Source organism: Miniopterus schreibersii (genome assembly GCF_964146895.1).
Source record: "Miniopterus schreibersii genome assembly, chromosome: 3".
NCBI lineage: Eukaryota > Metazoa > Chordata > Mammalia > Chiroptera > Miniopteridae > Miniopterus > Miniopterus schreibersii.
Window position 1 is genome coordinate 17,467,852 of NC_138103.1, and position 69,210 is coordinate 17,537,061.

Here is a 69,210-nt window from a genome sequence, read left to right on the forward strand (position 1 = left end):
TAACTTATCATTTGTCCCTGAGTCCCTCTAAAGAGCAATTATCCAGGTGGGCCTAGTCTAACCCAAGCCACTAAATGGAGGGAGTTTTCTCCGGCTGGTGACATTGAGGACTCAGTGCGCTGTTGCTGGCTTTGAACACGGAGGAGCCATGTGAGAAGGAATGCAGCGGCCACTAGGAATGGGGACCTCAAACAGCAGCCAAAAGGAACTGAATTCTGCCACCAAACCAAGTGATCCCAGAAATAGATTCTCCCCAGAGCCTCCAGTTAAAAGCAGACACCTGATTTCAGCCTCATGAGGCCCAGAGCAGAGAACCCAGCCCACAGCATCTGGGAGCTATAGATGCGTGTTCTTTTATGCGGCGAAGTTTGTGGGAATTTGTTTTGCACCGTAGAAAACCAATCAATATACTTGCTTTAGCTGAAGAAGGAGCTGTGGATTCCTGACCCTCAGTCCACAGAACCAGGCTTTTCCCAAAGCACCGAGGAATGGAGGGACATTCCAAGAAGAGGGAATGAAGTGAGGTTGGTGTTGCCAAAGAGGCCAGGCAGACAGACCAGCCAAGGGGGTGGGTGCAAGCTGGTGAGCAGGGAGCCAGCACCCCCTTCTCAGGGCTTCTCAGGACTCACATGGGCAGGTGACATGGAGAGGGCGTCATGAATGCCGTGGTCTGCAGGCAGAAGAGGTTGGCAAGGGCAGGAGTTTGGGACACTTGACACAGACCAATACCATTCCATAGACCTCAACCAATACTGGGGTGAGGTTTGGGGGCCCCTGGGATGGAAGCCCTCTGAAGGCAGGATCTGGTCAGAGGGGGACATCTTCCCCCTGCCTGTTGCTCCCTCACAGAGGTGGCTGGGCCCCTCCAGGGTGTGAGCAAGCAGAGGCTCGGCCGATCTTGAACTTGGGCAGGGCTGAGTCCCCTGCACAGTTTCTTCTCCTTTCTCTCCTATTTGTCCTTTCTTCTCCTGAGGGTTTCTGGAAAGCCCCCCTGTGCCTTGTTAAACTGCCTAAGATCCCACCACCATTTCCACTGGGTGGCATATTGTCCCCACTTAATATACCTTACTTCCGAGCCCACCCCATCTGCTCACCACCTGAAATCACCTGACTCATTTGTTCGTCTTCTGCAGGATCAACACCTCCCCCAGCCTTCAGAACATAAGCTCCAGGAGGTCAGAAGCCATGTTAATCTGGTGCCTAAAGCAACAACTGAGGCAAACCCACGGGAAGGAATGAAAGTCACAGGGAGAGCACCCAGGAGGCTCCAGAGGGAGCGGCAGTGGCTACTGGTAAAGAGGGGCTGACTTTCTGGATGTCCCCTCTGAGTGGCACCCCAGGGCCCAGGGGACTCCTCTGACAGGATCCCCCAGAGTTCAGCCAGGCCATGCCCACTCCCTGCCCTGGGGAGCTCTGAAGGGTCCCAGATGCTCCCAGGGATCTGAGCTCAGAGAGACAAAGGGAAGGCGTGATCCTGGCAGCATCCTGCTCTGCAATCCGCAGAGCTCAGGGTTCGTCAAAGCGTTCGTGGTAAAGGACCCGTTTGTTTGCCTGTTTGGGCTGCCGGTTCATCAGGAACCCACACTTCCATAAGGTAGGGCAGAAAGCGTCGTGTGCCTGCACACTGCAGCAATGACGAGCTGCCACAAAGATTTCCAACCCTGCCTCCTGTGCCCTGCTCAGCTCTTCCTGGGCTGGCGGCAGCTGGTGCACCGTTTGTGAACCACACTTCGAGTGATACACCTGATGGGAGGGCGGGTGGGTACTGGCTGCCACCAGGCCCCAGGTACCCACCCAGAGGCTGGGTGCTAGAGAGATGGGGTAAGAGCTTGATGTACTCAGGTCGTGTGCCCCCCGGCAAACAGGAGAGATAAGGGGGGGAAGGGGGGGGTCGGGAGAAAACAGTAAGAGTCAGGCAGGTGGGGCGGGGCTGGGGGTGGACTCCTCTGGCCCAGAATCTATCTCCTGGACCCTCCCACAATTCAGAGGAAACCTCCCTAGGGGAGGAAGCAGTTTTGCCCTACTCTGTGCTTGTCACCACCCACGCCACTCTGGCTTGGAGATCCTAAACTTCTCTCGAGATGTTTGTCTTATATCTTCTGGCTCAGGTTCCAGTCCAAGAGGAATTTTTGTACTAATGATATGGAGGCAGGGTCACAGGACCTCGAGGCTCCAGGCCCAGCCTGGGGACAGCCGGCTTCAGTCCTCTGGGTGGCAGGCCCTGTTGATACTGTCCCTGCCCAGTGTTCTCCGAGATGGCAGCTCAGATTGCCCCGCCCTGCCCCACCCTGAGCTCTCAAGGAGCCTGAGATACAGAAGAGAGGCAAGATCGAAACTCTCCCACTCCTTCAAGAGGGGGTTGACCCTGCACCCCATGGGCTGGCTGCCACAGTTTCTGGGCAGGGAGCTCAGGAATGCCTCTCCCTCCGCGCCTTGCACACAGTAGGCACTCCGAGTATTTGCTGAGGCCGTGCCTGGTCTGCAGCTGGGCTTGGATGGAACCCTGCCCCGCCCTGCCCCGCCCTGCCAGCCATCGCCTCCCCAGCCCTCAGTCGGAGGTGGCTGCATTGTTCCAATTCCTGCAGGTTTGGAATGTCTCTGTTTCCCGTCACTGTCAACCTGACCAGGGAACCTCCAGCTTCCAGAGCTGAGTGATGGGAGCAGGCCATCCACGGAGCCCCCAGCCCCCTTCACAATTCGCTATGTTGGAGACCTCAACCCAGGCACATGGCCATTCTGGGCACTGGAATTGAGTAACCAGGTGGGTGTCATGCAGCGAGAGTTCCAAGGGTCCTTGCAGCTCTGCCCAGGCTCCCAGCGCTCTCTCTTTGCCAACATTCACGGTGGGAAGTCAAGGGGAAGCCAGTTCAGCTTTTGAAGATCTCCTTTTATCTGGGATATCCAGCTTCATGGTTTGAAGACAGTGTCCTATGCCTTTGGCTGAGCCTTCCCTCTTCCTTAAGAAGACCCAAAACTCCCAGGGCACATCAGGTCCCAGGGTCAGCCTTAGTTATACCCATCCCCCAGAGATAAAACCAGGGTGCCCCATTTGCTGAGTCTGGCATTGAAATAAGACCCGTTTGCTGCAGGAGCTCCTGCAGCTGGAAGCAGCCCCTGTCCCAATGGGGAGCATGGTGGAGACAGAGGCCCCCACGATGGCTGACTAGCGGTACTAGAGTAGGTCTGGAGTCCCGAGTCCCAGTTAGTCAGTGACTCAGCCAGCCCTACACGTGGTTCCCGCAGCCATGGTCAAGCCATGGGGGGCTTTTGGGGACTGGTCTTAGACTCCACAGCCTTGCCACCGCAGCCCAAAGTCTCCCTTTAGTCTCCCAACTTTCCATTCATGGGGAGCTGCCCCCACACAGCTACTCTGGCCTCCTGGGCATTCCAAGATTGGTCATCAGGGCACGGGCCCTGGTGCTGCTTCACCCCATTTGCCTATTTGATTCATGAAAACAGGTCACTATAAGAAGAGCTCTTTTGCCCCACTGTACTGGGATGAACAGTGGCCCCCCATTCAGGTCCACCTGAAACCTCAGAATGTAACCTTATTTAGAAATAAGGTCTTTGCCAGTGTAATTAGTTAGTAATTAAGACAAGGTCTCACTGGATTAAGGTGAGCCCTAATCCAACGACTGATGTCCTTATAAGAGAAATTTGGACACACACGGGGGAAGGCCATGTGATGACAAAAGCAGGGATGGGAGTGAGGCGGCTGCAAGCCAAGGAAAGCAGAGAATTGCTGGCCACCACAGAAACGAGGAACATGTTCTCCCTCAGAGCCTCCAAAGGAACCAACCTTGATTTCGTTGTAGCCTCCAGAGCTGTGGAGAATCAATTGCTGTTGTTTTAAGCCACCTAGACTGTGGCTACTCGTTACAGCAATTCTAAGAGACTCAGACAGTTCTGTTTTGTTTTCTTAATTAATATGGGCATGCACAGCAAAGAGGAACCAAGGGAAAGGAGAAAGTGCCAATGATATATTTCTAACGTGGGCTCTGTAGGCAAATGAAGTTTCCTATCTCTTCCTTCCTGTGATGTTTGTAATTTAAAGGCGGCTAGGATATGTTAGGAAATTTTGTATAAAGAGCTCAGAGCCTCTGGGAAGGAAGTGATTGAGATGCTGTTAAGTAAAAATAAAATGGGAGTCACATAGAATTTTATGTTTTCTAGTAGGTACACTTAAAAATGGAGAAACAGGTGAAATTAATTTTAATAATATATTTTCTTTAATCTCAAATATTATTTCAGCATGTTATCAAGATAAAAATGTCAATAAGATATTTTACTTCTTTTTTTTGTATTAAGTCTTCTAAACCCAGTGTGTATTTAACACTTAGAGCAAGTCTCAGTTGGCAATAGCCACATTTCAGCTGCTCGGTGGCCACCTGTGTGGCTTGTGGCCCCCACATTGGGCAGTGCAGCTATCACCGTGGACAGGTAAGTCTTTCTCTCTAAGGTTCAATGCTATCCCAGACCTGCTGGGACATATAGGATGGTTTAACCAAGGCTAGGTATCAGAAGAGGAGCATGAGTCTTTAAAAAACAAACACACACACACACACAACAACAACAACAAAAACTCACTGAGACATAAAATTATGAATCTTTATTCTCTTAATTAAAAATCCAGCAGCCACCCTCTGCAGGGCCCTTCATGAGCAATGAGCCTCCGTTTTCTCATCTATGAGATAGGGCTAATTGTGGTACCTCTCTCAGGATGCTTTTGTGAAGATCAGGATTAGCCATGACTTGGGTATGTGAGCCCCGGAGAGCAGAACAAATGCAATTTATTTGTAGTGGGACTTATGCTTGAGCACAAACAGCAGCCAGAACAAGAGCAAGGTTAAAGAGAGCAGCCCTGTGATATCTCCCCAGCTGGTGGCCAAGTCCTGCCCCCAAGGGAGCAGTCCTCATCAACAGAGGATTCTCTACTGGTGACAGTGGTGATCACATGTGGGAGATTTGACATCGAGGGCTGATTTGGACCTTCAGGGAGCACAGCATGTGTGAGAGCCTGGCCCTGCCTCTCAGGGAGCTTGCAATTTGGGATCCCTACTCACATATCCAATTTGATTCCGCGTTGTAAACGCAGTGTGAATGGAACAATTCCCTTTCCATGCTTGTCTACACGGCCACAAGCCAGCTGCCAGTGGAGCAGGCTGGTAAGTCAAACTGCTTATCTGAAAGCCTTTATATGTGATCATAAACCAGCCCTCTGTGTCATAAGGGATTGGAGTGGTAAGACCCAGGTTCCTTCCTCTAAAACCCATCCCACCTCAAGTTCTGTTTCACCCAAACCTGCACAGCGAGCAGGGAAACGGGTTCCACCCAGACCTGGCACCTTCAGCTGTAGGTGGGAGGTGGGGCAGGCAGAGAGGGTGAGGACTGGCGGGGACTGACAAGTCCTTAAAGCTTCAAGGGCCCAAAATGCAGGTGTGTGATCCTTGACTAGATGCTCTAGGAAGAAAAGCCTCATGCATGATCTTGGTGTTGGAAGACATTAACATTGAGTCAGCTGAATATGGATTAATCATGGCCATTCAGGACCAAGGATACAACCTGGGCCTTTGGACTCTGGTCCACAGCTGGTTGTTAGTGTGCCATCCAGTTATTGAGTTTCCAGGGTCTAAAACAACATTTCTCTATGTGTAATCCAAGGACCACCAGTGAGGGAATCCCCTGGGGGCAGGGGGGAGAATGTTCCCTCGAACATAGTTGCTGGACCTCAGAGAAGACTTATTGAATTGGAACCTGTGGGGCCAGGGCCAAGGAATCTGCATTTTAATTACTTCCCCCAAGTGATTTTTAGAGACAATGACATTTCACATACGAAAATACATAGACTTTGTATAATCTGCAGTTGCCTTCCTGGGCCTTAGTTTCTATGTATGTAAAATAAAGGCGTCAAAGTCAATTTCTAAAGGACTTTCTTACACTATTTTCTATGGTTATACTTGCCCAGTGGAGGGCAAACTCAAGGCCTCCATCGTGGGGCAGGCAGCCACCATGAGTGCAGAACCCAGGTAGGGCAGCCAGTGGCGTAGATGCACCCTGCCAGCAGGTCTGCTCTGGACGACTGCTGGGAATGGGAGCCTAAGGCGCCAACACCTGTAATTTCTCAAGAGGGAGCCAAGAGCAAGATGTTTCTATAAATCTCTCCATTTAAATATTGTATCTAATTTCTAAATGTTTCAGCTTTGTGTGGAAAAACTGCAGATGCCAGGTTGGGTCCTCTAATTATTATTATTATTTTTTAAATATGTCTTTATTGATTTCAGAGAGAGGAAGGAGAGGGAGAGAGAGAGAGATAAAAACATCAATGATAAGAGAATCATTGGTGGGCTGCCTCCTGCATGCCCCCCCACTGGGGATTGATCCCACAACCTGGACATGTGCCCTGACCAGGAATCAAACCTCCATCTCCTGGATCCTAGGTCGACGCTCAACCTCTGAGCCACGCCAGCTGGGCTGGGTCCTCTCATTTTTATGGAGCATTTGGCAAAAAACTGACTGTAACTCTTTCCAAGTCATAGGTAGCCTTCCTCATCTATACTCAGCAAAAACTCCCTTTCTCCTTTACCTGAGCAGTTGAGCCAGTGACCTTGGGCAACTGACTTAATCACTTTGTGCCTCAGTTTCCTCATCTGTAAAACAGAGAAAAAAAGTGTTTCTACTTCATAGGGCAGCTGTGAAGATTAAATGAGTTAATTTTGTAAAGTGTGCATGGAGTAAGTGCCTGCTAAATATTTGCTCTGTTTTTATTATTGTTGTTATTGTTGTTATTAGCCAAAGCAGCTTGAAGGGGGGATGCTCTGTGTCACAGGATGTGCCCAATTTAGGCCACTCTGAGTCCCTGCATCTCCCCCTTCCTCTGGAGGCGCAATTGGAGACACTGCCTCCTGACTCAGTAGGTGGGGAGCTCAGCAAGGCACGTGCAGTCCTTGTAAAGACGGAGGTTACATCCTGCTTTCAGCATGGTCAGGGCACACTGTCCCCAAACTGTGCCCAAAAGCTGAGTCTGCAAAGCGATTGTTCGAGACTAATGTTGGGACGATGAATGGTACAGGGTCCTTGCTGAACAACAGATGAGAGGGGGTCCCTGGCTTCCCAGAGGAAGGGGAAGAAAGGGCTGTGAGTGAGTTGGAGGCATGGCAGGGACTGGGGAGCTAGAGAGGTCGTGGGGGGGGGGGGGACTCAGCCGGGAGCCCACTCGCCGCTGCAGGGAACGTGGTGAAACCATCCCTCCACTCTCTTCCCTGACATCACTTAATAACTCCTGGAGCACTCCTGGTGGTCCACATTCCTCGGCACTTAAGTCCTTCCTGGGCTGCCCCCTCCTGTCTTTTTGTCCCCCAGCTTTGAACTTGATGCTGCTGGAGCCCCCTTCGCAGCACCCTCTCTCGGACTCTCACTCTCAGCTTGCACCTGCTGTTCCCTCTGCCTAGAAAGCTCTTCCTTCCCAGCTGAGGATCTCTGTTGTGGGCCAGGCCTGTGAGGGGTACAGGGGAAGAGTCTCTTCCTGCCTTTTAGAGTGTTATGAACTGAATTGTGTCCCCCCAAATTCATATATTGAGGTCCCCAGTACTTCAGAATGTGACTGTATTTGGAGATAGGGTCTTTAAAGAGATAACTAACTTAAAACGAGATCCTTAGGGTGGACCCTAATCCAATAAGAAGAGGAGAGGTTAGGGCACAGACACACACAGAGGGAAGACACGGGGAGAAGGTGGCCATCTGCAAGCCAAGGAGAGAGGCCTCAGAAGGAGCCAACCCTGTTGACACCTTGATTTTGGACTTCTAGCCTCCAGAACTGTGAGAAAATCGATTTCTGTTAAGTTACCCATCTGGGGCACTTTGTTACGGCAGCCTGAGCAGACTGATACAAGGGGCTCACAGTCCACCAGTTTCTGCCTTCGTAGAATGGACATAATACTGGTCCCTACCTCCTAAGGTGGTTGGGAGGAGTGAATGAGTTTAATGCATGTAAAACTGAAACCGACAAATGCTACTGTGGTTTATTATTATTGCCATTGCCGTTGTCATCGAGTTGGCACAGATAAGACTCAGCAATGAAAAGTAAGAGGGTGCCACAGGCAGGAGTTGTGAGGAGCTGACACTGGTGAATCAAATGATCCCTGAATTTAAGACTGGGAGGACCATTTGGTGTCATCTTCCCTTGTTTGATGAATGAGGAAGCTGAGGCCAGGAGAAGGGAAGGGACTTGCCTGAGGTCCCATGGTAGCGGAGAAGACAAGGGCTGAAACACAGACTTGGAGCCTCAGCCACAGCATCCTGCTGGTTGTGGGTTTCAATTATTAAGCAAAATTAACACCGGTTCTTGGTTGCCTGGCTTGCATCAGGCCATCCCACATGCGGCTGGGGGGGGGGGGGGGGATTGCTTCCTGGATGAGAGACAGACTGGGAAGCCGTCTGGGCGGAGGGAACAGCTGCTCCCAGCTTCACATCTGCTGCAATACTTACTCTAAGGGATTCTCCTCACATCTAGGCAGCCAAGAGCTTCCCTTGAAGCTTTGCCCAGGATCTGGGCTGAGCAGAGAGCAATAGGGGGCCCTCCCTCCAGACACTGTCTGGGAGCAGGAGAGAATGGAGAACTCATGAAGCTGCCCCTAGACCCTAGGAGACAAAGATATAGAAGGCATGCAGGGCCCGGGCTGCCCTCTGGCAGGTCACTGCCCCCTGGGCCAATGGTCTCTCATGCTGGAATGCTGTTTGGAAGAGCTGAGTGAGTCCTGCTGCCTGGGAGTGAGCGCTGGTTTCTAGGCTACCTCCAGGCCGACGGTCAGCAGCCTTCCAGGCACACACTTAGCTGCAAATCCAGAAGCCCCTGCATGCTAGGAGACCCAGACGGAAGGAATCCACAGATCCCCAACTCTAGTCACCATGAGCCATCCCTGCTTTCTGATCATCCATCCTCAGCTTGAAGCACCTTCAGGATGGGGAACTCACTACTCAACCAAGCATTCTATCCCATTGTTTCAGAGTTCTCAATCAGTGCTATCCAACCGAACTTTAATGTGAGTGAGTTAATGTTATTTAAAGTAAAAAGAAACAAGTGAAATGAATTTTAATACTTTCTTTAACCCAGTCTGTCTAAAATGTGATCATTTCAGCATGTAATTACCATTAACAATTCTAATGAGATGTTTCACATTCTGCTTTTTGCACTGAGTCTTGGAGATCTGGTATGCATTTTATATTTCAGCATTTCTCAATCAGAGTAGCTACTCTGGTGCTCCGGGGCCACATGAGGCTGGCTGGCGGCTGTAATATTAGACAGTGCAGCTCTCAATGGTGGAGTTTTTTCTTATGCTGAATTAAAACCTAATGTGCTGCCGTGTTTTACATGCTGGCCTCTGTTCTGTCCACTGTGCTTACAGACTTATCAGCTATCTGGTACTTATTAGTGACTACAAATAAACAACTGTTATGCTCTTAACTCTGCCAGCCAGTAAGCTGAATGCCTTATGTGGATTCCGCTGAAAACCTACACAGCCCTAAAGTGCCATTCTTCAAATGCAGGCCTGGAAAATTAAAAAGGTCACAGCTAGCAAATGGGAAAGTCATTTAACTATTGAGAAATGGGAAAGCCAGGACATGGCCCCAGCTCTGCGATCCATTCTCTTGGCCTTTAACACCAAGCTGCCCAATACAGCCACTAACAATTAATTGTATGACTATCCAGCCCTTGAAATGGGGTTGGGCTAAACTGAGATACACCTTAAGTATAAGATCCACACCAGATTTCCAAGAGGTAAGACCAAAACCAACAAATAACTTCTATGCTGATTACATGTTGAAATGGCAGCATTTTAGTTAAAGAAAATATATTATTAGAATTCATCTCACCGGTTTCTTCTTGCTTTTTTTTTTTAAGTGGCTATTAGAAAATATAAAGTTGCATGTGGCTGGCATGTATTTTATGGGACAGTGCTGCTCTGGTCTATTTCCTTCTGGGCTAAGTAGTCTCCATTCCTTCCACAGTTCCTACATCACCTCATCCCTAATCCCTTCCCTCAGGCGCACCTTTTGATGGGCGCTCCAAGGAGTGAACAAAGGTCTGGCTGACTCTTCTGTCATTTGCTAATTCTGTCCTTTGCCCAATTTGGGTTTAAGTGGTTTTCCTTTTGTCCTATTGATTGTCAGACCTCTTTGTAATTAGGGGTATTTACATCTGTCAATTGCAATAATCTGCACGGTTCTGTTTTATGCAGCCAGTCTGTGAATAGATTCCTTCTGTGGCTTCTGTATTTTGTGTCATGACAAGGAAGATATTATTGTGCCGACTCCCAAACTTATCAAAAAGTATTTTCCTGCATTTCCTTCCACTACATTCACTTTTTAATCTTCCTTTCTTTCATCCAACTGGAATCTATTTCTGTCTGTGATAGGAGGGAGGGACTGACTTAATTTTCCCCACATGTGTAGCCAATTGTCCCACATAGTGAATAATTCATTCTTTCCCCACTAATTTGAAATGCCATCAGAAACATCATCTTTAAGCTCAGTTTTCCTTCTGTTGGTAGGCAAGTCGGCTACCAGCAGGTCCAAGTCTGCATCCGACCAGCTCAGCAAGCTCAGCAAACAGAGGTCCTCTCTTGAGTAGTCCCAACAAAAGCCTCATCAGGGCTGACTCAATGGACTGCTTGAACATGGTGGCTGGGACTGGCCAGGTTTGATCTACCAGAGGGGAGAGATCACCTGAAAGGGGGGAAGGGTGGTTCCTCAAAGGGAAATTGAGATGCTGGAAACAGAAGGAAGAACAGATGCTGTTCAGACAAAAAGATGCCTACCATAGTGTGTACCCTCCTGGCCTGTTACTGGGTACCCCATGGCCCCGCTGCACAGGCATTTTGGGGGTGAGAGGGTCCTCAGATTTCCTGTTTTAGCCTGGCTTTCCCCTCAAAGATCAGCTAAGGTTGTGTCTGCCCCAGGAATTCAGATCTAACTCCAGATGCCCTTTTAGGGGGATTCCCCTCTGCCTGGAAAATCAGCCCAACAAGCTCGAGGAAGACTGTCCTGCCCACTCTTGTCCCAGGACCCTTGGCCAAGTTTCTTCTCCCTGCCAAGAGGGCAGGGCTCAGGGAAGGCGGGAGGAAGAAACGATACCAGCAGGGCATGGCCACTGTTTACAAACAGAAAGTGGCTCCTTCCTGTCCACCACAGAGGACGGTGCTGCCCAGCTGGCTCAGGAAGTCAGGCTCCCGCAGGGAAAGTCCCCAGAATGCCTCTTCTGGCCTCTCTCCAAGGACCAAGGGGCTACCCTTGGGCCACCAGGGACCAGCCTGAGAATCCAGACTTCAGGTTCTGCTGAGAGGTTTTGCAATATAGGCCAGAGTGTTGACCTTGGGAAGCAGATGTCTGTTTTACTACATAGGATGCCCCGGCCCTGAGTACTTGAGGCCACAGGGCAGGCACTGCAAGCTCCTCCCTCTCACCCTAAGTCTGTGGGGGAGCAGGGCGTGATTTGAGAGGAGTCCACAGATCAGACTAGAACCCAAATTCTTTTGCCGGTTCCCCATCCCCGTTGGTCCCTCCAAATCTCACCCCCCCTTAATAATGCATTGACCAGAACACTAGTAAATGAAAACACCATATAAAATAAGAATAAAAGTCTTTTTTTAAAAAAAACCACTTTGCTCCATTGGATGACATAGACTAGACCAACTGAAAAAAGCAGGCTGCTTGCCGTGCAGTGAGGCTGCCGGGGTTCAAAGCTCAGCTCTGCCACTTGCTGGCTGTGACCTGGGCAGCTCGTTAAACATTTGTGCCTTTATAGACCCCTGTAAAATGAGGTGAGGACAGCCCCACCTCATAAGGTCTTCGTGAGGATTCAGGAAATGAGTAATGCAATAAATGGACCACAAGGGCAAAACCAGAATCCAGGATGCCAATCCACCTTCCCCTCCCCTGCCCAGCCTGCTCTACACCCCCTGGGTCCGAAACACCCTGACCTCCTGGATGTGAACACACCTCACCCTTCTGGACCCATGGAACCCCAGCACCGATGCACCCCTTGCCAAAGAAATGTTTTACTGCCTCCTTCCTTTTGTAATCTCCGACCCAGAATTTCCCGGGGAGGCTTCCTTTCTGGACCCGCCGGAGCTGGGGGCCGGGCTTGGAAAGGGGCAGGGTAGAGCTAAGACTGTTTCTGGGAGCCTCACTCAAGAGCAGGCTGAGAGCTCCTGGTGTCAGGGGGACGCCGGCTCCAGGGAGCTCTGGGCGGGAGCGAGTCCCGGCCTGTCCTGCACTCCCCGCCCTTGCGTTACCCAGTCGGCCCTGCAGAGTCTGGAGAGACTTCAGAGCTTTTTACCTCTTGGGCCTGGCAGAGTCCAGGGGCTCCGGCTCACCAGGAAGCCCTTGCCCTTTGGGGCACTCTCAGGGCTGCCCCAGAGACACGCGGGTGCTGGTAGGGAAGGGGAGGGGAGCCAGCTGGCAGAGGCCCGGCGTAAGCGGCAGCCCGGGGGTGCCCAGCCACACGGCGATTCCTAGTGAGTGTGGGCAGCAGGCGAACAAGCCATCAGTGTCAGCGCAGCCCACCCAGCCCTGAAACACGTCCCTTCTGTCTCCTGGTGGGTGGGGCCTGGTAGGAAGCCCTGGGGGGCCCAGTGACTGCAGGGCAACCCACCCCCAACTCCTGCCGCCTCCCACCCACCCCTATTTTGCACCTTCACCCCTCCCCTCCCTCATCAAAGGGGAGGGACCTGGGTGTGGGCCTGCTGGGTTTTGATCTCAAAGATACGATCCATCCCAGCCTGGGCAGGGCCTGGGGAAAGCCTCCGGCTCCTCCTACCCTCTCTTCCATGCTCTGCCTCCTCAGACATGAACCTCACAGGCAACAGGCCAAGTTCAAAATCCTGAAATGCAAGCTGCAGCCTTGTGGGTGCCCACAGCAGGGTGGGAAGCCAGGGAGGAGGAGAGCTGAGGTGGGGCTGGCTCCCTCTGCTGCACCCCAATCTCTTCTCCCCTCACCCCTACACTCTTGCACGAAACAGAGGGGGCCCCACCACCCCACAATCCCACTCCAGGGCAGTGGCAATGTTTTCAGAACGCCAAATCCAGAACATGGCGTGAGAGGCAGGCAGGCACGCAGTGCTCACATGGAGAGATGGGCAGGAAGATGGGGCTGTTTGAAATCCCGGACACAGCAGGGTGGAAGGAGGGCTAGAGCTGTTCCAGTTCATTGCTTAACAACTTGGTGGTAGTGGAGGGGGTTGGGAGGGAGAGGAAGGGGGTGCAGGGCAAGAAATCAAGGTACTGTCTCTGCCCAAAGAGCTAGTGGATTGCATGAGCTAACTTGTGTAAGCTCAGAGCAGGGCCCAGCACTACAGGAATGCCAAAAATGAGTATCTTAATTACTATTGTTATTATTCCCATTGTTGTTGTTGGTTCCCTGCCCTCTCTCTGGGTCCTCAGTTCCCCACAAGTGTAAACAGTTCCTCTGCCTCCACCTGTTTTGGGGGGCAGGCGCCTCCAGAGAAGGACGTGGGCTTATTGACCTCAGCATGGTCTCCAGGACTCTCTCATCCTCTGCTCTGGGCTCACAGCGCAGGCAGGGTCCCCTTCTCAAGCTCACCTCTATGTCAGATCCCAGCTTGGGTTTTATTAGTACCATGTTCACTCTCTCCCAGCTCGGTTCCGGGGACATGGCAATCCATCTTGGATTCTGCTGGCCTTGTGTAGTCAGGGTAATAAATACACTCAGAATAGAATTAAAGTTAGTCACTGGAACTAATTCTATTTATTCTATAGCCAAGCATTTGTTTAACAAATATTTCTTAAGCCTTGTTATGTGCCAGGCACTGTGTTGGAGATAGGGTGGCAAGGAAAATGAAAAAGATGGGCCTGCCCCCTGGCACTCAGAGTCAAGTTGTGGGGCTGGGTACAAACATCTATCAGCTACCACTCATGCGATGGAGAGAATCACCCGAGGGGCTTCTTAAACAGTGCCCAGCCCACTCTCCTGGAGTTTCTGATTCTAGGGCTGGTAAAGGGCCCAGGAATCTGCATTTTTAAAAAGTGTTTCACATAATTTTGTTGTTGTTGTTGTTAGAGAGAGAGAAACATCGATCGGTTGCCTCCTGCATACACCCTGACCAGGGATCAATCCCGAAACCTGGATATGTGCCCTGACTGGGAATCAAACCTTTCTGTGTACAGGACAATGCTCCAACCACTGAGGCACACTGTCCAGGGCTCATAGTTCTTATTATCAAGGGAGTTTGGAAACATATCCCCAAGGAACAGGAATGTATAAAAAGAGCTACTTACTGGGAAGGAAAAGGAAGCTGTGAGGACCTGTCAGAGATCAGGCAAGGCTTTCCTGGGAAACAGAGCTTTGAGCTAAAGCGCAAGCCTGTTAACTGGGTGAAGAGGGAGGGACTTGTGTTCTTGGAGCAGGATCAGTACATGCAAAGGCCCTGGGGTGGGAAGGTGGAAGACCAGTGCTGCTGGAGCTCAGGGGGAAGGAGGACCTGGAGAGGTGGATCAGAATTAGAGTTGGGGCTGGGGTTACCCTATGAGCACTGGGGAGCCCTAGAAGGTTTTTTTATGGGAGAGAGGTTGACATGATTAGTGCTTTGAAAAGATTTTTCATTAGCAGAAACACACAGTGAGCCTAACAAGCCCTGAGCCAGATTTTGGCAGAATCGGGCTTCTTTCCCAACTGCCTCCTTCTGTGGGGCCTTGGCAGAGGAAGAGCAAGAGCCCAGGTAGCCTGGAGGCCCACCTTGACAGACAGGAGGCTCTGGACTTGGTTTCTGCTCCCATTGGCTGTGTCCCCCCACCCATCCCCTCAGGCTCAGCAGCCAATGGGCAGCTCCAGAGACAATCTTGTTTTCTAGTCCCATTGCCAAAATCCAATCCTGTTTCCCTTGCACCCAGATAGCAGTGCTAGGACGCCCCCACACACACATTCCACCCACCTCCTCTGCCCTCTGGAGTCACCTGCCAAGATGCCAACAGACTGGGCAAGGGGAATGCAGAAGAGCAGACATTTAGCCCCTCAGGGGACTCCCTCATCTCTCTACCTGACTGAGACCTTTCTCCCACCACCACCAGCCAGCTGCACTGCGGCCTGGCTGACGGATGGAGAGCAGAGGGATCCTCAGCCCCTTCGTAGTCCCGCAGGGGCTGGTGGGTAGAAGGCAGTGGGGGAAGGTGGGCATTACTGCCAAGAGCCAGTTGGCAGGGAGCTGGCCAGGTGCCCCAACTGCACTCAGGGGAGTGGGAAGAGGGGCGGGGCTCATGGGGGCGGGGCTCCAATAGTACCTTATTTGCATCCTACCATGATGGGCGGGGCAAGAGGGGCGGGGCCGGGCTACCTGCATAATTATTATTTTTTAATATTTCTTTATTGATTTCAGAGAGAGGAAAGGAGAGGGAGAGACAGAGATAGAAACATCAATGATGAGAGAGTCATTGATCGGCTGCTTCCTGCATGCCCCTGACTGGGGATCAAACCAGCAACCCGGGCATGTACCCTGACCGGGAATCGAACCCCGATCTTCTGGATCCTAGGCCGACACTCAACCGCTGAGCCACACCCGGCCGGGCCCTGCATAATTCTTGATCTGCCATCTCTCCACTTCCACAGTAGCCAGGCCCATGCCCCCATAACCCAGGGGCGTCTTCACCCATCCCACAACCCCCCAACATCTTTTAACACTTTTTTGAATAAATTTAAAGCTCCTGGACCAGTTTCTGAGGTCCAGGGAAGTCGAGGGGAGAGGCGAAAGACTCCTATCCTGTGAACTGATGGAAAACCGCCCCTGGAACCTTTTCTGGGAAAAGCCAAATATTCTGGGTTTATGAGAAATGAGGATGGGGGGCTGGGTGGGGAGAGTGCCATATCCCACCAGCGTTTCTGCACCCTTCTGTTTCAAGGGTGGCTCACTCCCTGCTTCCTTCATTTCCTTCCTGGGAACCTCAAACTCTCTCCCCCTCCTCTGGTTCTAGGGACGCAAGGAGGACCTCCGTCACCAAGTTCCTTTGGCCATTTTGCTAACTCTGTGTGTCTCAGCAAGTCCTGAGCTGGCAAGGCCTCTGAAGGGTCCCCCTGGCCTGGAGCTCTGCACTAGGCAGTGGGGGTCGCTAAGAGATACCGGGCAAGCAGGCCCAGCCTAACAATCACGGCCATCTGGCAAACCGCTGCTGTTGCCAGTCTCTGTGGCATGTTCTTCATAGACATTATCTCAAAAACTGGCTAAACCTCTGTGAGCACAAGCTATTATCATTGTTCCCATTTTATAGATGAGGAAACTGAGGCTCCCCACAGCCACCAGAGAGTGAGCTGCAGTGCCTGGATTAAGCCCAGGCAGAGGGGCTTCAGACCCCTTGCAGTGGGCAGTTTCAACCCTCATGCTGACCCACAAAGGTGAAAGTCCTCCACCTCACCTGACCAGAAGGTGACAGTAGACAGAAGCCCAGAGCACCTCAGCAGGTGACTGGGAGCAGAACTGGGACTAGGTAAGGCAAGTGGGGAGCAAAATGTAATGCGGCCCTCGGGTGTTTGCTGCATGGACCCTGTGATTGTGTGGCCCTTGTACTCACAGGTCCCCAAGCCCAAGGGCCTCCCTACATTTGTGTGTGTGTTTTGATTTATTACATAAAATTTCAAGATACTTTCTAATTGTTCGATCAATATGTTTTCTAGTATCCAATGGAAATGTTTCAGAGGCCACACAGATGTTTACTTAGGTAGGAGAACAGGCTGGAGGACGGAGGGAATGTGTTGGGCTACACCAGCCATAGCTGATTCTCTTTCTCCTTTTTACAAATTGAAATAAAACTCACATGTGAAATCCACAAATTAACCACTTAAAGTGTACAATTCAGTGGTGTTTAGTACATTCACAATGTTGTGTAACCATCACCTTTATCTAGTTCTGAAACATTTTAATCACCCCTGAAGGAGACAGTTAAGCGGTCACTCCCCATCCCTTAACTGCCCCCAGACCCTTAAAAGTGAGGGGAACCTCCGAGGGAGCACCTCCTTATAGTCCTTCCCTGCTAGGAAGTGGGGGTTCACCCACCTGCTTCTCAGCTCCCCATCAGGATGACTCCTTATCAAGACAGGAGGCCACACACCCCTTGGGAAGGCCAGTTCTCTGACTCACATCCTCAGCTGATGGGTCTCCCTCATCTGGGACCACCAACAGCCTGGGGCTGCCCTGTGGGCAGCTGTGGATACCTCCTCTCAGGACACACACACGCACACACACATGCACACACACACTACCAGGCCCAAACCCGACAGGCATGTGGCAGGGGAGGGGCCAGGCCGGCAGCCCCTCAGAGGCGCCCCACTCAGGGTATCCTGGGCTCCGCTCCCCGTGGGTGCCCACACCCGTGCCTGCCCCCAGAGGAGCGCCAGGAATCCCAAGCAGCATAGTTGGGTGGGGAGGAGGGAAGGACCGGCTGTTTCTGGGACACAGAGAATTCCAGCTGGGAGCCCTTCTGCGGTCACATGGGACCAGAGAAGGTGCAGCGAGAGGCTTAACGCCCAGCCCCCAGCCTGATATAGAGACCAAGAATGTTCTGTGTGTTTTAGGGGAGGGATAGAAGGACCCCACATAGTTCTTGAGGAATTTTAATTGTGTCCTTTGAACCTGCTCTCCATTCCTCCCTCTCCCCCTCAGCTTGCGTGAGGGGACACTTGTCAAGAGCACCCCAGGAACCACAGGAGCAAACAGCCAGGACTTTGTGTGATGGTGACGCACTGACATTTCTGGGCAAGGCAAAAAATGCAGCCGCCTCTCTCTAAGCGCCTTGCCATCTGACGCTGGCTGGTGTGTGTGGGTGTGGGTGTGGGAGCACCAGTGGGGAGCCACCTGGGGGCCAGTGCCAGCTCATCATACTGTGTCACTGTGGGCAAGTGGCCTAGCCTCTCTGTGCCTTAGTTTCCTCATCTGTAAAGTGAGGACGGGCATAGCAGCTACTTCAAAGGACCCTGGGATAGAGGGTCAAGCACTTGGCATCTGACAAGCATTCGAAATGTTAAGTCCAATTATCATGATTATTAATGCTGTTTGTTAGCAGAGAAGGGAGAGATGCTGTTCCCCCAGATCAGCCACTTGTAAGGATGTGGGCTCCTCTGTTTCTTTAGACCACCCTGGGGGCTGGCCTTTGCCAATGGCCTTGCCAGATCCCTCTTGAACTCTAGATCCACCTTAAACAATAACTTCTCCTTTATCTGGGAGGCTGTGGTGAGCATTTAGACCCTGAAGTCACACAGCTGGACTTTAGTCCTGCCTCAGTCATTTATTCACTGTGTGACAATGGGCAAGTTCCTCAACCTCTCTGTGCCTCAATTGCCACTTCCATAAAAATGGCATGATAAACAGAACCCATGGTCCGGGGCTGAGTGATGACTAAAAGAGAGTGCTCTTTGAAAATTGCCTGGCAAACAGTAAGTATTCAATAAATGTGAGGTATTATTTTTTTAAAAACAATGTATATCCTTTATATGAAGGTTATACTAGTCTTAACAATCACCCTTTACAAGTGTGTTTGGTTAACAATAACTAGTATTATTGGCCCCATTTTAAGGATGAGAAAATCGAGGCTCAGAATGGTTAAGTGGCTCTCCTGAGAGCAACATGGTTGGTAGGGAGTAGAAATTTAGAACTCAGGTCAAATCTGAAAGTCCTGCTTTTAACCATGACGTTATATCACCACCCCTTTTAAACACTGATTTCCCCACACAGAAGAGTCTTGCTTTCAGTACTTGTCAAGAAAAATCTGGCACAATAATAAATTCTGAACCATTCAAACAGGCAGAAGCATGGTATCACAAGAAGTCAACAGAACAGGGTCCAGGTGACTGGATGCCTTCTCTGCATCTGCCTCCTCTGTAGTTGTGTGGCGCCACTTGAAATTCCTTCTGGTTTCCACTCCCTGGGCCTCAATTTTCTAGGCTGGATCACAGGGTCTTTCAGGGGGCCTCAACAAGGTGGAGGGACAAAATCAGCTGCCTAAAGAGTCAGCGGGTAACATATGTGAGTGAAGCAGGACCAGTGCGTTCAGTAGGGAGTGGTGGGGACTGTAGCAAAATGAATACTGCAAGCTCAGTATATTAGCTACACAGGGGAATGTGGGCACAGGGTAGCCTGATAATCCCATGTTTAAGAGAAGCCAAAAATATACTTGACACAGAATTTATTATTTAAATGTTGGCCATTAATTCAATACATTTTTTTAAAAACACACACACACATATCTTTATTGATCTCAGAGAGAGGAAGGGAGAGGGAGAGAGAGAAACATCAGTGATAAGAGAGTCATTGATCTGCTGCTTCCGGCATGCCCCCTACTGGGGACCGAGCCTGCAACCTGAGCATGTGCCCTGACCAGGAATCAAACCTCGATCTCCTGGATCCTAGGTCGACGCTCAACCACGGAGCGAAGCCGGCCGGGCTCAATATATTTTAAAAGGCTTCCTGCAAATTGAAACTCAGGTCTGTGCCCATCAGCCTTGTCAGTATCTGCATCTTCAACTCCATCTCCTTTCTGTGGCTTCTCATTTTGTCTCCAAAGCCTCTGGATTTCCAGCACAAATTTGGTCTCCTGAAAAAAGCTCAAATGCTGGGTTAGGCCATGGAGGCAAAAAAGGCTAGAAGTATGAGCACCTACATGCATGCACACATGCACACGCACACACACACACCCCTGCTTAGGGACTGGTGTGTTCCCTGAAGCCAGCTGGACAGCATCCCTCCTGAGCCAACAGGGAAAGCAAGTCAGCTGGGAGATCCTCCAAGTTCTCCCAATTTGTTCTAAGGCTTGGGAGGGAGCCAGTACTTGGAGCCGTCTCTAGGATTTCCTGCCTGGGCTACAGTGGGGGAGACACCGTGGGAGGCTGTGGTCAGCACGCCAGCTTCTGAGAGCCACGGTGGGATCCCACATCACTGGTCCCTCACTTGTAAACAGCAGATGGGTTGGGAGGCTTACCTTCCCACATCCAAAAGCAGCCGCACCCTTTTTCTCCTAAAATTCAGAAATAACCCACAGGTCCAAGATAGATACACCCGCCTTGTATATACTTGTTTCGCCATTTACTAGTCTCTTAATGAAGTATTTATGGGACACCCGCTGTGAGCCAGGACTGAGGGCACAGAGGTGACTGAGATCTCAGGGCATTCTCTTTTTCTCTACTTTGTCTTCTTCCCCCATTGCTCAGCCAAAACCACTTCTTACAGCTCATACAAAGCCGCCTGGGACCAAACCTGGTGGCCTTTCTTCTTTTCTTATTAAAAAAATTTCTTAACAATGAGCACACCCAACATCACTAATCATTAGGAAAATGTAAGTCAAAACTACAATGAGATACCGCCACAGGCCCATTAAGATGGCTATTATCAAAAACAAATAAACAAAGACTAGAAAATCACAAGTGTTTTCGAGGAGGTAGAGAAAATGGAAACTTTGTTAGTGAGAATAGCATGGTGGTTCCTCAGAAACTTAGAAATAGAATTATCATGTGATCTAGCAATGTCCTTCTGGGCCTATACCTTCAAGAAATTGAAAGCAGGGCCTCAAAGAGATATTGGTACACCACGTTCATAGAGCATTATTCGCAAGAGCTAAAATGGTGTGGAAGCAGCCCCAGTGTCCATCGACAGATGAATGGGTGAGCAAGTGTGACCGATGCACACAATGAAATATTATTCAGCTATAAAAAGAAGGAAATTGTGAAATATGCCACAACATGGATGAACCTTGAGGACATTATGCTAAGTGAAATAAGCCAAACACAAAAAGAACACTGTATGATTCTGTGGATATAAGGTACTGAGAGCAGTCAAACTTGTAGAGACAGAACGTAGATGGTGGTCATCAGGGGCTGGAGGGAGGAAGGAATGGGGAATTATTGTTTAGCGAGTATAGACTCTCAGTTTCACAAGATGAAAAGACTTTTGGAGACTGATGGTGGTAATGGCTGCACAACATTGTGGATGCATTTAATACCGAGACTGACGAATGTCAGAGGGATGGAGAAGGGCTGGTGGGTGGAGGGGGAGAGAGTAACCAAAGAATTTATATGCATATATGCACAACTCAAGGACATGGACAATGGTGGGGAGAGGGACTGGGGAGGGGGAAGGAACGGGGTGGAACGGGTCATTGGGGAGAAAAAGGGACATCTGTAATATTTTAAACAACAAAAAAAAAGAAAAAAAAATGGTTAAGATGATAAAGTTTATGTTATGTGGATTTTTACCACAATAAGAAATATTTTTTTAAAACTTCTTAACAACAAGCACATCCAGCACCCAGATCTTGATTTCTAAATACTATTTTTCCAATAAAAGAAACCAGGGCTCCTTGGAGAAATGGCTGATTCTAGGCTGAAGCAGAAAAAAAATTCAAGATGAGCCTGGAGCATCTTATCATACCAGAAAATAAGGAAGTGCTCAGAAAAACAAACGAAAGGATGGGGGCATGTCAAAGGACACAGGAACCACCTGAAAGAGTTCTCAATGGCCAGAGATGGAACAATTTGAACAACACGATAAATAGTACATACAAGGTGGGGCCAAAGTAAGTTTACAGTTGTGAGTACGTGAAGCACAGTTTATTTTTATATTATTGTTTATTAGTTATTGTTTTATTTTCCATACAAGCAATTGTAAACCTACTTTTGCCCCACTCTGTCTAAATTAGTATTGGATTGTAACCCAAAGTATTAACTCCATGTCCATGGGTGCATATTGATACAAATAGGTGATAGAATAAATAGGGTGAAGGGGCGTACTTTTATTAGAGAAAAGTTACAAATAATATACGTAAATGCTCCCCCTCCAAGAGGTGAAGCTCAATCCAGCTGCTCTCGAGTGTGGGCTGAACTTGATGACTCAGTTCCAAAAAATAGAGTATAGAAAGGAAAAGCAGTCCCTTCACAGTGGAGACACCTGGCAGACACCACCTTAACCAAGTGACCCAGGAACATCATGCGGACAACATGAACGCCCTGATATGAGGGACGACAAGGGCACTTCCCTCCAAGCCTCTAAACCCAGACTAATGAGAAAACCATCAGATAAACACAAATCCAGGGGCATCTGACCAACACCTACAAATACAAGCACTCTTCAAACCGTCAAGGTCATGAAAAGCAAGGAAAGACTGAGGCCAGGCCCCAGACAGAGGAGACTCAGAACTCACCGCAGCGCAGTACCTGGAATTGGATCTTGGAACAGAAGGAGGATACATGGTGGAAAAACAAATCCTGGAGTTTGAAATGCACTAATTCATTTCTTAGCTTGGACAAATGCACCATAGCAAACAGTTATATAAGATGCCAGCGTCGGGGGAAGGCGCTGAAGGGTAAATGAGAACTCTCTGTGTCATCTCCCCAACTTTTCCATAAATCAAAAAATGAATGCCAAATAAAAAGTCTATTTAAAAATGCATTTCCTCCTGATTAGTATGGGAACACATGTTTACCCTAGATAATTCACAATATCAACAAATAAGAGCCCAGCAGTTGCTTATCATGGGCTCTGTTAACATTCCAGTGCAATCTTTTTTCCTGCGCACTCTCAGCCTCACGAGCCTATCCCTCCAGCATTTGAGCATTTGGTGCGCATCCCTTCTGTGGCTACTTAATACTCATGACTTGGTTGTGCTATAATTTACTTAACTGCTCCCTGCTGTTGAATAACTTTCAAAGGTTGCCTGTGATAAATCTTTAACGCATTTGGGACAATTTTCTAATGACAGAGTCTTAAGAAAGGCATTCATAAGCCAAATGGTATGGATCTTTTTAAGGCTCTTGACACGTATTTCCAATTTGCTTTTCTTTTTCCTTTTTTTTAATGTATCTTTATTGATTTCAGAGAGAGGAAAGGAGAGGGAGAGACAGAGATAGAAACATCAATGATGAGAGAGTCATTGATCGGCTGCCTCCTGCACGCCCCCGACTGGGGATCGAGCCCGCAACCCGGGCATGTGCCCTGACCGGGAATCGAACCCAGATCCTCTGGAATCCTAGGTCGAAGCTCAGCCACTGAGCCAAGCCTGGCCAGGCCAATTTGCTTTTCAAAAATGTAAAACCCGTGGATGTCCAGGTCACTGGTCTATTTAGAATGTCTGCTTCCAAAGGGCTTTCTCTATTCCTCCTGCGAACAGCCCCATCCTTGCAGCTCTTCCTGAGGCCCCTTGACTTGGCTTCTTCGGGCAGTTGGCCTCTTGCTGTGCTCTCTCTGTTCCCCCCTCGGGCCCCGCCCACCCCAGCATCACATTCCACCCGTGAACCTCTCTTTTACTCTCGAGGCTCTCCGTGCTCCAGGCCACCTGTGCCCGAGGCTTTGGATCTCTCCCACATCCCCAGGCACAGCCCCTGGCCTGAGCTCTAAGACCACACTGCCACTTGCCCTTCAGACACACCAGGACACTCCTCAGGACCATGAGTCAAACTCCACGTGTGCAAGAGTCAATCGACTTCCCTCTGCCTCTATCTACTGCCCACTCCCTCCCCTCCTCTAGGGTGCAGTCCCAAGCACCGGCTGCCCTAGCCTGGCATCTTTGCCCCATCTGGTCTCCCACTTGCCCCTGACAACCCACACTCAGAGGATTCTGGCTCCCACCCCATGAATATTCCTCACGCACCGGTGCTAACCCAGGCCCTCTTTGCCCTGTGCCTGCAATTCTAACAGCTTGTCCCCACCTCCCTCCAAATTTCTTCTGCTCCTCATGAAGGAATTATTGCTAAAACACCAATCTGGCCATTTTGCATCCCCACTTTAGGGATCCCTACTAGTTTGTAGGAAAATTGACTTTTCTCTCCTCTTTCAAGCAGATTTGCCTCAAGGAGAGTCTCCCCTGAACGCTAAGCGGTCTTTACCTCTTCTTTAGGACCTGCTGGCTGTTCTCCCTTTTGAACAAAAGAAAAGATTTTAGGTAATGTTACCTTGGACAGACAATATTCCCTAACCAGACATCATTAACAATATTTTGTTTTGTTCAACATTGGGCAAGGCAGGTTTCCTGCTACAGTCATGCTATAAATTTGCTTTTAAATAAATTGACTTTTGCCCTGGCCGGTGTGGCTTAGTTGGTTGAGGGTCATCCCTAGCACCTAAGGGTCACCGTTCGATTCCTGGTCAGGGAGTGTCCTCAGGTCAGGGGTGCATGTGGGGGGCAGCCGATCGATGTTCTCTCTCACATCCATGTTTTTCTCCCTCTCCCTTCTTCTCTAAAATCAATTTAAAAACATATTTTTAAAAATAAAATAAATGGACTTTTTTTAAGTGCAACAATCTAAAAGATGGAGTGAATAATCGTTAAGGTGGTTCTTGTTTGTGGCAAAAATTGAGGAGGTGTTATTTGCTACTCAAAGTGTGGTCCATGTGCTGTCAGCATCATCTGGGAGCTTGATTCAGAATCTCAGGCCCCGCCTCAGACCTAATGACTCAGAATCTGAATTTTAACAAGGTCTCCAGGTGATTCTCACATGCACATTAAACACGCGTAAGCACTGATGTGAATAACAAAATTTGGGAAACACTGACCTCAGGAAAAAAGTCAAAACTAGATCTGGCCTCATGACCCTTCTAGATGGTTCACAGGCCTCTCCAAAAGCTCCTCCATCCAGCTCCCTGCCTTTTTCCAGACTATTCCCCTCTCCAGAAACTCCACCTTCTTCTGCCTCAACCTCATCACTCAAAACTCAGCTGCAATAGGACTTCTTTCTCCTCTTGTTTAATTGAGGTGAATTTCACATAATATAAAATAAACTTAATGGCATTTAGCACATTTACAATATTGTGCAACCACCTCTATCTAGTCCCAAAACATTTTCACCACTCCAAAATAAAACCTTGTACCCACTAAGCAGTTACTTCCCATGCCTCTCTCCCCGGCAACCTTCAATCTGCTATTTCTACGGATTTGCCTATTATGGACATTTCATATATACAGAATCATACAATATGTGACCTTTTGCGTATGGCTTCTTTCACTTAGCATCGTCTTCAAGGTTCATCTGTGTTGTAGCATGGATCAGCGCTTCATTCCTTTCTTTTCTCTTTATTGTTTGTTTCTTTCTTTTGTTTCGGGGGAGGGGTGACTGGTTAATAAGATTATGTAGGTTTGAAGTGTGCATTTCTGTGATACATGTTCTGTATATTGCGTTGTGTGCCCACCACCCAAAGCCATTCATTCCTTTTTTATGGCTGAATAATATTCCATTGCATGGCTAGACCACATCTTGTTTTCCCATTTATCCAGTGATGGACATTTGGGTTGTTTCCACCTTTTGACTATTGTGATTAGTCTGCTATGAATATTCGTGTGCTAGTTTTTTTGTCTTTGTTTTCAGTGCTCTTGCTTATATACCCAGGAGTAGAATTTCTAGGTCTTACAGTAATTCTAATTTAACTTTTTCAAGTAATGTCACTTCTTCATAGAGCTTTCTTTTAACCCTTTCCTGCCACCTCCTGCCCCATCCACAAAACTGATTTTGCCTCCTTTCCCCATATCAATTTCTAAAACACCCAATCCAGCAAAGCCGAGTTTCAAACCCAGGACTTCTGACTCCAAATCCTACTTTTTGTACTCTTCCACACAGCTGACAATCGCCTCCACCGTAGACTGATCTCATATAAATGAGAATACTCAGGTTGGAAGCCTGTTCAAGGCCCACAGCTCCTGAGAGGTGGGCTGTGGACTCTCATCTCTAGTGTCCAGTCTCTGGACACCACAGTCTGTCTATACTGTGCTCCTAAATGGGCAAACAGGTTTTATGAAATATGGCCTCTTCTGTTCCTGGGGATGCTGACAACCTCACATTGCTCCATCCCAGGGGTCACAATGTCTCCTTCCTGGATCTGCCACGAGGCGGGTTCTACAGCAAGGAATGAGTGCCAGGATCTTTGGTTTGGGCACGTTTATTTTTGACATATATGTATATATATATATATATATATATATATATATATATTTTTTTTTTCATGATAAGAGGAAAGGGAGAAAAACAACACTTTTATTTCATTTGTTTGCCTTTCAAATTTTATGCCGTATGAGGAACTGGCGCAGAGCAGGGCACTGAGGATCCAGCGGCGCCAGCTCACGTGTAGCCCACCAGACGCGGGATGCTGGGGAAGGTCTTGCGCATGGCCAAGCACCTCTCCTTGTCAATGCAGAGGGTGTTGGCCTTGATGGCCAGCTCATGCTCCAGCCGGCACTTGGTCATCACCAGTAGCTGCAGCGTGTCCTGTGTCTCCCGCAGCCTCAGCTTGAGAGTCTGCAGCGTGTCATCGATGGTGAACACCTCATTCACGAGCCTGGGGTGAGACAGAGGAGAAGGCACAGGTCACTCAGTTGTTCCACACAGGCGCACTTACTATGTGCCGCCAGGAACTGTGCCAGGTTCTGGGAGACTGTGGTAAGCCAGACAGGCAAGGGTCAGCTGGCAGGGAAGACAGAGGTGGAACAGGCAGGGAAGTGAATGCACAACAGAGCTACCAAGAGTTATAAGCAGAGAGGGAGAAATAGTCAGGATTTTAGGAAAACAATCTGGCTGCTGCATAGTAAGTTACATGTGGACTTACCATGACCCAGCAATTCCGCTCCTGAGCATCTCCCCAGGAGAATTGAAAACAAACACTCAAACACTTGTACATTAATGCTCATAGCAGCACTAATCACAGGAGTCAAAAGGTGGAAACAACCCAAATGTCCATGAACAGATGAGTGGATAAACAAAAGGTGATCTGTCCTGTCCATGCAATGGGATATTATTCAGCCATAAAAAGGAGTGAAGCAAGATACATGTGACCACGTGGATGGACTGTGAAGACATTATGCTCAGTGAAAAAAAACAGTCATAAAATGTTATATATTGTATGATTCCATTTATATGAAATGTCCAGCATAGGCAAATCCATAGAGAGAGAAAGTAAATTAGTGGTTACCAAGGGCTGGAAGGAGGATGATAGGGAGTGACTACCAATGGCCCCATCTGTGGGGCAGAAGGGACAATGAAACTGGAGGACGTGCTACTGGGAGGACTTGAGCTGGTATCAGGGCAAGCTGTCCCATGACCGGAGCTAGAGAGGTGGCAGAAGCTACCTGGACACACTTCTCTCCTTGGGGATCTCTAGATCAGTGCTGTCCATCAGAATTTCTAACGGGACAGAAATGTTCTGTTCTGTGCTATCCCCCAGACAGCCCTCAGCCACTGACCACTGATCACTTGAACCACACTTACTTACATGTGGTTCATGTGAATAAGTAACTGGATTTTAAATTTTATTTCATTTTAATTAATTTAAATTCAAATTTAAATGGGCATTCATTCTGGGGATTGGGCATGGATGGGCCTTCCAGTCCAGCAGAGGGGCCACCTGTAGGAAAACCAGGAAAAAGAAGGCCCAGAGGTGGTGGTGGGGGGAATGTGGGGCAAGGAAGGTAACGCTGAGATGGGCAGCTCAGCTGCTGGAGAAGACAGACAGCTCGAGTCCCATTATCTGCTCAGCTGCCAACGCGCCGTGTACACACATTCGTATACATGCTACCTATACACATACACACATAGCATACACACACACATATACACATACACATATATATACTACACACACAAACACAGAGATATACAGAGACAGACACACAAACACACCATACATACAAACACACACAAGCACACTGCCTGGGGCTCCTGAGCCAAACATATCCCATTCATGCAGCCTATCTACCCCTCTCGGTGACACCGGTGGTGGATGGGGAGGCAGGGAGCTTGTCTAAGAGCAGTAGGTCCTCCAGGACAACATCTGGCCACTCTCCTAAAGGCCTGTTCTGTGGAAGCCCCTTGGGGTGGACAAGTGGATTCTCAGAGCCCTCTGTCCCAGGAGGGGCCAGAGCCCAACCTAAGCAACTAAGAAGCATGAACCAGGTGGAGGAAGGATCAGGAGAGCCTCCCCCAACCCCTCCCCGAGGACCTGGACCCCTTCTGGCCCAGCAGGGTGCGGCCCTGGCCACACTGCACCCATTTCCGGGGGTGTAACCCTTCCAAGTCAGCAGCAGGCTGAGGAGCAGGCCACCAGGCCTTCAAGTTCAAAGCCAGGGGTCGCTTTCCCACACCCACACCCACACCCACAACACACACCCACAACACACACGCCCAGCTTTTGTTTCCTGTGTATCTGGGCAGTAACTGGGGCTGTGCAGACACCATCACATGGAGCCACCAGTGCTTTCCCGGAGCATTTTCCCTCCCTCCCTTTAGTTCAGCTCTCTTCTCCACATCGAGGCTCAGGAGGACAAGCCGCTGAGCTGTGGGGGAATTTGTTACATGGCGATGGAGAACTAAGACAGTGTCCCCAGGGAACAGAGCAGCCAGGTGGCCTGCCCCAGCTCCACAGCGCATCGTGGGAAAGGCCCCCGGTGCGTGATGGTCCTTCCTCGCCTGGCCAGCATCATACTCCAAGCTCCGACTCCACGCTCACAACCCCTGCTCCTGGGCCTGCGTGAGCTTTTCACCCCCCTCCCCCACTATGAGGAGGCCCCTTATCAACAGAAGCAGCCCTTCCTTCTCTAAGCAGGAAGCTGGCCCAATGTTCACGGGTGAGGTCTGCACAAAGACAGAGATGGAGAATGAATGATATGCGAGCTGGGCGCCTCTTGCATGGGAGCCTGGATGCAGAAAGGGCAAAGCAACCATGGGCCAAAGGCCACATCCCTGCCTGGGAGGGCACCTCTCCTTAGCTTTCAGAGGAAATCAGGGGGGTTCCCAAAACACAGTGGAGATATAAAGCCGTCCCTGGTTTAGGCCGTTGGGATGGCTTCAGTGCACAGGGTCGGGCCTTCCCCATGATGGGAGGTTTTCAAGGGGACCCCAGAACTCCAGACCCCAACTCAGTGCCCTGTTGAGTTGTGAGACCAGATGCCCTGATTGGTGGACGGTCCCTTTTCAGACCCAGATTTTCTGGGACTCCCCTCACCCCGTCCAGCCTCCCCTGCTCACTTGAACTGTGGGTTGTCCCTGCACAGCTCCACGTTGGGGCGCCGGCTCCTGTACTCCAGCCTCGTCTGCGCCACCTTCAGCGGGCACTCCTTGGCCATGATGGACCTTTCCAGCAGCGTGATGGTGTTCTCTGCCTGAAAGATCTGCTGCAGCGTCTGCGGGGGACATGGCGGGTGTCATGGGGAGAGTGTGGGGCTAATAGTTCAGCATCCATTCGGATGCTTAAATGACTCCTTCTCCAACCTTGGGGGGCAGGGACCACTCTCTTCCTAACACGGTCTTGGGAAAGTAGCTTCAGCACCTCTCATTACCCAGCCCACTGTGAACAGTGGGGAGAGGCAGATGCCATGGTTGGGTTTGTTTTCTATCTCCAATATCCACTGGAGTTAGCCCATTAATGTTCAATGTTCAAATGTTAATTGAACATTTAATTAATGTTCAATTAAAGTAATGGGGGGGAAGGAGGGAAGGAGAGAGGGAGGGAGGGAGGGAGGGAGGGAGGGAGGGAGGGAGGGAGGGAGGGAGGGAGGGAGGGAGGGAGGAGGTTTTTAAGATTAATATGGATAACCCCCAAATAATAGTCGATTTGTAAATCCACTTTAATCTGAATTAATCTAGGTTGTTTTCCCCTTTCTCGTGAGCTATGAAATATTCACGAATCATAATAGGTACTGGATGACTATTTCAGTTGGGTTGGGCTCATATTCTATGGGCACCAAGAAATTGCTTAAAAGAATTTTTTCCGAAGAATTGAAGTCCTGGCTTTCCTATTAAAGAAAAAAGCCTGGAAAGAGAGCATTTCTCTACTTCATGAGGACAAAAGGGTGCCTCCTTCCTATTGGACTGAGAGGAGGGTGGCAGTTATGGGAGGGCAGGGGGCTTGCTCTGCCTCCTTCAGCCACCACAGCCACCACGAGGAGGAAGGCCACCCCCCCATGGGTCCCCTGTGAGCCACGTAGAACCAGAACGATGCAACCACACGCTGGTTAAACATTACCCATAAAAATGTTCTGGTCCAGCACCTGAGCTGCTGGGCAAACACTCCAGTGGGGAGGACCTCTCTAGAAGACCGGGAGAGTTTCTCCAGAAACCTGCCCATTGGAAGGGGAGCAGGTCGAAGACAAGCGAAGCTCAGAAAGCACCACCCGGCCTAGCACAGAAGACAAACCAGCCTTCTACAGATGAAAAATGCTCCTTGGTACCATACTGCCCAGTGTGGGAAACAGCCCCTCACTCTGCCATCTAGATGTCCCTAGTTGGGGTGGGGCAGGGCTATTGCTGAGATGGTGGGGGGAGGACATTACTGAGAGTTTAGCTGCTGGTCCTACCATCAGCCCTGCCCCAGCCCATCAAAAGCAGCTGCCAGTAAGGGCTGCTTCCAGGGGAACCTTCAGATGCTTCTAGGGGAACCTTCAGTTGCTTCTAGAGGAACCCTGAGTCTGCCTTTATCTTGGTTTATTTATTTGCTCTCTCCACCCCCTGGCTCCCAGCTCAAGGCTTGGCCAGCCTCACCAGGGTCTTCAACTTTACAAAAGGCCTGTCTCTGGAGTCCATGGGGAAAAAACTGACAGTTATTCATGTGCTCAGTCATTTCTTCATCCACTCATTCATTAATTTATGGACTCATTAATTCATTGGCTCAAAAAATGAGCACCTATTAAGTGCCAAGCACTAATCTAGGCTGTGGACATAGCAGTGGACAGGACAGGAAACCCTGTCCACGTGGAGCGGAGCTTACATTCTAGCGTAAGTGCATTCATTTGCACCTTTAGGCAGCAAACATTTATTATTCAGAAAAGCGCTAACCACAATTTCGACAGTGCTTTCTTTAGCATTACAGAAGCTCAAGTTCCTTCCAACCCCTCTGTTAAAAACACATTTTAGATGCCTTTAGTGTGCAGGGCATTGTTGGGGGACGTGGCCATGTGTGAGGCACATCCAAGTTCATTTCACTTCTCCAGGAACTCCTGCGGGAGCACAGGGAACAGACAGGGGCGCAGCGGTACAATGAATGGGAGGCCCCAGAGATCTGAACTTAGCAATTATTTTAAACCTGCTGAACACTTCCAGATGGAACTTCAGTGAGCACCACCTCTCCAACACATGCTCATGTCCCTCGATCGACAGAGAGAGATGCTATGGAATCAAGAGGCTTCTGCAGACAACAGGTTCCAGCTGCGTGCTAACTTGTTTGCTGTTTGCATTGTATGCATCTTTCTACTTAGGGCACGTGCTGTTGGTTTTCCATTTATAGAAGCGATATAAACACAGTTTCAATGAATGTATTTTTAAGTGACTCGATTTAAACAGAAATATAAATAACAGCCCAGGTGGCACATGGATATGGCAAAATTAGGAATGTGACCTGGGAGTGACTGAATTTGTGAAACCCCATATCACACTGTCTCCCAGGTACTTTAGGTCCTTAGATACAGCAGGTGAGAGAATCGAGGGGGGGCCACTGTGAAGTCCCTGGCCTCCCATCTCCTCCTTAGGGCAGCACCTGGTGGGGTGTGTGTGTATGTGTGTGTGCGTGCCCCTGTGTGTCAGGGGTAGGGGGACTAGAACCGACTGCTGCCTGTTTCTCCATGCTACCACCCCTGGCCCCCTGGCATTTCTTGAGTAGGCCTGCCTGTGGGTTTTCTAGAACATTAGGGATTTTCCACAATTGGCTGCTCTAGAACCAATCAGTGACTCACATCCAAAGCAAATCTGCCCAGGCGGGGTGTGTACTCTGCCAAAAATGTTCCCTGTAACCTCTTGTCCAGCCTCTGTCACTCACAGCCAGGGTCCTCTTCATTAGAAGGGAGAAAAAAAGCCACACACATACTCTGTCCTGGGGCAGCCCCTGCCCCCCAACCAGTCCTGCCAGCCTGCAGCCGTGTACCCCCCCAGTCCTGCCAGCATGTCCTTCCAGAAGCCCCAGGTGTGGTGACTCGGCCTCCAGAATTTGAGGAATTCAACCCCCAAGGGCCAGAAGGCAGAGACAGAGTGGGCTGAGCAGGGACAGGGGTTGGAGACAGAGCAGCCTTGACCTTCATGCTCAGGAGGAAGCTAAGGATTTGCCTGGTGCCAACACAGGCTCCAAGTGCCAGCCAGGCCCACCAACCTCTAAGCTCCAAGTCAGCCTGGCCCCTGGACCTCAAATTCCATGATGTTCCCTGGGAGAAGAGCCCCAAGTCTAAAAGGGTGACCCGCATATTCCAGCACATCCACTCCTCGGTACACACTGGAGGGTGTCTTCACCCAGGGTCCCTGGGGACTATAATTTATAACTGACCAACCAGTAGGTGTTCAATGAACACTTGTTTCTGGGTGTTTGGTTAAGACAAGAGTACAGATGCTGGCATCTGACTACCTGGATCTATCCAAATCCCGGACCCAGCACGTCCACACCAGGTGACCTTAGGCAAGTGTCTGAAGCTCTCTGAGCCTTTCCAGCAAACAGTAAAATAGAGATCATAATCATCACTCCCGTCCATAGGGTGGAGAGGAGGCGATTAGCGCTGGGCCTGAGAGGAGCTCTAGGAAGCCTCAGCGAGCGTATAAACCCCCTAGGTGCTGGGACTTGGCTGGAGAGACGCAAGCATCCTTTGTAGTCACACACAGAGCAGTGGTGTGGAGTCCGCTCTTTAAAAAGCAAGTGTGACCCCGGTTCGATTCTTGGTCAGGGTACGTACCTGGTTTGCAGGCTCAATCCCCAGTTGGGGGCGTGCAGGAGGCAGCCGATCAATGACTCTCTCATCATTGATGTTTCTGTCTCTCTCTCTCTTCCTCTCTCTGAAAACAATAAAGACATATTAAAAAACAAAAAGCAAGTGTGTGTATGCTGTGTGTGCATGTTTCACCCACAAACACACCCTGGAAAATGCCACAAGAAAGTCATATGCCCCTTTCCTTACCTTCACTTGCCCAGATAGAGTGACCCTTGCATCCTTCCTCCCTCTCTCCCCCTGTCCCCTAGTCCCTGAGTTCTGAATGGCTGCCCTGAGCCCTAGAAGCTGCCCCCTCTCCTTGGTCCCCAGGGAACCTTTCTGTTCTCACAAAGCTGAAGAACTAGGGGGAAAGGCTCCTTGGGGCAGGGCTCAGCCTGGCTCACCCGGACTGTAGGGCGGGGCGCTGGGGGATTGGCCCAGGGGGTCACCCCATGGGAGGAGTCTCGCAGCCTTGGCGGAGCAGCAACTCCTTTGGGAGTGGAGTTCCCACCTCACTTGGCTCCCAGGCCAGCTCTCTGCGCCCTGTCTGCCGCAGGCTGCCCGCCAGCCAAGGCTGGGAGGCTGGGGAGGGGGGTCCTAAGCCTCCCACTTGCAGCCTATGGAGGGGGTGGGGGTGAAGCAGGTCACTTCAGCTGACTGAGCCTCTCTATAGTCACACAGCTCTAGGTTCCAATTCCAGCTCCCCCTCTTCCCTGCGGGCTGACCTTGAACTGGTCCCTTGACTTCTCTGTGCCTCCACAATTGTGAACCAGCAGCCCCTTCCACGGAGCCAGACATTGTGTGGGGACTTGTTCCCTTGCGGGTAAAGCGGCATAATAATAACAGCTCGCCCACAGGGCTGCTGGGGGGTTAAATGAGATGATGTGTGTGAAGTGCTGGGTCTAGGGCCTGCAAGTGCCATGGGGCTGCCCTGCATCCTATGCCAACCCCAGCCTGTAATGTTTAGTCTGTTAGGAGATTTTTCCTTTGGGATCACTGGTCTTATTTTCTTTCTTTAATGTAAGACAATAGGAAACTCAGATGAATTTGGTGGAATTTGTCTTTGCAGGCGACTTGAAAGTCCCTCAGCCCTCCATCCAGGGCTCCGGCTTAACCTCCAACAACCCACTTATTTGGGGGTAAGGGGTCAAGGCAGGGGCCGCCTGTGTAAGCGGGGAGGAACATCCTCCTTATGGCGGGCCATCCCCTTCCCCCAACCAAAGTTTTCTTTGCTAACCAATCCCCCTCCAGGCAGACTCCCAGCCGCAGGGGCCTCCACACAGGGTGCCTGGGAGGTAGAAGCCATGGGCAGGGAGTCAGGAGACCAGGGTTCCCATCCAAGCCCTAACACAAACCAGCTGTGCAACTCAGCCCCACTCAGAGTCCTAGGCTGCGCGGCCCCGATTTCCTTATCCAGAAAATGGGGGCTCAAGGCCTGGGCTTCCTCTCTGGCTGGGGTGTTGCAAGTGCTCCTGGATCGGGTTAAGTGCCCTGTACCTGCTCTGATCAATCATCAGTCCCCCCACCCTCTGGAGCCGTATCCTCAGAGATCAGCCTGAGACCCGTCAGCTGCAGGTAAAGCTGTGCACGCACAAGGGTGCGTGTGTGTGTGTGTGTGTGTGTGTGTGTGTGTGTGTGTGTGTGTCTGCAAGTTAACCCCCTTCAATGGCTGCAGTCCCAATACACACCCTGCAGAGCCCTGTGAAGACCTGCTACACAGTGGACAAGATTTTCTGTAAAGGTCTGAATGGCAGATACTTCAGGCTTTATGAGCCATATGGTCTCCCATCTACTCAACTTGGCCACTGTAGTACAAAAGGAGCCACAGACAATACATAAATGTTTGGAGGGAGTGTCTGTGTTCCAATAAAATTTTATAAAAACAAGTGGGGGCCATTTGGTCCTGGGGCCAGTAGTTTGAGAGCCCTGCTATAGCCCATCACAAAGGAAGTCCTGCTCCCTTTAAGCAGCCCAAGGCTGCACCTTGCTACTCGAACTGTGGCCCGTGGACCAACATCATGGGGCTCTGAGCCCTTGTCGGAAATGCAGAATCTCAGGCCCCACCGCAGCTGGACCTGCCAACAAAATCTGCATTTTAAAAGATTTTAAATGATGATCTTATACACACTAAAGTTTTAGGGTGGAGAAGGACATGGTTGGATTTGTCCTTTGAGGCAGATCTCTCCGGCCGTTGTTTGGAGAATAGGCAGAGGGGACAGAGGCGGAGGGCAGGAGCCAGTGAGAACTGAGAGGCAGAAGGGCTCACACCAAGGGGGGTGGAGAGATGCCAAGGAATTAAGGTCACAGGAGATACGACAGGCAAAATGGGGAGCACCAGTCATCGAAGGAGTGAGCTCAGTTAGGAGAGGACAGATTTCACAGACTTCAGCCAGCCCAGCCCCTGGAACGGGGGGGCTCCTAGAAGGCAGGCTTGGGAGCCACCACACCTCCTCGAGTCTCAGTTTCCCCACCTGTGTAATGAAGATAATGACAGTCTCAACCTCACAGGGTGACTGTGAGGATTGATTTAGGTGCCCATGCTTAGCACTGTGGCCAGCACACATAGGTCTGGGTTTCTCAACCTCAGCACTTTCCATCCATTCATCCATCCATCCATCCATCCATCCATCCACTCATCCTCATACCCATCAATCTTTCTATTTTCTACCTTTTCTCCTTTCTTTCTTCCTTTCCATCCATCCATCCATCATCATCCATCCATCCATCCATCCACTCATCCTCATACCCATCAATCTTTCTATTTTCTACCTTTTCTCCTTTCTTTCTTCTTCCATTTTAAAAAAATCAAACCTTAATGCCAGGAGACCAGGTCTTCTCAACCTTGGCACTGTTGACATTTTGGGCTGATAATTCTCTATCCTGGGGCTGTCCTGTACACCCCTGAACCCTATACAGTAGATGCTAGTAATACCCCAGCTATAACATCTCTAGACATTGTCAAATGTCCCTTGGGGTGCAAAATTGTCCCATTCGAGAACCACCCATCTGGAAGTTACCTGTATGTTGTCATTAGGCTGTGCTGGTGGGAGTGGGGAAGTGTTCACATTAACTTACAGCATGAACTCTAAAGCAAGACACCCAATTCAAATCCTGGCTTTGCTATTTACTAGCTGGGGCAGGGAGAGGGTATGCTGGAGGCAAGTCACTTGTCCTCTGTTTCCTCATCTGTAAAATGGGGCTAATAATGGCGCCTTCTTCATAGCGTTGCGGGAGGGCAAGATGAGTTAACAAAAGTACTTGGAACTCTGGCTACACATAGGAAGGTTAATATGTCTTTTGTGGTTATGGGGAATGTTTCCCTTCTTTCTCTTTCCACTTGCAGAAGGTGGTAAACTAGACCATGACCTTCCACCCTCAGGCCTTGTTGGGGACCAGCTGAAGGTACACCCCAGCCCTGGTGTGGAGAAAGAGTGAGATCTGCCCTGGAAATGGACTCTGGCCACGTCTGGGGTGTGAAAGGCAACTGCCAGGTCTGCCTCGGATGAAACCAAGCTCGGCTCAGCAGAAAAGTGCCGATGTTCCTGGCCAGAATAGAAATCCAACCCAAAAAGCCTTTGGGGGGGAGGGGAGTGTTTGGCTGGGTTGTTTGCCATGTAAAACTATCTGCCTGAGTCTTGTCTTGTGACAGCAGAGAAAGTCTCTAAGCCAGGAAATTATTTTTGATGTGGAGGGAAAAGTGAATTTAGCAGCTCTAGCCGGGTCTCGGTTTCTAGATGCTTTGTGCAACCTTGCAAATTTATTGTTTTCCAAATTGCACAGAGCCAAGGAGTTTCCAAGGAGATGCCTGGCTCAGCGCAGCTTCCCCAACTCAGGAAGTGGGAAGGCAGCTTGGAGTCCCTTTTCTGGTCACATGGTGGAAGGTTTTCGAGTGCAATCAAGCCCAGGAGCAAGGAGAGCGAGGGGGAGAGGAGTGCTCCGGTGAGACTTCACCTAAGGTTCAGGACTGGAAGGCTGCAGGGTGTCCCAAACTTGGCACTCTTGATCTTTTGGGCCACACCCTCTTTGGGGGCTGTCCTGTGTCTTGTGGTGTTTAGCAGCATCCCTGGCCTCTACCCACTATCTGTAGCACATTGCCCCCCCCCCCCACACACACACTGAGTTGTGACAACCAAAATGTCTCAGACACTGACAAATGCCACTGAGGAGTAAATTCACCCTCGGTGAGAACTACTACTCTGGAGGACAGATGTTTGGCAAGCCCTGCTCACAGCTGTTTCTATCCAGGTGGCCAGCTGCCTCTAGACAATGCCAGGCCAATACAAATCTCAGCTGCTTAGAGGCCGTCTCGGGTCAGGGGTCCTGAAAATCCTGGAGGGGGTTAGAAACGGGTGGGGGCTCTATGCTGGATAAGAGATGACATGTGTATGAGTCTTTGAAAATTCATGGTAATCCACTATTGGGCCTTGGAGGGTCTCCTTGTTACACATCACAATTTTTAATTGTGCATCTACTAATTTTTAAAAGCCAGTCTTTGTCACTAGACATAAGCCCCCTGAGGGCAGAGGCTCTTGTCCTATTCATGCTGTATCCCCAGCACCTAACTCAGAGTCTGGTACACTAGATTTATTAAGTAAATATCTGCTTCAGGGAGGGAGGGAAGACATTCACAAGCATCTGTTGCATGTCTACACCTGGGAGACACACTTGGAGGACTGGTTAAAACTCAGGTGGCTGGGCCCCAGAGTTTCTGATTCAGCAGGTCTGGGATGGAGCCCGAGAATTTGCCTTTCTAAGAAGTTCTCAGGTGACACCACTGCTGCTGGTCCAAGGACAGCATAGCTTGAGAACCACTGGTCTGAACTCTGAACCTCTGGCTCTCAACTCTTGGCTGGGGAGAGTTTAAAGGTTGGATGCCCAGGCCACACCCCAACCAATGAAATCAGAATCGGTAGAGATGGGACACCAGCATCTGGGTGATTCCAGTGTGCAGCCAAACATCAGACCTGCTCAGCTCTACCTTCTCTTGCAAACCTCACAGCCAGTAGGGAATATTTCTTTCTTATAGATTAAGAAACTGAGATTCAGATCTTTCCCAAGATCCCTTTGCTGTACCAAAATTCAACCCTGGTCTTTTGATTCCAGATGCCATGTTTTTTCAATCACTTTGCTTGTCCCTCCCCTTCAGCAGGTCATAAATCAGACCATGGCTTTTTACCATCTTTAGAGCTAATATTCACTGAGCACTTATGAGGTGACTGCGGCTGCTGCCCTTATTCTGACAACAAATATTTGCCTATGATCATTACTCCCATTTGAAAGAAGGGGAAACTGAGGCACAGAGGTGGGGCAACCTGACCTGAGTCCCGTAGCCAGGAAGCACTAGAGCCAAACCTGAACCCAGCCGTGTGCACTGCAGCCTGGGGCATGAAGAATGTCGAGATGGAAGGGAACTGGGACCAGGCTGGGGCAAGCACACGCAAAGGCCAGGAATGCAGGCAAGGCTGGGCAGCAGGTCCCCAGCAGGCACGCAGCCGAGGCCCCGAAGGTGGACAAGTCACAGCTTGGAAGAAGTCAGGACACTGCTGGGACATACCTATGCCCAGGAGATGCCCAGGCAACCTTCTGCTTCTTCCAGGCTGCCTCTTATATTCCTGTCTCAGCAGGAACCAACTCCAATGACCGGCCCACCCAGGGCATCCAGTCAAAGCATATGATGGGCTATCCCAACTGTCGAGCATAGTGGGAAGGGGGCAGGAAGAGCCTGCTTGAGTATCAGTGGGGTACACAAAATGCGCTCATTGCAGCCTCGTTTGCGCTGCCCCACTCCCACCCGGCCGTGCTGACCCTTGCTCTTCCTCGCCCCATCCTGTCTAGTCCCTCCAACTTCCTGCATTTTTTGGCTATTTTCCCACCCCTGGACCTTGGCTGTTTCCCTGAGTCCAGCAGGTCCTCTCCCGTTTGGCACAGTGCCACTGTGGGCAGACTCTGGTGATGCACCACACCCCTCTGAGCTCCCGTGGACCCCCTCATGCTGGGTGTCCCCACGTACATGTCGCCCTGGTACAGTGATGAGACCTGAGCTCATGTGATACTAGAGAGCCTTTGATTCCTCTTGGCACTCAGTGAGCCTCAGGCTAAGAGACCGACCACACGTGGCCCTGACGCTCTCCCTGAGAGTTAACTTGCTAAGCTCACATGCTATCTGTACACTTATTTAATGTTTTCCTTCAAATCAACTCCCTTTTCAGCTTTTGACAAATGTATTTGAAATGGAATGTTTATATGGAAGTGGAGAGCTAGTATCCCTTGCCATTAATAAAGTCCCATAACAATAGAGAAAATGGGAAAAAAGAAGTTAGTTTTAGCTAGATTCTGTTGAATTTCAAAGTCTCAGAGCCTGCCTGAGGCTTGATGCCTTGCTGTTAGAAACAGAGATGGCAAATGAAAGAGAGAGGAACTGACAGATTGGATCCATCAGCCTTGCTCCTGGACACTCAGAAGGAAAACTTCTGAAGAGAACTTTCTCACCGAGATGCAATGGTGTTTACTGTGGCCCCTGCCCTTCCTCACCAGACTGCCCCTGGGGCACAGGGGCTCCACTTCCCCTGGGCTGAGCCAGCTTTAGAAATGAGCCAGTCAGTAGCTTGGCTGCGGCACCAGTGCTGGAAAGGATCCGGCTGCTTGCAAAGCACAAAAGCATTTCCCACTCCACAATGGGTTCCAGGCATCCTTGGGCAAACAGAGGGGCTGGCGGCAGGCACTGGGGCTCTCTGATCACTGACCCTCACCCCTCAGACCCCACGCCTTCCTGCCCTGGCATTGCCTTCCTGCCCTGGCATTGCCTCCCAGGGTTCTGCTGGTGTAAATGACCCCTTGGAAGTCAAACCCCAAAGAACCTTCAGCATAAGAGCAAAGCCTTTCAAGGTTAAAACTCCTAGCCCCTCTGTGTTCTGTTCAATTCTTTCCATGCCTGGCCGCTATTATACATCTGCTTTCCTGCATTTCCTCTGATGCGTGGAGCAGACCACGCCAATGCACAAGCCTGCGGGGCCCAGGCAAGTGATGCGAGTGAGTGAAGTGGGCCGGGATGGAGGTGGTGGAGACTAAGGCAGACTGAGAGACCAGGCCCTGTCCCAAGAGATGCAGTGGTTACTCAACTGTTTCCTGCTGTTCCCCTGCAGAACAGCAGGCTCAGAGTTGCTAGAGCCCTGGCTGGTGTAGCTCAGCTGGTTGGAGCATTGTCCCGCACACCAAAAGGTAGCGGGTTCAATTGCCGGTCAAGGCACATGCAGGGGGCAACCAATCAATGTTTCTCTCTCACACTGATGTTTCTCTCTCCCTCTCCCTCCTTCCCTTCCTCTCTCTAAAATCAATTTTTTTAAAAAAGAGTTGCTAGAGCTACCAATTTTTCAAGAGATTCTGGAAATCTGTACACAAATGTTCATAGCAGCCCCAAACTGGAAACAACCTACTGCCCATCAGCAGGTGAATGGACAGACAAATGGTGGAATATGGGCACCACACATACTAGGGTATATCCATACAATACACGCTCCTCAGCAACAAGAAGGAATAAACTAGGAATCTCAGTTATGCTGAGTGAAAGATGCCGAATAAAAAAAGAGTGCATAGGATGTTTCTCCCTTCATAGAAAATGCAAACTAACCTATAGTGACAGCAGATCAGGGGCTGTGTGGGAATCAGGAGGAGGACAGGAGGGAAAGGTGACAAAGGGGCACAAGGATTTCATTTGTTCACTACCTTGATTGAGGTAGTGACCTCATGACAAAAAAAGTCATAACCCCTCAAATTGTACGCTTGAAATACATGCATCTAATTATGTGTCAAGTAGAAATAAAGCTGTTAAGAGAAAAATGTGAGGAACCAAATAACATGTGGACTTCTTGTGCTTATCCTCTGATTTAAACCGCTCCGTCAACATTCACTTGGAACGCACCTCGCCCCATGCGTTTCGAGAGGCCCTGCGGTTGCCAAGGTGAGCGGTGCTGAGAAATTCTCATGACAACGGGGTGCAGAGCGGCCTGGCCGCAGTGAAGATGGTCACCCGCAGACACAGTGGGCATCGCCCGGAGAGAGCCTGCTGCCTACACTCTCTGGCTAAACTCTCGAGGTTTTCTGAAGAATCTACAGTAATTGAATTTTTTTCCTCTGTAAATCTAGTTGGCCTACTCAAGGATCAAATGCCCTGTAACTAGCAGCCAGCTAATCAGTTGCCAACATCAAAAGCAAACAGAGCAGTTAGGAGACAACAGCAGTAATCCAGGCAAGAGGTGGTGGAGGCCCAGGCCAGGGGGAGGCAGAGGAGGGAGTGAGAAGTGATGGCATTCGGAGAGTAGAACCAATTATATCTGTTGATGGAGTGGATGTGGGCTGGGAGACAGAGAGGCATCTAAGTGGACTCCAAGGTTTGGGATTGAGCACCTGGAAGTCGAAGCCCCTGGAAGCCCCTGGAAGCATCTGGAAGTCAGAGCCACGGACCGAGATGAGAGGGCTCCCAGTGGAGCAGGTGGGAGGGTGAGAGTCTGAGGGTGAAGCTGTCTCCTCCTGTTGGCCGCCTCTGACTACAAGGGAGCCCGCAGCACGTGGGGTGAGCTGCAGAGAAGACGCAGAGAAATCCAGTTTATCTGATACTCTGACAACCTGATCAAGGCTGTGCTCCTGGCTTATCCTGATTTCACAGCTAATACTGTCATTTGCTCCAATCACATTAACAACCAAGCTGGGAAAATGAGATTTGACTCAAAGGCACACACTGCAGAGGGGTGGCAGGAACCCCAGAGGGGCGTTTGCATCTGCACAAATCAGGCACCATCTGTGTGATGGGGTAAGCTGGTCTGATCCCGTGCAGGAGGAATGACTGGACTTGGCTGGGAAGCTGGGAAGCAAAATGCAATTAGAGAAAATCTGATGAGAATTAGATGACCAGGTTTGTCTTTTGGAAGGATTTGGTTCTCCTAATATTCTGAGTCTGGAAGGGAAGAAGGAAAAGAAAAGAGGAAGGAGAGAGAGGGAGAGGGAAGGAGATGGCTGCTTACCCAGAGGTTTGTCAAAGCCAAAGCACTCTACAACCTACCCTCCAGCTACCTCCTACCACCCAGTTCAAATGCAGGTTCTCAGGCCCGACCCCAGACCCGCTCAATCAGAATCTGCATTTTGATGCAGTCCCCAGGTGATACTGGTGATCACTGCTCATGCGGTAATACTTGAGACACACAGGCCTACCTTGCTGTTTTCTAAGTGTCACCGACCGTCCTTACCATGTTTGCCATATCCCTTCACACCACTTGTAACATGGTTAACAATCTTTTCTTCAAATAAATTCATTTTAAAAAGTCTTAAATGTGTTTATTTAAAAATAACACTCTATATCACTATCATCAGTGGGAAATCAGCAACATTTGCCGTAAGTGGGAATCACCATAAAAATGCATGAAACAAGAGGAAAGTAAAACTATGTTGTTTCAGCTCTGGCTGGACACTGCTGCCTTCCCAGAGTTCCTAGCCTGAGGTCCACACTCTGTAAAAGGGAGACCAGCGGGTGTTAAAGCGGTGAGGGAGGCACTCTAGCCTCCGATCAAGACCTTCCTCTTGCGATCATCACAAGGACTGAAGAAGGATTGAAGAAGGGATGATTTCCTCACTGTGTGATTCAATGATATTAACGCTGTGTCCACGTAATGCGTCTGCTATCATTTCCCCTGCCAGGGTCGAGTTCCTCCAACTTTAGAATAAGTGCTGCACTATTGCAGTGTCCCTGTCCCCAGACCTCCTCCCCATAACTCCTGGCATCTTTTCCCCACATTTAGAGTCCTCCCCCTAAAAGGCACACTCAGCTGGGTAACTGGATGCAGGTGGGGACTTATGCTTATCTGGAGATCCCCCAGGACCCTGGCTGTCAGGAGGGATAGGTTCTCAAAGGCAGCCTCCCACTCAATGGTCAACTGCTTCAGCCCAGAGAAGTCACCAGCCTCTCTTCTAATGGTGGTCAATATGACCAAGAGATACCCCAAAGCACAAGGACAAAGGACAGGGACCCAAGACAAGTTGTAAGGTTTGGGGTGTGGCCTTGGGGATGGAACCCTGGGATCATGGTGAACAGCTAAGGCTGTCTGCGCATTCCCAAGCCACTGGGGGATTCCATGTCTGCATGGGATGCTGTGTAGACCAGGCCTTTCAAAGTGGATTCCCATGACCACTCGGGCAATGATTTAATTGCTTCAGCACAGGTGAGGGTGGGGGCCTAGAATTTCCAGAAATGCCTCTTGCCAAGGGGAACCAGGCCAAGCCCAACAATTAACAGTTAAAATTTTAAAGGGAGTATGTCAAGTCCTCCAGCAGAAGCCGACTGCTGAAAGGTGAAATGGTTGCCATGTATTTATCTTCATCACATCAACTCCTTCTTTTACCATCTTAGAAAAGCCAAAGACAAGTCCTTGGTCAGGCAGTGTTGGCAGTAGCATCCTGTTGGGGTTTGGTACATCTCAAATGGGTGCAGGCTTATTTGCAAAGCAGCTGGTGCTTATATAACAACTATTAATAAAAATCCATGTGATTGCAAAAACTCTCTGATCAGCAGCGATGAGGCTGTTTGTAATCATTCAAAACTGCTCCAGAGAAATTTCAAAAGGGAAAAGGTTTTGCTCCCCACCTCTACCCAAAGGACCCTTTTCCTTTCCACTGATAATAATAATAATACTTGTTACCTTTTTATTGAGTGTTTACCATGTGCCGAGTACTGTGCTACAAGCTCCACAGAGATCCACTCATTAATCCCCACAATAATGTCATCAAGTAGGAATCTTTTTTTTAACCCTCACTTAAGGATATGTTTTTTTAAATTTATTTTTTAGAGAGGAAGGGAGAAAGAGAGAAACATCGAAGTGAGAGAGAAGCATTGATTGGTTGCCTCCCGTCTGCGCCCTGATCGGAAATCAAACCTGCAGCCTGGGTCTGTGCCCTTACTGGGAACTGAACCCACAGCATTTTGGTCTATGGGATGACTCTCCAACCCACCGAGCCACCCTGGCAGGGCAAATAGGAATTCTTACTCCCTGTTTCACAGGTGGGCCACCAAGACCCACCAAAGGAGCCTTCCCAAGTCATCACCAGGCCTCAGACTTTGTGCCATTAAACATGACAACGAAATGTATCTGATCCACCCAATGAAATGCTCATTAAAAGAAAATGCTTACACGACAGCCAAAGGGTGGAAGCAATCCCAGCGTCCATCGACAGATGAATAAATAACAAAATATAGTCTCTACATTCAATGGACAATATTATTCAGCCTTACAAAGAGAAAATTCTGACACAGATCACAACATGGGTGACACTTGAAGACATTGTACTAATCGAAAAAGTCAGCCACAGAAGGACAAATACTGCATGACTCCACCTAAATGAAGTACCTAAAGTAATCAAGTTCATAGAGACAGAGAGTAGGATGTTGATTGCCAGGGGCTGGGAAAGGAGGAATGGGGACTATTGTTCTTTTAGTTGGGGAAGGTGAAAAAAACTTGTGGAGATGGATGGTGGTGATGGTGGCACAGTAACGTGAAGGTACCTCACACTACTGAATTGCACTCTTAATAGTGGCTACTGTGGACTAAAAGTTTGCGTCTCCCCAAATTCACAGGTTGAAACCTAACCCCCATTGTGATAGTACTAAGGATGGGGCTGTTGAGGGGTGACGAGGTCATTGGCAGGTTTGTAAGTGACCTTATAAAAGAAACCTCTCAGAGCGCCCTTCCTGTGGGGGTACAGGGAGAAGACAAGTCTATGAATCAGTCACCGAGTCTGCCGGAACCGTGATCCTGAACTTCCCAGTCTTCAGAACTGCGAGAAATAAATTTCTGTTGTTTATAAGCCACCCAGTCGATGGTATTTTCCTGATATTAGTTCAATGGACTAAGACAACGGTAATTTTTATGTATATTTTACCATAATATAAAAATAATTTCCCCTACTAAGAAGAGAAAGAAAGATGCTTGAAATGAAAAGGATTCACTCATCCATGCATCATTTTTTTAAAAAATGTAATTCCTTTCCTTCATGGCACAGACGTAAGGCATGTCTACTGTGTAGGACACTAAGCCAGGCAGTACCCTAAGCAGTGGTTGAACCAGGAGGATGCTCTGGCGTCCAACAGACTCTCTCCGTTTATATGGAGCAGAGAGAATAACTTCCCAGAGGTGTGAAACAGCATGAGGCACCGGAGTAAGGGAGTCGTGAAAGGGGCATGTCAGTGTGGGAGTCACTGGAGATAGTGACAGAATGAGACAGTCCTTCCTACTCCCCAAATTCAAAAAGCACCCCACTCCTCAGCACAGGGTCCCGATGCTGTGAAAGCCTTTGAAGGTCAAAAGGACACATTTTCAAAGATGCTGATGTGAGCAGAGTAGACCTGCTCAGACCCAGTTCCTGGGGCTCCCATATCCACACCTACCCTCGGCCCTGGGGGCCACCGGCAGCCTTTGGGTGCTGTGGTGACAGCCAGGCCAAGCTCCATGCTCCAACATCCAGGAGAAAGGAAGACTTACCCCTGGAGGCTGGAATCCTAGCAAGCTCACAGCCCCTGCCCGCCTCTGGGCCGGACGCGCTCACAGACTGTGGATCAGGTGGGACCATTTCAGAGGCCGAAAGCTGCCCTGAGCACGGGAGGACGGCGAGGCTGTGGCGGAGTGGACAGCGGTCGTCGGGCGCACTCGCTCACTGACCTTGGCCAGCTGCACCTGCAGTTTATTCTTCACGTCCATCACCTCGGAGATGCGGGCGGTGAAAGCCAGGTTGGTGCTGGTGAACTGCTGCCACATCTGATCTGACAGCGTCTCAAAGAGGTTCTTGGCCTCCTCCTGCAGCCGGATGGAGTTGGCCCGCATGTTCTGGGAGTGCCTGATGTTGTCATTACTGAACTTGGCCCAGGTCTCAGGCACCGAGATCCTGCAAGAGGCACGAGGGTGAATTCAACACAGGTTAGGATCAGGGGGGTGGGGCAGGCCTTGGGGACCTCTGAATCCAGGGTTGCTTGGCCTTGGCGCTCTTGACATGTGGTCAGGGATGGGACCCTGCCATGGCAGAGCTGTCCCCTGCACTGTAAGATGCTTACCAGCAGTGTCCTTGGCCTCTACCCATCAGGTGCCAATAGCATTGCCTCTCTAATGTGAAAACCAAAAATGCCTCTAGACGTGCCCCCCAGGCTAATCCAACGCCCTCGTTTTACAGGTGAGCCACTGCAGCCTAGAGGGGGCAGCTGCAGCCTTGGTGAGGAGAGATTCCCCAGAAAGGCTCTTCTCCGGGACACTTCCTCCACCCCCACCCCCACCCCCACCCCCGCCAAAAACAAGAGACGGGGGCACAGTGCTGGCTGCGGGTCCCTTTCACTCAGGGGTGTGCATGTGGCCATGCTACTTGCACCAACTTATTTGTTCAGCGAATGTTCTTTGAGTACCTACCACACGCCAAGCCTTGTCCTAGGCACTTGGGGTAGAGCCGTAAACAAGAACAGCAACAGCCCTGACCTCGTGGCGGTACATTGGTAGCAGAGGGAGACAGACAATAAATAAAGATGTTTACACAGGGTGCTATGTGCTATGAAGGAATTTAGGGGCCGGATGATGAAAGAGAGACAAATGGAGTGTGGCCGTTATGGGCCAGGGAGGGAGAAGGGGAAGGCCGGGTTTACACTCTGAGAGTGCTCATGGATCAGCAAGGGCACGAGGCTGTCGCCACCCCGGCTGAGAAGGGCAAGAGGAGAGGGACAGGTAAGAGAGGAGGAGACCTGGGGGATCACTGGGGAGGAGGGAGAGAGGGAGCCAGGGAAGATAAGTCCCCAACATCTTTCTCCTCTGCTGGTGTCCCTCTTATTGGCTGAACTCAACTGGAAACCAGGTGGCAAAGAGCCAGAAAGGCAGCCGGCCAAGGGCAGCCCCCTCCACAGTGGGCGGCCCAGGAACGAATCTAGGGGCTGAATGGAGATGCAGGCTGCGTTAGAAAGGGCAAGGGGGAAGGGTTTCAGAGGCATGACTCATAAGGGATTCAGCTTAGGCACCAGAAAGTTCTTCCTGCAGGTATAGAAACCCCACGACAGGCAACCGACAAGCGAGGGTGTTGTCCCTGGGAAGCCTTTTCTTTGGGGGCTTCAGTTCCTGGGAAAGCAGACTAGGTTCTTTTCAAGGTCTTTTCTAGCCAGGAAGTCTCTCCAGTTGCCAAGTAAAGTAGATTTTTATACTCAGGCAGTAGGGAAAAAGAGACTGAATTTTCTGAAATGGAGGTCTCATTTCAGATGTTTTACAGCCCTTAGATTGCATGGTGAATAGAAATTTCAAACGTATATAATACATGGTGGCTTTGCCTGGCTTTCGAAGAAGTTAAAAAAAACAACCAAGCAATAAACAGGGGTCTCGGGCTTCTGGAGATGGGAGAGGGTACTGTGTCTCATCCAGAGCTTTCGTCCAACAAAGACCCAAGGCTCAGAGAAGTGAAGTGTCTTTTCCAAGGTGACACAGCTACTCACCATGAGATGAGGAGGCGGCTCTGAGGACAGCAGAGAGAGACCAGCAGATTTACCCTGCTGCTGAGTGGGGCAACCTCTGAGCCTTCGCCCTCCTCTGGAGCAGGCAGCTGAGCTCCAGAGAAAATAACTGGCTAATTCACTTCTCCCTGGGGAGAATTTGCCAGAGGCAGCCTGTCTCCTCCCAGGTGGTGCGCCTCGGTAGGGGTGGGACGGGTTTTCTGTAGCCTGTGTCCTCTGAAGACGAAAGACGGCAGAGATGGCAGGTTTTGCTGGGGAGGCAGAAAGGCATCTGGATAACACACACAGGCACAGTGTCCATCCAATGTGGGCCCAGATCACGGCTCTGCCCCTTATTGTGTGAGTGTGGACCAGTCACTTCACCTCTCTGAGCCTTAGTTTCCTCATTGTAAATGGGAGTAATAATGGTGCCTAACCCCATGGTTGCCGAGTGACTAAATGTGAAGCCCCGATCACAGCACCTGACAATAGTCAACACTAGATAAATATTTATGATGCATGAGACGCTGTGTGTAAAGATCTCAGCAGGAGGCCTGGGACACAGCAAACGTCAGGTAAAAGACACACACTATCATCATCACCATCATCAGCATCAGCATCATCAGTTAATTCATAGCAAAGAGGACTTAGGTGAACAGAGACAACTGCAATTCAGAGTCTCTAAATGTCCTTTAGGCTGCCCGGATGTGGCCCTGCTTTAACCAAAGGACTTACATGCATATATGCATTGCCCATGGACACAGACAATAGACTGGTGAAGCACTGGGGCGGGGCAAGAACTGGGTGGAGGGGGGCAATGGGGGAAAAAGGGGGACATCTGTAATACTCTCAACAATAGAGATTGAAAAAAAGAAAGCCCAAATAAAAGCCCTGAGGAGCAATTAGTCACCACAAACAGCAGTGGAGGTGCTGGGTGAAAGACTTTAAATATATCTTTATTGATTTCAGGGAGAGGAAGGGAGAGGGAGAGTGAGATAGAAACATCGATGATCAGTCATCAATTGGCTGCCTCCTGCACGCCCCCTGCTGGGGTTTGAGCCCGAAACCCGGGCATGTGCCCCGACCGGGAAGCAAACTGCAATGTCCTAGATCCTAGGTCTATGCTCAACCACTGAGCTACGCCGGCCAGGCATGGGTGAGAGACTTTAAACAGCAGCCCCTCTGGGGCATGGAAGTCGGAGTCTCCGCCAGCTGGCCTGGCTGCCCAGCTTTCAGGGAGGCATCTGCCCAGGTTTCAGGGAAGCATCCAGACTCCCTGTCCTGATGGACAGTTGTGGATGAGGGCACTGAACCCCTAAGTCCTGCTGGCCTTGGCAGTGCCATGGGGTAGTCAACTTTGTCAGGAAAAGAAAGGTTCCCAGGAGTTGTCATTGCTAGGAACTCCAAAGGGTCCTCTCAACCCTTCCATATTTACCAAGATCCAGAAAGTGACCCTGGGCGTGGTCCAGGAGACTGCCAACAAACACCTCTCCTTCCTTCCTTCTTTTTCCCCTCCCTCCCTTCCTTTGGTTCTTCTTTCCCTCCTTTCCTCCTTTCCTTCATTCTTTCTCAACAAATGTTTATTGCACACCTACTATGTGACAAGCACAAATCTATGTGCTAGAGATTTTTTAAAGGGCCCAAGATAGACACCCCTCTTTGCCAGTACCAAACTGTGTCTCTCTCCCCAGACTTCAAGCTACCAATTAGGATTGGGAAAGCATGCTTTCGTCCCGCATGAAGTGCCCCGATGCTGTGACATGCCCACACCAGTGCCTGGCATACAGAAGGCACCAGCCTCATAGCTGCTGTGCTGAGTCAGTGAAGACATACAGCAAGCACTCAATAAATATTGGCTGTTGTCATTCCCCTACACGAGGCTGTGTGCTCAGCACTTCCCACGCGGACACTTTCATGCTCATAGCAACTCTGGGAGGTGGGCACTATTATTAATCCAGTGCTATAGATGAGCAACGGGCCCAGCGGATGAAGTAATTTACCCCGCATACTAGTGTAGAGGCTGGACCTGAGGCCGGGGAGCCTGGCTGCAGAATCCACGCTTCACCACTACCAGCGCTGGTGGACGTCCATCAGCCCTCCCAGCCGAGCTTGAATTCCTCCTCCCTCTGGCTATAACCATTATGCTGTGGGGTTTGTTTGGTGGCTGCCAATCGAGGCGCCCCAGCATGTCCTGGCCCAGCAGCAGTGGCCATGTGACCCTCTCTAAGCCAGTCGCTTGCTCTCTCTTGCTGGAATTTGAATCTTGGACAAAGTGGAGTGAGAATGGAAAGATGATGGTATCTGACAAAATAGCTGATTAGCTCTCACTTCCCGGCTCATTCAAGCCGCCAGAACCTTCCCCTCCAGCCTTCCCTGTGAGTCAGCGGCTCTCCACAACCTTCCAGTAAATTCTCTCTTGTCTTAAGTTTTTAGCCAGAATTGGATACTGCGGGTTGCAACCCAGGATCCCCATCAACCACACTGCTTCTCGCTTGACTGGTGCATGCTGAGCCTTTAAGGCTGCCTGGCAGGAGCAGACCCACTCCCATGGGCAGGGCCAGATGGGGACCAAGAGCCCGGTACTCACGTGCCATCGATCTTCTCCACGCCGTGGAAGAAGCTGATGCAGTCTGATGTGTTCCTCAGGTTAAAACACTTTTCATCAATAAACTGGGCTGAGCTTTTGTCCTCAAGGTCCCTCTCCAGAGCGTGCTGAGCATCTCGGTTATCCCTGGAAGAGGGGGGAGAGGACAGATGGTCAAGGATTTATCCCTGGACTGTGCACTCATCCAGAGTCCCTCACCAAGGTCACACGGGAGGTCAGTGCAGAACCACGGTGGAAAGTCAAGTCTGTGGACTCCCAGGAGGGTGTTCTGTCCACCCCCAGCAGCTTCTCAGCCCTCTTCCCACCTTGATGCCCCCACCACATACCCAGGGCCTCCCCCTGCTCCCCCAACCTCCCCCCAATCCAAGCAGACCTATTGTCATTAGAACAGGGGTGAGCAAACATTTACTGTAAAGGGTCAAATACCGTTTAGGCTTTGTGTGTCAGATGGTCTCTGTGGCAACTACTCAGCTATGTAGAAACAGTCATAGATAATATATAAATGATGGGTATGGCTGCATTGCAATAAAATTTTATTCACAAAACTGGGTGGTGGGCCAGATCAGGCCCTTCAGCTGTAGTTTGCTGACCTGATTGAGAAGATAGGAATTTACACTTTGGACAAAGCCTGGTATCGCTCTAAATCATGTGTCTCACCCTATGCCCAGCGCAGAGGGAAACGACATGGATAAGGCCTGGTCACTTACCTTCACGTTGCTCACCGATTTGTGTAAATAAATACAGTAAAACCACATACCGCACAGCATCATAAGGGCAACAGTGCAGGTTTGTAAAGGGTACACAGTAACATGCAGGAGGGAGCCATTAACTCAGGGTGAGGGAGTGATCAGGGAAGGCTCCCCAGGGAGGTACCTGGGCTGTAGGAGTCGACATTATGGACAAAGTTGGGTGGGGGGATGAGAATTCCAAGCTGAGGACACCACGTGTACAGAAGCAGAGGAGCTAGAGACCTCCAGGTGTTTGGGGACCTATAAGCGGCTCAGAAAGGTTGTCAGAATCAGGGACCGGGCAGTCCAGGACTGAGTCAGGGACTAATAGGAGGCAGCGACTGGGCACTCAGGGACCGGGCAGAGTCGGGGACTGAGCAGAGGTAAGGAGAAGACAATAGGGAGGGTCCAGGCCTTGAACCTCGAGGGCTGCTATCTTGGCTGAGAAGTTTAGACATAAAGGCCACTGTTTGCCAAACTCTAGACACTGGAGAATCACTTTCATGATTCTTGTCGTAGTCCCAAAGTACATATACTATCATTTACTTGCTACTTTTTTTTTACTAAGAAACTTTTAAAGTATCAATAAATATATTGTAAAAAGAAAACCTCAATCACTGTCTTTAAAGGAAAACCAATAATTCTTTCTGTTAATGGGTCACCTCAAACATAAATACTAAGCAAGCACTAGCAGAATCCTAGCTAGACTCCATTGTCTCTGGAAGGCCCCAAGCCTGAGCCTTTTCCTGTTTCCTTCTTGACTGAAAAAAGAGATCAGTGTTAAAAGCACCTAAGCATCGACTGCGACTTTCGCCTTGAAGTGCTTAGGAAAACAAAGAGAATTAAGGAATAACTCTGACCAAGCGAGTTCATGTCCAGACGCCAACTAAAGTGACTGGTGTGCATCTGACATTGTCTCTCTCTTTCGCCTTCCGCATCCTCTCGCCCTCTCTCTCTTTCTCTCCCTTTCTCTGTCTATCCCCTTCTCACATCTTTATCTGTTTCTGCCTCACCTTTCTTGGCCTCTCTCTGTCTTAAGGGGTCTCTCTCCCCCTCTCTTCCCTTTCTCTCCTTCTCCCCTGTCTGTCTCTGTCTATCTTTTTGCAAATTTCTTTTTCTGCTGTGGATACTAGGAGCCGGTGAGGGTTTCAAACAGGCCAGGAGCAAGAAAATTAAATCCTGGCTCTGGTCAGGGTGGCTCAGTTGGTTGGGTGCCGTACCATGCACTGAAAGATCGCCAGTTTGATTCCCTGTCAAGGCTTGTGCCCAGGTTGCTGGCTCGATCCCCGGTAGGGGGTGTGCAGGAGGCAGCTGATCGACGTATCCCTCTCGCATTGATGTCTCTCTCTCTCTCTCCCCCTCGCCCTTCCTCTCTCTTTAAAAATCAATTTTAAATAAATAAAATTGTTAACATGTTTAAAAAAAAGAAAAAGGAAGTGAAATCTTGATGGTGGCTCCCACCTATCAGGATACTCAGGGGCAATGTTGGGTAGAAGGAACCATCCTGGGGCCCTGGGGGCCTTCTGAATGGGCAGAGCAGTGGAGAAATAGAGCTCCATCAAGTCTAATGAACTGGCTGGAATGTGAAGAAAGACCAGAATGTAAAAAAGAAACCTGCCAGAGCATTAGAGGGGCACCTGGGGCCTCAGAATCCCTGGTCAGCTGGTCCAGACTGCTGGCCCTTGCTAATGAGGCCTGGGGAAGGATGGGACAGCCCCTGTCTCCCTTCCTTGGTCCATGATAGAGTGCCCAGCCCGTGTCAAGGCTCACGTGGCTGTTGGTCCACCAGGAAGAGCCGGAACTTGGCTCCTGCCCCATCAGGAAGAGCCTGGTGAGCTGAGATCGTGATCCTGCCCAGATGGGGGCCTCAGGCCTCACCCAGAAAACCACAAGTCAACAGCCATCCCAGGCCTGCCTGTGCCAGGTTGGCCACCTGAGTGGGTCAGCGGCAGAGTTCCCCACAGGCGACCAGCACACAGTGACAATAAAGCTCTGGCCGATTCTAAGTTAATCAGGCTGCCTGACAACACGCGCTGCCTCCCTGCAAGATGCCAGGCATCCTCTGACAACTGGGCGGCTCCTCGAGATCCAACAGTCTCTGTCCAGGGAGGCCTGGCCTCTGGTCCTGCAGGAGGGAATGTCTCCTGCACCTGCTTTGGTCCCCCCCCCCCCAGCCCCGCCTCAGCTGCTTCATCTCTCAGCGGCTATTCCAACATCCCCTGCTTTTCCCCTCTTTCTCTGTGGCTGTCCCTCTCCATCTGTTTTCTCTGTCTCTAACTCACCTCCTGACTTCTCTCTTTGTCTGCACACATCTGTGTCACCACCACCACTGTTTATCACTTCATGTGTTTCTTTTTCTGTCTCTCTCTGTCTCTCATGTCAGTCCTCATTCTGTGTCTCCCAGGTGATGGGACTGCCTTGGTTTATCTCTGGTTCTCCCAACTCTCCCAGCTAGTCCTTCATTGCCTGAGGTTGCACAAGCAGCCCTTGCACCCCACCCTAGCCTCAGAATTTCTCTTCCAGGGTCCAGATTCCCAATTTCAAGTCTGGGCTTTCATTTACTCTGCCAACTCAAAAGGTCCTGTTCCCCAAACTTCAGCCCTCCTGTCACCCCAATATTGAGTTCTATCTCAACTTTGTCAACAAAAAATGGAAAATCATTCTCTCTTGCCCAAAATATGTAATTGTAAGAATAAGAGCAATAAAAATACAACAAAGTCATTTACCTGCCCAAACTTTCCTGTTTAAATCCAAGGATTTAAAGTTTTTTAAAAAGTGAATTAATTTTAGACATTAGGCAAGCAGTAGTCCAAGTTGGTGGAATTGTCAGAAATCAGAACAGAGGCACACAAATGACAGAATTTAACCCTGTTTTCACCCATTCAACTGCCCTTCAGCACTGCTGTGCTTGCACCTCATTTCGGACACCCCACCTATGACTCCTCCCTGGATCTGCCCTGACCAAGCCCTCAGTTCTGCTGGTAGCTCTCAACACTGCCTTGAATGTGTTTGGTCCTGGCTGTTTCTCTCTAATCCCTGCCACCCAGTTCTCAGTGCCTCAGTGGAACTGAGGGGCTGCTGGTGGGGAGTGGGGTAAGGAGGTGACTGCTGTTTCGGGGGTACAGCAAGCCAGGGCACCAAGCCCCAGAGCCTATTTGCAAACTGCCTGACCCTTTACATCCCATCTGGCCTCCCATGTGCCCCACACAGCAGGAAGGGTGCCCTGGAAAGGTTGCCAGCCGCCTCTTCCTATCTATATTTGAGCAAATGGAGAGGGGAAGCTAGCAGAGCAGCATGCCCTGCGTGAGTTAAAGGCAAGTGCCCGGGTCAAGACCAGGCAGGAAGGCCGCCTCTGGAGGAGTTGGGTGCCAAGAGCTTAGCTATGGACCCCAAGCCCCGTAAAACTCAAGCCTCCCTTTAATTATGCGGGAGCCTCCTGGCTTGTCATGACACCGATTACATAATCTTCCAAGAACTAAAAGCTGATTCCTTTTGAAGACTCTTGGCTCAGGCGTCCACCAGCTCCCCTCTGGAGATTCCCCAGCCCTTTGCCTTGATGCCTAATGCCGCCCACTCTCTGCCATCTCCCCAGGTTCAGAGCTCCCATGGGGAAGCCACAGGTAAAGAGGGGCCACCATGAGGGCAATTTCTTTTGCTGAGCCCTCATTGCAAACAGGAATAATCAGCGATGTGCTGACTCATGGAAATCAGTGTGCACACTCCATAGCTCCCTATTGGTAGGATGAAATCACCTGTCATGGTGGCATCTACACCCTGACATTGGCAAGGGCTCCAAATCAGGATTTTTTTTCTTTCTTTCCTAAGGAGCTGGTTGTTAAACACTTACTAGTATACCCCTGACCAAAAGAACCACCGAGAGCTAGAGGTCCATCTGGCTTGCCCCCCAAAACCTGGGGAACCCAAACAAACTCCAAGAGGGAGAGAAAGCAGCCCTTACCGCATCTGGGTATCAATCCTTTGAGCTAATTTTCTCATTTGTTCTTGGCAGCATTTCAGCAAATCTACCTCCTGCAATGAAAATGTCAGAAAGAGCCGTGCCCTTGCAAACTCACAGCATCCTGTCTCCCAGGCCAGTGTCTCATCCCGCACCTCTCGCTGCCCACCCTTGACCCCACAAACTGAAACATCAGGGTGGAGCCCACGTCCTGCCTCCATCCACATGATTCCCTGCCAGACAGATAAGGGTTGATTGAGGAGGTTCTACATTCTTTGCCTGCTTTCTTCTCTTTTATATACTTCCAGATTAAACGAAAAATCTAGTACCTACTCTGTGCCAACTACTCAATTGTAGATTGCTTTATCATTAAATTAAATAATGCATACAAAGTGGTACAGTGCTTGACATATAGTAGGTGCTCAATAAATGCTGGCTTTTATTATTATTATTTACTGGTATGATGATGGTGGTGCCCATTTTAGAGATGAAAAGACTGAGGGCCAAATGACGTTTCTCCCTGTTCCTAAGCTACAACCTAGGCCCCCACCCTGGCTTTCTTAGCTCTAACTCTGCATGGGCTGGCACAGATGGCTTCTGCTCCTGGCAGGCAACTCAGAAAGTTCTCTGACCAGCTGTCCCTCCCTCCTCCCTTGGGGCCTGGGCACACCCAGGAGGCACCTTACCTGGATAAGGTTTTTCTCCACGTTGTCATGGACCAAATCAATCCCGATCCTTTTCTCTCGATGGTACAGACACTCCAGTGCCACCTGTAGGAAGCAGTGGGAAATGGTGTGTTCACCCTGCAGTCTTACGCAGACCTGGAGTGGAGGGACTCCCATCTATCTTGGCAGTGATCTGTTTTATCCCAAGGGAAACCTACTGCTTCACATAGCCTCACATTGTGCGTCTGAGTGGCTTTCTGCCTCCCCCGCCACGGCTGTGAGATGCCACGACAGCAGATGGGTGCAATATTTGTGCTTATCTCACAGGTTTGCTGTGCAGGTTAAGTCAGCTCAACAAGAGTAAGGCACTCAGAATACTGTCAACATCGCTATGAATATACAGCTGGCTCCGGAACAACACGGGTTTCAGCTACATGGGTCCACTTATATGCAGATTTTAAAAATAAATACTGCAAATGTATTTTCTCTCCCTTATAATTTTAATAACATTTTATCTTCTCTAGCTTACTTTACTGTGAGAATACAGTATATTATACATAGAACATACAATATATGTGTTAATTGATGGTTTATGTTATCAGTAAGGCCTCCAGTCAACAGTACCCTAGCAGTAGTTAAGTTTTGGGGAAGTGAAAAGTTATATGTGGACTTTTGGCTGCCTGGGCAGTCGGTGTTCCTCGCCCATCATTGTCCAGGGGTCAATTGGATTGACTATGAAAAGTGATTTTTGGAGATCTCTAAATGGGGGGATGGGGTGGAGAGCTTTGGAAAGTGACCAGGGCCAAGACCCAGTCAGCCCTGCCACATAGCAATGGATCTTACAACTGTCATGGAGACATAAGCAGAGCGGAATAGAAGACAGGAAGGCAACAGCTCAAGGGAGCCCCTGCAATGAGACTGAGAAAGAATGGAGATGGGCCAGCAGCCTGTGATGTCACAAAGAGCAGCGGGGGAGGCAGGAAGTGGGGAGCTTGACATCTTGGTGTTGGGCTGCCCAATGCACCTGGGAACTCGGGAAGGAGGGGGGCTCATTGATTCCGCAGAATTCCCTGAGCCCCTTCTCTGTGTCACCCTCAGTCAGGGCACTGGGGATACCGCAGTAAACCAAAGAGGCGGCCCAGCTGTAATGGGGCTCTCACAGAGGGGTGAGAGCACACTCGAGTAAACACATAAAGAAACGCAATCCTTTCTGACTGCGGTAGAGCTGTGGGGCGGGTGTGCAGTAAGGGTGTCAGGGCGGTCAGGGGGACTTCTCCGAGGCGACAACCCGTGACCTAAGTCATGAGAAGCAACGGAGATGAATGGGAATACTGTGCCAGGAAGAGGGAGCAGCAGATGCAAAGGCCAAGGGGGGTGGGGACAGACAGGAAGCCGCTGGGACCGGAGTGGAGAAACTGAGGCTGGAGCATTGGGCAGAAGCTGGGTCGTGCAGCGCTGGCAGCTATGACCAGGAATTTAGATGTTAATAAGGGTGCATTAGGAAGCCATTCAGGAGGTTTTATTGGGGGAGTAGGGAGATTCAGTTCAATACTGAAAATCATCCGTGGCTGCTGTCTGGAAAATGGGTTGGAGGGAGCAGGAGTGGGGAGGCCAGGAGGGAGGCAGTCACCACTGTCCAGTGAGAGGCCCCTGGACTGAGGTGGTAACCCTGGAGATGGAGCGAAGTGGATAGAACTGAGATGTCTCTGGTCCCTGTGCCACTGTGTGGCTGTCTGAAGAGGCCACATGTGTTGGGCACAACTGGGTTTTCCAGACAGGCTGGGGAGTGAGGAGAGAGTGGGAGAGTTGAGCACAGCTTTGGGATGCTATCCTGGGCCTCTGAGCAGCATTCCTGCCCACTCTCCTCCCAGGGGAGAAAAGTAGGGGTGTAGGGAAACAGTAGGACTCCCCCATCCCACCAGAGTGGATGGGCCCTGTGCCACATCTCCGGGGGGATCTGGAGGCAGGACCTCTCCTACAGAAGTCCCCACACCTAACATGGAGCAGAAGGGGCTGCAGGAGATTTCCAGGCAGGAGGTTCTGAGTCCCCACAGGCTCCAGGGAGCCCCAGAGCATCATCCACGTGGCCAAGATGATCTCCCCCAGCATGAGACGGATAATGCCGGTTCCTTACTCAATGTCCACTCCAGGACCCAGAGAAAAACATTCGCCCAGGCTCCTCTGAAGCTAGGGAACCCAGGTGAGTTCCGGCAAATGGGCTAAAAATGGAATCACATGATGGGCCTTCTGAAAAACCCGATATTCCCCATAAAAAGGGATAGACACAGTTGGCACATCGCCATACCCCTACCTTCCTGCCTCGATGGGAACTTCACAGTGCTCCTTGCGGGCAGGAGCTTGCAATGTGAGCTCTGAAACCTCCTTGCGAGCGGTAGGACAGCAGGACATGCTAAGGATGGCCAAGCAGAAATACAGGGGCCTGACCACCTTCTGGCGCCAAATGGAGGCTGCAGATGCCTGAGCTGTTTCTCTCTAGAATTCTCACTATGACAGAAAAAGAAATTCCCATTTGGTTGAGTCGCTGTGGTCATCTGTCTGTTTACATGCAGCCAAAAGCCACCCTTACGGATGCAGGCCATGAGGGGAGACTGGGAGACCAGGGAAGTGTCGAGAATGTCCGCAGTAGGATGCTCATTCATTGATCCAACAATACTTACTGAGAGCCTACTATGTGCCACACACTGTGCTAGGCTGGGAAGGATTCCAGCCCCTGGCCTAGTCAACAGGCAGTCGGCATAGACATTGCTCATTAAGGACCAGCGTAGACACCCAGGCGCATCACAGCTGAGTGCTGGCCTTGAACACATTGGTGACAAAGCAGACAAAAGCCCTTCCCACATGGCACCTATATTCTAGTGCAGGGAGAAAAACAGTAAATAAATAAATGTGAATATTATAGAGTTTGTTAGAAGGTGTTAAGGGCTTCGGAGAAAAACAAAGCAGCTATTTTAAGTATGTCCTCTAAAGACCATCGCACACAGGCTTGTCATATCTTGATAAACACTTTAGTTTTCATGTAACCCCAAGGAGAAAGAGAAATTCCATTCAGTGTGAGGAACCTTGATTTGACTGGGGTTGTCCTAAATTGGCCAAGGTTGTATTTTTTATCTTAAAAACGGACTGCAGAGGATGATGCAGTGCAAACCAGCCTGCAAGGTGCCTGTCACGTGATCTGCACTGCAGGGAAGCAGTGGGGCCACCAGGCCCCTCCCCGGCCCGCACTCACTGGCCCCGCACTCACCTGCAAGGGACAGTTCACCTCGTCGGCCGCGCACTCCAGCCGCCTCCTGACCATGTCCATGCTCCGGTTCTCATTGAGCAGCCTGTCCAGCTCGTAGCTCAGCTCAGATTTCCAGAAGCCAATGTCCGACAGCCTCTGGCCCAGGTTCCGGCAGGTCCCCTCCTGCATCTGGTGCGTCAGCTGGTCCTTGTCCTGCATGAGCCGCACCGAGTCCCCCATCAGCCGGCCGGCCCACAGCTGCGAGGCCTCGGCCCCGCGCATCTGCAGCTCGTTGGACCGGTCCCAGTCGTGGGGGCTGTAGCGGCAGAAGAGCCCTGAGCGGAGCGCGGGCAGGATGGTGGGTGGCTTGAGACCCTTGTGGCATGTGGTGACGCCCCCTTCCGGGCAGGTCTGGGCGTTGGAGACCCTGTAGAAGAGGCTGGGTCTCCATGAGTTGAGGTAGCGGTACCCAGGCAGGTAGTAGGGCTGGTAGCATTCCTGGATGACCGGGGCCGGCGCTGTCAGGGGCTGCTCAGCGAAGTCACAGCCTTTCTTGGGGCCACAGTAACTGGCGTTCTGCGTGGTTCCAAGAAACTCCATCCTTTCCCATCAGCCCACAAGGGCAAAACTCTGCCCGGGAGCCAAGGCACACAGCAGGGGAAGGAGCTTCTCTAGGGACCGGCAGGACCTCTATGACTCGCCACTGTTGTCATAAAGCCTGGGGACGGGGCTTCACTGGGGCCCTTGCTCACTTTCAGGCCTGCTGGGGCCATATTGTCCCAACTAACACACACACAAAATCAACAAGGGAATGAGTTTCTCAATCCGTAGAGTCAGAGTTGCAAAAAAAGGCTTTTGTCTAGTTTTCCATAACAATGGAATCTGCCTTTTCAGACCTAACTGCCTGCGGGAGAAAATTTAACATAGTCTGAGCCAGTAAACGCACTCAGTCAGGGCCAGTTTGGTCAAGGTTACTTTTTTCCTTCTGTCTTTTCCCCCCAAGGTGGCACCAAAGTGGTATGTCCGCTGCACAGAATACTACTCAGCAGCCAAAAGGAATGAACTCTTGGTACACGGAACAACACGAGTAAATCTCAAATGTATTCGGCTAAGTGGAAGCAGCTAGACTCAAAAGGTCACATCCTGTGTGACTCCGTTTAGATGACAATCTGGAGAAGGCAGATCCATATGGGCAGAAGACAGATCTGTTACTAGGAGCTGGGGGTAGGAGGACACGAAAATTTGGGGATGTTGATAGTACTGCTCTATATCTTGACAAAAACTAAATGTATTTGTCAAAACAGGTAGAATTTGCCACTAGAAAGGGTGAATTTTATGGTACATAAATTATACTTCAATAAACCTGATCTTAATAAGGGGAGGGGGAGAGGTTGTGAGCTCACAACTCAGCAGAGACCAGGTCTGTTTGGTTCACTATTAAGTCACAGCACACCACTGAATGAAAGGATGGGCATCAAGAATGAGAGTTTTATAATTTCAGAAAAAGTATTCAATCCTCAGTTCTACACCAATATTTTTATCCCATCAAGAAACTGCCTTCTGCTTTCATTTTGTTGATGGTTTCTTTTGCTGTGCAGAAGCATTTTAGTTTGATGTAGATCCATTTGTTTATTTTTTTCTTTATTTTCCTTGCCCTAGGAGACATATCAGCAAAAATATTGCTAACAAGAGATGTCTGAGATTTTACTGTCTATGTTTTCTTCTAGGATTTTTGTGGTTTCGAGACTTACATTTAAGTCTTTTATCCATTTTGAGTTTATTTTTGTGTATGGTGTAAGCCGGTGATCTAGTTTCATTTTTTTGCATGTAGCTGTCCAATTTTCCCAACACCATTTATTGAAGAGACTGTCTTTACCTCATTGTATGTTCTTGTCTCCTTTGTCAAATATTATGCTAAGTGAAATAAGCCAGTCAGAGAAAGACAAATACCATGTGATCAGCGTCCTTTGTCCCCTCTGTCCCCACAGAATGCCATAGAAACGGAATGATTCAGTCTGTAGTCCTTTGAGCCCAGCCTCTCTCCCTTAGCATGATGCTAAATGCAATCCATATCCTTCCACATACATTTCTGGGCAAGTTTGAGCATAACTTCTGGAAGAAGTTACCGGATGGAAGTGCATGTATATTTTTCACTTGGATATATTGTCTTGAAGGTTTCCCCTTCCTGGGAGCCCCTAGATATATACTTTATTACTAGATATATTTTTATGTGCATGTATGTTGTCCTGAAGCTTTCCTGTCCTGTTGGTCTCTGGAGGAAGCAGCCAGGGTTTTCCTTGAACCCTGGCAATGGCTTCCAATTCAGACACTGAGGGGCATTAGTCAGGGGTGGCTGCTCCTGCCTGTTTGCCTTGGCCAGGAGCCCGGTGCTGTAGGGGCGGGCAGCTCAGGCATGAACACCAAGGCCCCCCCGCCCACATCAGTTACAGGACTGCCATGGAAGGAAGCAAGGTCTTAGAAAAATCCAGAAACTGGCAAAATAAGTCCCTTGGTGACCTCTAACATGGAGAGTTCGAAGCAGGCCGGAAGGATCTGTGGCTTCACTCCCTGGGCTCCAGGTCCCCTGCATGAATGACCTGGTGAAATGTGCAAGGGCAAATCCCACTGAAAGTCAGCCGTCCACAAAGTAAAACTGCCACCAGAGAAACTAACCCATCTGCCATTCAGTGCTTTAGGGCTCTGGCTTGATTTTCTTAAGCAAGGCAGGACTCCTGGAAGAAAAGCTGATCTCAAAGTTCTGATGTTTTACTATTGTTGACATAAGAAATGTCTAAACCTGTAGAGAATTTTTATAAGTTTTTATTTGTGCCAAACTGAAGAACATTGCTGGGAAGCAAGATCTCAAATGCTCTGAAGAAAACCAGTTTTGCAGTTTCTTTTATGCATTTGGAATTAAGGAAGGAACGTAAGGAAGATTACTTGAAGGGGGAAGAGAGCAAGGCAGGGGTCAATTACAGGACAGTTAACAGGATTATGTGCTCCCTGGAGGGTGGTTGTGCTTCATAAAGGTCTGAAAAGGAGGATTACTCTGGCATCTCAAAGGTGTATAGCTTAGGTGCACAAGAACAATGGACAGGGCTTGCTTAAGGCAAAGATCAACCTTTCACTAAAAAGTTATAGGTCTGGGGCATGGCCACCCACTGAGACCCGCCCAGTTAGGAATTTATGATCAGGTCATGCTGTGAGCTTACTTTCAGGTAGATTTCTTACAGCGCCCCTTTTTCGTCAGTACTATATATATATTTTACGTACATATTATATATGCATTTATATGACTCATGCATTTTTCCTGCTGTAAAGAGAAGGAAGAATATGTCATGGTAGGGTGGGGAGTTGGCAAGAGGTTTGATACAAACAAATCTGTTTTCTTAGACATGCTAAGTACTTGCTCTTCCACTTCAGCCTGTTTACAAAAACATCAGTCGCAGGGTCAATGGCCATGGGTTGAGGGGCTCCCGGGGCCAGGAAGGGTGCACATAGGGAAGTCTGGCCAGTGCTGTTCAGGCCAAGGCGGCCTTTCCCTCCAGCAGAGTCCCGGCTCCGCCAGAACGGAGTAGTGAGAATCAAGCAAGGGCACAGCATGGTACTTAGCACACAGTAGGTGCTGGGCAATGATTACCGGTATTGCTGTTATTATACCACGCTTTGCCACAGCCTTTCATTTTATCCTTAGATAACGCTGGGAATCGGGCATTGTTCACTCCCTCATTTTCAGTGGGCAAACAGGCTCAGAGAGTTGAATTTGTTTGCCCAAGGCCAGGCCACACAGCTAGTCTTGGGAAAGGCTCAGGTAACGCCCTCTCTGTTTCCCAAGGGGAAAGGCGAAGCAGATAGAAATCCTGGGTGTGCTTCCAGGGGGCTGGCAGGGAGCTCGGAGAACAGCTTAGTGAAGTCAGGCCTCTATATCCCCAACATAAACAATTTCAAAAATGCAGTGGTTTCCAAACACATTCCCTGATGTGGAAGGTTGTCTTCAAATTAACTCTCCCACAGAAGTGGGGCACGTGGCACAAAGAGCCCTGAGGTGCTCTGGCGAGGGAATGGAGGTGAGGGGCCTTCCCCGTGAGTCCCCAGGGCTCCATGGAGCCCAGTGGAAGCCCCTGATTTAGCCCACCCCCTGCCCCATTTCACAAGTGAAGGTCACCTACCCAAGAGGTGGAAAAGCCAGACTCCATGTCCAAGTTTTCTGAAGCCAGACTAATCGTCAGAGAAATGATCTGACTGTTATAGGAATCAAAGAGCACACTGCTGAATTTGGAATCGTGCTGTGGGTGAGTGTGGGTGTATTTGTTTCCTATGGCTACTGTCACAAATCACCGCAAAGTTTGTGACTTAAAACAGCACAAACTTATTCTCAAAAAGAGCCTTAAGGGCTCTGGCCAGTTGGCTCAGTGGTTAGAGCGTTGGCCCTCTGACTGAAGGGTCTGGGGTTGGATTCTGGTCAAGGGCATGTACCTCAGTTGCAGGCTTGATCCCCAGCCCTGGTGAGGGTGCGTGCGAGAGGCAGTCAATCGATGTGTCTCTCTCATGCCGATGTTTCTCTCTCTCTCTCCCCTCCACTCTCTCTGAAAAGCAATGGAAAAATATCCTGAGGTGAGGATTAATAAAAAAAGAGAGAACCTTAAGGGGCTTAAATCAAGATGTGGGCTGGGCTGGTTCCTTCTGGAGGCTCCAGGGTTGAATCCATTCCTTTGCCTTTCTGATTTCCAGGGGCTGCCTACATCCTTTGGCTCCAGGCCCCTTCCTCCATCTCAAGCTCAGCAGTAGAATCTTCTCTCCCCTCTGACCTCCTGTCTCCCTCTTACAGGGCACTTCTGATCACATCAGACCCATGGAGATAATCCAGGATAATCTCCCAGTCTGGAGATCCTTAACTTAATCATATCCGTAAAGTCTCCTTTGCCATGGAAGGCAACATACCCACAGCTTCTGGGCATTAAGACATGGACATCTTTCGGGGACAATTATTCTTTCCACTAACAGTAAGCAATATGAAAGAATGCTAGGCGATAAAAAGTCAGGCAGAAGTACTATGTTGGCGATTGTTCAAAATGTGAAGAGATTCAGGGGGTTGAGGGGCAAATTGAAGCATCTCCTAAACCATTTTTGTTCCCAAGGTCTCATTTATTTATGATGCATTTGTTTTAAGTCTTAAAAAACAATACTCTGTCTCACCCAAACTTAAGTTCCCATCTAGTCTCCAGATCTGTGCCTCTCATATGTTAATATGCCCTCAAATGACCTGGGGAGCATGCTAAAATGCAAATTCTGATTGAGTAGGGCTGGGACTGCCCAGAGATAATGCATTTCTTACAAGCTCCCAGGTGAGACTTGTCCATGCCATACCTTGAGTATCGAGGGCCTGAAATAAGTTTTATAAGAGAAGGGACCTTGTTTGATTGTGTTCATCACTGTATCCACAGCATGTAGTAGAATACCTGGAACATAGTAGGTGCACAATTTGGGTCTGCTGAATGAATGGAAAAAAATGGATGGATGATGGCTGGCTGGCTGGACGGATGGACGGACGGATGAATGAGTAAATAAGTGGGTGGATGGATGAATGAGTGAATGAATGAATGAATGAATGAATGAATGGATAGAACTTCAGATGTCATTAAATTAGAAAAATAAATTGAAAACAGTTGGCCACAGCTCAACCAAAAAAGAATAGTGAAACGTGACAACTCAGTCCAGAAGACTCAGGAAATCAACTTCTAAAAATTTTAAAAGTGGAAATACTAAAAATAAGGCCCTTTGAGTGCGTAATCTTTGTATTTGTCAATTGTATCAAGACCAAAAAGCTAACCAGGAACACAATTATTCTGGAAATACTGTTGTATAGAGGGGGAGGGTGTTAATAAAATTACGCTGTGTGTCATCGGGTACAACACTGCTCAGAGATCCCACTAAAAGATTTTTTCAATCTCTCTTAAGCCACGCAGATAGAAAACTCATTCTCTTTCTGAAACCGCCGTGGGGAGTGGAGTAGGGGAGGCTGGGCAGATGGGAGATGGGAGACTTGACTGACTCTGCCCCTTCCTCCCCCCAGTGGAGTTCCCAATCCTCCACCCCAGCTTCGCCTCCCAAATTTTGGAGACTCCAGGCCCAGGACGGCATGCCTGACTCTACTTTATTGCAATCTCTGTCTGGAATCTGCTGTTTTGGCAGCCTGACTTCCATGGTCTGTGAAGGAACAGCTCAATGTCCGTGAATTTAATGCAAAACCAATCTGTCTGCAGAAGAAAGGCGACGGCTGGGGCAGTGCCGGCTGATAGAGCTTCCTGCAGCCTTGAATCAACGGAGCAAGTCAGCAAGCATTCCTTGGGTGCCCCCTGTGGGTAGGCAGGAATCTTTCACTGGTGCCTGCCTAGCAGCCAAAATCTGTAACTGGAGGTGGCTCCGAACAATGCTTAGAAGACCAGCAAAATAAGGACACACACAGGAAAGACAGAGAAAATCCAGAAAGAAGCTGCTTTGAATTCAGCATCCATGTCGGTTTGTATCATTCACAAACAAAAACTGTATTTTACAGTAAAGCTTTTTTTTTCACTTTGAATTTCCGAAGGTATCCTTTTGGTACTTAGAGCGCTGGCCCTGGCTGGTGTCCAAAGACCCAGCAATATTTCTGGAAATGTCCCTGCAGATACACACATGCACATGTGCTAAAATGTATGTGTGTACGTGTTTATTGCCATATTGACGGTAGCAGTGACATCAGGTTATGAAGGACAGTCATCCCTGAGAGATGGGAAACAAATGAGGTGAGTCCTACGATTGCTCCAGCTCACCACCTTGACAAAGTTTCCGGGCCTTGGCACAGGGAGGGGTCACTTCTTGAGTTAAGGAGACAGAGCCAGGAGGGTGGGACACCAATGTGGCCAGAGTCTGAAAGACAGAGCAGGGAGGAGAGCTACCCTGGAGAGTTCTAGAGGTTTGCAGAGGGGTCCCTTGGAGTCAAGAACTCCAGAGCAAGAGGAAATTTATTTAGCTTGCAAAGCTAAAGTACACTCAAAGAGAAGATCTGAGCAGGCTGCTCAGAAAGCAGCCTTGGCCTTTTAGAAACAAAGTCACAGAGGCAGAAAAAGTGAGCCAGCTGCGCTACATAGATCAGTAAACAATTTACAGAGGCAAAAGTAGAGCCCTTAGAGACAGGTTCAGAGGGTTAGCTGGGATGAGTTGCCTGCCATTGCCTGCTGTTCCCCTGGTTGCAAGTCTCCTGGAGACATTTAGAGCTTAGGAGAAAGACAGCAAAGCTACACACCTGAGGAAAGAAGAGGGAAGGCACAGGTGTGTTCCAGGAAGAGTGCACACTAGGTCCTTTGTCTTAAGGCTTTTTATACGTTTTCTAAAGGTGGGAATTTTAGGGGAGGTCTCAGGGGAGGATCTCAGAATATTCATCAGCTTTCCAAGTATGTCCTTTAAGGTCTGAGTCCTGGTCTCTACTGATTGGTAGGCACTAGGATGGAGGGTCGTTGGTCATTGCATCTGGTCCTGATGCCAGCCATGGTGTCTCTTTGTCTGTTTTTGCTGGAGCTGGAGCTGAAACAAAACTGAAGCCTAGATGTTATCTCTAGTTTGAACAAAACTCTCTGTGGTCAACAGACCCCAGACTTTGTTCCTAAGATTATTTTGTGTTAATCAGAACTTCACTGTCCTGAGGGCATAATGCTTAAGGGAGGGGTCATGCAAGAAGGAGGCAGGTGAGTTAAGGTGCTAGCTGAAGCCAGTTTGAATCAGCCACCTGTCTCAGTTTCCCCATTCCACTTGCCAAGGAATTTTCCTGGCTTCTTACTATCCTGCCTCAAAAGGACCTAAATAGAGAGAGATATCCTGTGTGTGAACTAGAAGACTCAGTATTGTTAAGGTGTCACTTCTTCCCAGATAGGTTAGGTTGGATGCAAACCCAGTCAAAATCCCAGCAGGCTTTTTTTTTTTTTTTTTTTGTAGAAATTAACAAACTCTAAAATTCATATGAAAACCCAAAGAACCTAGAATAGCCAAAAACAACTTTGAAGAGAAAAACAAAGTTGTAGGATTTAGACTTTCTGATTTCAAGACTTATTATAAAGCTACAGCATAGTACTGGCATAAAGATAGACAAAGACCAACAGAATAGAATAAAAATCCAGAAACGTATCCACATATTTGTGGTCATCTGATTTTCAGCAAAGGTACCAAGTTAATTCTGTGGAGAAAGGATAGTCTTTTCAACAAAAGGTGGTGGAACAATTGAATGTCCACATATACAAAGTGAATTTGAACCCATACCTTGCATTATATACAAAAAAATTACATACAAAAATTAACTCCAAATGGGTCATAGACCTAAAACTATAAACATTCTAAAAGGAAACATAGGCGGAAAGTATTTGTTAAGCAAAGATTTCTTTGTGCTCAGCAAAGATTTAGATATGATGTCAGAAACACAATACATAAAAGAAAAAAAAAAACCTGACAAACTGAACCTCATCAAAATTAAGAATAGCGCTTCGAAACACATTTTTGAAAGAATGAAGACAAGCCACAGACTTAGAATCTGACTATATTTGCCAAACATATAACTGATGAAGGACTTGTATCCAGAATATATATATATAGTATTTTCAAAACTCAGTGATAAAACAAACAACTGAAAATTTGTTTTAATGGGCTTAAGATTTGAAGAGACAGTTCTGCAAAGAAGACATGCTGATGAAGGCATGGAAAGATGTTCAGGGTAAGTGTTCACTGGGGAAATGCAAATGAGAGCCATGGTAAGATGCCGCTGTGCACCAAAGGGCCGGCCATGCCCGCTTTTGGTGACAACGTGGAGCAACTAAACTCGGCGCGCTGTGGGGGGAGTGTGCAGCCGCTTGGCCACAGCCGGCAGCTCCCCGCCCCCCAGTCCACTCCTAGTTATTCACTCCGGGGGATGAAAGCAAGTGTCATCACGAAGACTTACACAGCAATGGTCAGAGCAGCTTTATTTGTCACATGCCCAAACGGGAAGCATGAATCCAAATGTCCATCCCCAGGTGAACGGATAGACAAGCTACGGTGTAATCTGACAACGGAACACCGCCTGGCAGCCAGGACAGACGGACCTAAAATAAATAAGCTCAATGAGAGGCCAGACCAGAAAGAGCCCATACTATAAGGCTCCATTTCTATAAAATTCTAGAAAGTCTAGGCTAAGCTATAGACATAGGAAACAGATCAGTGATTGCCCGAGGATGGGGACAGGGGGAGGTTGGCAAAAGGTCATGAGGAAACTATGGGAGATGACATGTGCTCACTGTCTTAACTGTGGTGATGGTTTCAACAAAGCTTTTTAAGGGCTAAACTAATCATTGCAAACACAGGGCTCAAATGCACCAGGCACTTTTTAAAAACTGTTTTACTCACATTAACTTATTTAACCCTCCCAATAATAGCCCTTTGAGGTAGTTAATATTATTGCCATTTTACAGGGGAGGAAACTGAGGCACGAAGAAAAGATGGAAAGCTGGTAAATGGGGATCTGGGACTTGAATGCAGACACATGGCATTCAAGAATACATATTGTAGCCCTGGCCGGCGTGGCTGAGTTGGCTGAGTCTTGTCCTGTGCACCAAAATGTTGCTGGTTTGATTCCAGGTCAGGGCACATGCCTGAGTTGTGAGCTTGACCCCTGGTAGGGGGCATGCAGGAGGCAGCTGATTGATGTTTCTCTCTCTCCCTTCCTCTCTCTCTAAAATCAATTAAAAAAAATTTTTTTTTAAGAATCAGCATTCTTAACCAACACAGAAGTCTGTTCCTCCATATGAAAATAAATCTGAACCTTACTTTCCATCTCAATTATATATTAAGTGCCTGTGGTGTGTATACCCCTTTGTTAGATATTCTTGCTAGATACAGGGAAGAGGTAGAAAATTCTCTATTTCTAAATTTAATTTTTTTCCATTTGCTGACTACTTTCCTCATCGATAGGGGAAGGGCGCCATCTATTGGTGAAATGAAAAAAGCCACAGGTCCTTCTAGTGCACTTAGTTTTCACCACCTGCATGTTTAAAATGCTCCTGGCCCTGCTGAATCAGCATCTAAATTTTTAACTAGATTTACCCAGGTGCTAGGCTTGTTTCCTCCACTAATCTGCCCTGTGATCTGGGGCAGCTTTCCCCGTGCAGGCTCAGTCCCCCCATCTGTAAATAAGAGTGCAGGAAATATCTCTGCAGCTGTCACCTACAGCGCTACAAATGTACAGGCAGGCCTTTGTTTTATTGCTCTTTGCTTTATTGTTCTTCACAGCTGTTACATTTTTCACAGATTGAAGGCAAACAAGATTACGACTCATTTTACTGCAATCCTCGCTTTATCACAGTGTTCCGGCACTGAACCTGCAGTATCTCCGAGCTATGCCTGTATTGGAGCTTTGCTCTCTGGGTGTTCTGTGCTTGGTGCTTTGCGGGAGATAAATTATTTTATCTCCACAGCAACTTCACGGGGCAAGTGTTTTTATTATCCCGTTTTACAGATGAGCAAAAAGAGGCTGAGGACACGAAGGGACTTGCCCAGTGTTTTCAGCTTATAATGTTGTTGGAGTCAGAATTTAAACACAAGTCATCTGACTTCAGAACATGAGCTCCGTAAACACCTGTGTAATCTGCCCTCACCCATCTCACCCATGCCCACCACGGAAATCTGTGTCTTCCATTTCATACATCTCCTCAGATCTCCTTCCTGCCTGCTAGGTGGGATGCAATCAAATAAAGATTATAGGATATTCTTTAAAACAATTGGCCTAAACTATTCAAATTTATCAACCGCCCAAAACTCAAAAAACGTGGCAGGAGAGGGAAGG

At 49.4% G+C, this 69,210-nt stretch overlaps 1 protein-coding gene across 1 annotated transcript; it reads right to left on the reverse strand.

The window, feature by feature from the left end:
• Positions 1-25,972: 25,972 nt before the first annotated feature.
• Positions 25,973-58,967, reverse strand: TEKT5 (tektin 5; the record flags this gene model as incomplete). The annotated part of the gene is made up of 7 exons (XM_081131177.1): positions 25,973-26,306; positions 28,988-29,142; positions 45,381-45,603; positions 49,761-49,904; positions 54,465-54,535; positions 55,148-55,231; positions 58,389-58,967. The coding sequence occupies 7 exons, from the start codon at positions 58,965-58,967 to the stop codon at positions 26,090-26,092; spliced, it is 1,473 nt and encodes a 490-aa protein (XP_080987303.1). The 3' UTR covers positions 25,973-26,089.
• Positions 58,968-69,210: the final 10,243 nt, after the last annotated feature.